Source organism: Plectropomus leopardus, chromosome 8 (assembly GCF_008729295.1).
Source record: "Plectropomus leopardus isolate mb chromosome 8, YSFRI_Pleo_2.0, whole genome shotgun sequence".
NCBI classification, from domain to species: Eukaryota; Metazoa; Chordata; class Actinopteri; order Perciformes; family Serranidae; genus Plectropomus; species Plectropomus leopardus.
Genome location: NC_056470.1, coordinates 14,542,343 through 14,609,567, shown reverse-complemented (window position 1 = coordinate 14,609,567; position 67,225 = coordinate 14,542,343). Strand labels below are relative to the sequence as shown.

The 67,225-nt window shown below is 39.3% G+C and overlaps 1 protein-coding gene across 1 annotated transcript; it reads right to left on the bottom strand.

The window, feature by feature from the left end:
* Positions 1-15,537: 15,537 nt before the first annotated feature.
* pex14 (peroxisomal biogenesis factor 14) lies at positions 15,538-66,712 on the bottom strand. Its single transcript, XM_042492201.1, has 10 exons — positions 66,654-66,712; positions 64,028-64,078; positions 44,921-45,005; positions 37,523-37,648; positions 34,324-34,409; positions 31,639-31,741; positions 26,985-27,082; positions 19,924-20,015; positions 17,282-17,750; positions 15,538-15,936 (listed from the first exon to the last, which is right to left on the bottom strand). The coding sequence occupies exons 1-10, from the start codon at positions 66,687-66,689 to the stop codon at positions 15,913-15,915; spliced, it is 1,170 nt and encodes a 389-aa protein (XP_042348135.1). The 5' UTR covers positions 66,690-66,712; the 3' UTR covers positions 15,538-15,912.
* Positions 66,713-67,225: the final 513 nt, after the last annotated feature.

Sequence of the window (67,225 nt, the reverse complement as noted above, 5' to 3'; positions counted from 1 at the left end):
CATGTTAAGTCACGCCATAGAGCCAAAAACACCATAATATAATATACTAAAGGATATTATATCAATATGGAAATATTAAAACAGCTGAAAACCACATAAAATACCGTTCCACGAGGTTACTGAGATTTCATAGCTTTGTGAGACACTTCACAGCAGACCATCTGGNTAGCTTTGTGAGACACCTCATAGTATACCATCTTGAAAAAATATAATATACTATAGTATATTATATCAATATGGAAATATTAAAACAGCTGAAAACCACATAAAATACCGTTCCAAGATGTTACTGAAATTTCATAGCTTTGTGAGACACTTCATAGTATACCATCTTGAAAAAAAGGTTCAAAACATTATATCATAGCATGTTTAAAAAAAAGGCTGAAATATGTCGAAAAATCTCAAATTTGACATGTCAAAAACATGGCTGAAAATAGCTTGTTGTGACACTTCATAGTATACCATGTTGAAAGGCCAAAAATGTCTCAATATTGCATGTTGAAAAAATTTGTTTAAAAAGTATATAGTACATAGCATACAATGTTGAAAAAATCTCAAATTTTGACATGCGGAGAAAATTGCTGGAAACAAAATGTTATAGCTTCAAAACTTCATAATATAACATGTTGAGAAAAATTTTTTATGCAATTTTGAACGACACACTATGGTATGACATTTTTATTCATACTGTATTATGACTTTTTTGTGCAATTTTTGATGACATACTATAGTTAGAAGATTTTATTCAATTTTGGACGACAGTATGATGATTTTGTGCAATTTTGGTCAACAAACTATACTATGACATTGTTATGCAATTTTGGACTACCTACTATAGTATGTTTGTTTGCCTTTTTGGGTGACTCATACTATTGCTTTTTCACGTCATTTTCAACTACATATTTTCCTATGACATTTTGGGCAATTTTGAATGACATGCTTTTGTATGTTTTTTTTTGCCATGTTGGACAACAGACAAAACTCCTGTTTTTGTAGTATTTTGGAAGACACACTACAGCATGACTATTTTATTCCATTTTGGATGACATAAGTTACCATGCCTTCAACAATTTTAGACAACATAGTATATTATCACGTTTTGATCACATTTTGGATGACAATCTTGATGATTGACTTGAATGAATGACTTTTTTAATGCAATTTTATATGACATACTATCCTCAGAGGTTTTTATGCCTTTTGGACGAAATTAAATAATTTGTCTTTTTCATTTTGAATGACATATACTATAACTTTTTTATGAGATTTTGGACTTCATGCTATAGTATGATATTTTTATTCGATTTTCTATGACCTACATCATACTATAATGTGACTTGATGCACTTTTGGACAACATATTATACTATGATTTTTTTTAAAACCAATTTTGAACAACACACTATAGGAAAACGTTTTGTGCTATTTCATTAAATTATAGCATGACTTTTTTGTCATGCCAATTTGGACCATACACTTCACTAGTGCGATAACATAAATAAATAAGCAAGAGTTAGTGTATTAACAAAAGCTGTGATTTATGTAAAACAAAACAAAGTGATACATTTCACAGCAAAGATCTTTTAAAACAACAACAAAAGCAATACTTTCTTTAAAATCAACGGTGACCCAAAAATGTTACCACTGAATGATTAAATCAACAGACACGTTAAAAAAGTTCATACTTCTCCAGAACAGAGTAACAAACACAGATTCTGGTAAATTACAATTACGTTCTGTGGTCTTCTATCCAATGCACAGCACCATGCTGCCACACTGTCCCACAAGTGCCAACATTTGTCTTCTCTTGTCCTTTCTATACCCTGCATGCTCCTGATGAGAAGATTAAGTTCAGGTGTGCTCAGTCTCTGCACAGTTAGAAGGAGGGGAGAAAGGGCAGCACCAAGAGAAAACACAAGAAAAAATCAGGGCACAGCACAAAAAAGGGCACACCCACCTCTTCACGCTTAACAATCTTTTTTTTTTTTGATGGCATACAATTACTTTTTTATGCTGTTTTGGACAACATGCTATCGTATGACATGCAGTAGTGTTTTCCCACCGGCCACACACAACTTTTGTTTATTTTCCAGCTTTAGTTAACAAAATATATGTATAAAATAACAGAACAGATATACATGAGAGCACTAAAATGAAGCTCTGCTCTAAAATTGATAATAAATAATAAACATTGTATAAATACATGAGGCAATAAAGATATTTAAAATGTTATTAAAATTAAAAATTGAAACTAAAAATAAAAAATACTGAAAATAAAAGGACATGGACAGTAAAAAAAATAATACATATTCACATTACAGCAGGGTTTTACCAAATAAGTTTTTGTAAGAATCAAAATATGTGATGCTTTTTTTGTTATTAACGACACTGAGAGAGGAAAGGGTTGAATTGAAATCAATCAAAAAATATTAAAAGAGGGGTGTGATCCTAAGAATTATTGCTTGTGAATAAAGAATTTCCCTAAAATTCCCTAAAATAAAATTTTTAAAAAATGTAGATATTTTATATATTTATCATCATAATAGCCAATTTTATCTTTGAGGGTAAAATCATAAGTGATGATACAATTGTTAAAAACATGATGATTTAAATCAGACCAAAAATTTAAAGTAATATTACACTGAAAAAATCAATGGGTCAAAGTCTCATCAGTCTGCGTACAGAAAGAACAGGAGTTTTAAATATCTGTATACCTGGAAATTATAGAATTTACTAGATAAATGTTATGCAAAATTTTGAAATGAATTACTTTGACTTTGTCAGAATTACAACATTTATAAGGTAAAAGCCATGTTTTTTGCCAATTAATCCCTTCCAAATGTGAGTTCCAAAAAAAAATGTTCCTCTTTGGGTGATTTTGTTTTTATTTTGAAAAATCTGACAAACATGTCATTATGATATTTCTTGTTAAATATGCTAACACCATTCAAAATCAGTGGAGATGGAATCCCTGAGATATTTCTCTCACAAAAACGTAAGTGACCTCTGATAAAATGCATAAGGCCAGAAGGGATGGCTTTAACAAAAGAATGATACTAAAGGAAAAGGGAAGTTGTGTCTAGTTATAAAATGTACATTGGATAATATATAACCATGTTCATCAAGAACTGACAAAATATTAACAATATTTCTTTGGAACCACTTGGGATAAAAAACAGATTTATTCCTTACAATACATAATAATACAGTCATTCCTTAATTGTGTGCAAAATATAATTTCCAGGCAAGAAGGGACTGCTGATTAAACTTTGACAAAGAAACACGTAGTTTGAGAATAATTACATGTAGGCTCATAGACTTTACACTGTGATGATATCAAAATGACATCACCAGCACAAGCTGGTAATATAGTGCAACTGTAAACACTCATGGTAATCTTTTCCATCTTTAGCATAAGTAAAATGAAGATGTGTTTGAGGTAACAAAAACATTTTAAACTGTCAATGTCCCACTCAGTAAATACTGTATATCTTTAAAAGACAAATTTAGGAGACCCAAACAAAAATGTCCAGCTCTGCACTGCACAAACACAAGTAGAGAAGGCTTTTGCATTGAATAAGTGCCCTGCTGTCTGTTGTATCTTTGTCAGAAGACAGTGCAGCTCGTAGTTGATAGGCCCCACAGGTACACACAATATCACATATCAAGTGTATATGACACTGCTGCACTGCTCATTTTACTGCTTCATTGGCCCATTTATAGTTCACGTTTTTGCATGAGACGTTTCTCCTTGTCTCTTTCAGCGCTCTGCCCTAGTTAGACCCCTCTTTAAATCCGCTGCCCTTTGCAATAGATGTTCATTTATCTATTTTTGCACGTGTATGGGCTTATTTTGGAAAGACCTCAGTCACACAGCAGAAAAGGGGGCTGTGTGAAAAAAGCTGCTTTGCCATTGGTAGCAGCTGTTGCTGCTGAGACACCTCTGAGGAAATGGAGAATTGGACACACTCATCCAATTTACCATTAACAAGACCTTATTGGATGCAGGGCCATAGGAACATGCGGCTTTGCCTTATGTGGCTCTGTTTGGATACGCTGCTGTGTGACGGGGTCTGAGATAGTCTTGGCATCTTTGTTTGGGGGTGTAGTAATGTCATGTCTGTTAGTTTCAAGCAATGTGCCCTGTGTTGTAACAGTTACTGTACCAAAAAAACCCAAATGTTATGATAAGGGTTTGTATTCAGAAGCAACACAGAAAATGTTAGATAAAGATTATATGAAAGTACATAATGGTGATCAAAATAAGAATTTCCATGTCTACAGAACAATCGCTGTAAAAACCATCCATAGGAAAGTCTGAGCTGTAACATGAGAGTTTCAAATATCAAACACCAAAGCTGCTCTACACAGATCTGCAAAAACGAGAGATTTCCATCCGTTTTATATTTTCCACATTTAAAATCAAACCACACTAAGAGAACTAGGTTGTTGTTAAGCAACATAGCAACCGCTGGTCAGGCGAGTATTGACTTCATCCTCTTCAAAATATACAAATATATAATTATCCTTAAGGATCCCATGAAGCACTCATTTACATCTGTATGCACTCAGCAGGTTTTGAATCAGATATTTCCCTCTTGTGTAACACCTGTGTGTTTTGTTTCTGGCAGGGTAACATTTTTTTTGTTATCCTTTTTCCATAAACACACCTCACATTCTTTAGAGGGCGGTGTATCTACAAATCTTTGTCTTTCAACACATTTTTCTTCTGTTGGGACATAAAGATAACAAAAGCATTCTTCTCACAGTTTTGCTGGAACATTCAGTCAGTAAAAACAAACAGCAGCAGTGTGGTTATTAACTTCAAAAACCAGAAAAACTGGATTAAACTCTGGCCAGTTCACACAGAAAAGAAGTCGGGCAAAGCGTCCGGAAACTGCTGATGAGATCGTCATGGTAATGACCCACATTGTGCGAGTGTGTGTATTTTTTCTTTGATAAACCATCTTTCTTTTGTTTGGATCTCTGTAGAGAGGTCAGACAGTTTGTAAAAAAAGGCAGGAATTCTTGCTCAAGAGCAATGGCGTAGGTTTTAGGGATGGGCATTTTGAGTAACTTTGATATTCAAATACCATATGAAATTATTAAAGAGTGCTTGAGAACTCGCAAAAAAAAGAAAAAGACATTATAATGTCCAACAACGGGAAATAAGTGCTATTTGAAATTCATTTATTGAAGAAACAGACTTCAATTGGCATATTAAACCATAAATTCAAAGTTATCATGAGAAAATTCTGCAAACTTTCTGACTCTGCTGTTAACTTTACATTAGTTAAACGTAACTCTGGAGGACCATCTCTGAGTCACTTCCCTCCCAGTCAGTTCAACATACCCGGTCAGCATGAGCTAGAACAGCAGCCGTTGGGGGGGATCCCCATAAAATTTGGGATTTAGTGGTCCTGGCCAGAAAATTTGGAGCAACTCCCACCCCAATATCTACACCTATGCTAGAGAGCAAGAGAAGAAATTGACGCATCCTGAATGAGAATAACATGAGTCTATATGACTTTACCATAGATTTGAAGATACTGTCGAGGCTACAGCATTTCTTGAGAGACCTTTTAGCACTTTAGATGTTGAGTTTGACATTGAAAAGTAAAATGAATCATTTCCACACACTTGAATAGAAGACAATCAGGTGCTTAACACCAGCTTTTTAAATGCTGATGGATGTTTGATTCTAAAGAAAAAAAAGTTTCATGTCTTTGACCACAAGTTCAAAATTGGTCTTCCTGCTCTAAATGAAACGTGTGCTGAGTCTGGGACAAACACAGTTGCTGTATTTCTGTGAGCTCTGTTTGAAGTGAACACATTTTAAAGAAGAGGGGGGAGGGAGGCGGCAGGAGTGTAACGTTACATGGGAGATGTTATTTGGTAAACATGCAGTTGTCATCTTACAAACACAAACAGAATCCAGTGGAAAGATTAGCGCTGAGGCCCGTTAAACAGCTTGTAAAAAATGAGCCTTCTGTCAGTCCTGTTACATAAATGTTTACCAAGAAATACCAAACATTGTGTTCTATTTGTTTTACTTTGCCTCAAGTTTGCCCATTGCCACAGATTAGTCATCCCCAGAGTTAAACACGACTTTGCCAGCAGAACAAACAACTAGTAGCAGACAGCAACCAGAAACAAGTGCATAAAAATGGTTGATCCTGGCTGGCACGCCGCCACGCAGCCATTACCCTTTAAGTAGTTTGCTTCAGAATTGGACCAGAGGTTGAGTGGGAGTGTTTCATCACTCTATAAGTCTTATCCAAAAGGGGAGAGCTTGGAGCAAAAAAAAAATAAAAAAAATAAAAAAATCTGATGGCCTGGCGCTCTCTCAGAGGCCAGAGTAATTCTCATTCCACTTCAATTGCCACAGCCCAGCATCGCTAACTGGCAAGTGAGGCCCGCTGCTGCTGCTTTCTTGGCAAACGGAGAATTCTTAAGTGCTAAGCTGTAAATTTGCTTAATTTGACGTGAGTCCGAGGGGAATGGGATCGTTTTCTTTCAGGGAAAAAGCCTGGCATATTGGCTGACAATAAGCTGGAACGGTCCAACATGGTGTTTCTGCTCTGCAATGATGGCTGGAACACACAACGGACAGCGTTTGACAGAGCTGTAAAACCGTTTGACTCTGGCACTGACGCTGTGTGACTCATTCTTATGTTAATACTGTGAAAGCTTTTCAACTGTGATTTCTGTAAAAGGAAATGATGATTTTCTCCTGAAGCGGCTTAAAGTGGTTTGTCTGTTTGTACATAAAAGGAAGTTGGTAATTATTGAATGTTAGGATGCTTAATTCACACACACCTGTTATTAATCTGCCTTAATAAATGCCTCATCTTCTTTTTTTTCCCTTCCAAAATCTGTTTATTGAATTTTTTTCAAAGAGGACAGTAAAAAAAGACAGCAATAATTGGTCAACCCAGTAGAGATTAAACAAAAGCATCAGTAGTAAGTGAAATAGAAGCAATACAAAACCAAGACAGGAATAAGACAAGACAAATATTACAAAGTACCATAGATTAAAGATTTCTCCTCAGTGGGTTTGCAAAGCAAATACATCATAATCTTACCCACCAAGAATATCGAGTCTCATTTACACAAAGAAACGGGCAAATTTATGGTCACAAGATGCAGGAAGTGTCACTCATTAAATTACTAGGTGCGGTCACAGGTCACATTTAAAAAGATTACGTTTTGGTCACCGACATGGAAGCAAAACTGTTAAAATAAATTTGCTTTTTTGAGGTTACGTTTTGATTCAGTTTACTTACTTGTTTATTGTTTGTTAGCAGGATTACAGGAAAACTGTAAACATGTACCAAAAAACGCATTAAATTTTGGAGCAGACCAAAATCATTGGGTAGAAGCACAAATGATTTTTCACTGTTGTTTGCAAGGCAGGGCATTTGGTCCTTGCACTGGTCTGCGTTCTCTGAGTGCCTTTCTAGTTTAATGCATGGAAACAGGTCAGTGCTGTAATGCTGCCTCATGAGAGAACCAACCCTATCACACTACTGACTCGTAAAAAACTGACGCTTAGTTGGTGGCTCTTGGAGTCAGACACTGGCGCACCAAGGAACTCTCTGGTGATGGTATAAAACACATCTGTTGGTGGCATTTTTTTTTGATACTTCAAGCATTTACCCCAAAGACGAGAGAAAAAAAAAATGCATAAGGCAGGCGGGAGGCAACGGTCAAACAAACACCGGACTTTCATATGGAAGCCCACTGTTCATATACTATGTGAGCTAGTATGGGTAGCATACTACTTGAGTGATGCATGAGTGATGTCATGTGACATTTCATTATGCTAGTAAAAAAAAGTCCTTAATTTAAGCCAAATCATGATATTTATAAAAATGTACCGTGTTTTTTTCTTGCCTTAATCTAAGGAAGTAAACCTAAAAACAAACTTTTATAACCTCTGTTCTAAGTTTGTTTTGAAAAGGGACTGCATTCTTTTAAGGACTGGAAACTGTACATTTCCTGTGAAAACCAGAGTTTATTTTTGAATAGACACAATGCTCACCATTGAACAATATGTGATTAAACTACTGGTCTAGATCCTCGGCAGCACTAAGTAACACTCACTTCCTCCTCTGTAGTACAATAAAGAAATGGGCATGCTTTTGATGTAACATAACCTTTTTGTATATATATTTTGGTCCATTGCATCAATACAGTACCCATTTTTTAACTTCAGAAAAAAATGTGATAAATCTTAGACTTTCCTAAAAGTGATCACTAACAATATTTTCACCTTTGCTCTACACAGAAGATTTAGCCTTAGCAACTAAGTAACAACCTAACTGTGCAGTTGGTGAATGATTGTCAGAAAAATAGTTAGTTGTGGTTAATTAATACTCTGACACAAGCTGGACTTTATTTGTTTCATACTGATTTACTCCCTTTATAATGGCACTGCAAAAGATCATATGAGTAAAAACATTTCTCGTGACCTTCTTTGGGGGTTTACAAAGTATTTTGCTATTAAAATATAGTTAAAAAAAGCTTTAATGTCACTGCACCCACGTGGATGACATTGTCTGAGTAGGAATGTTAACTTGAAATAGCGTGGGGGGTTAAACAGAAATGTGACAACTGTGGCATTTGAATGCAGCATGTAGTGGAGACTTAAGAAAATAACTCGGTAGGCTGCAGCAGGTTAATAAAATGTGGGAGTTTTGTATTGTCTCTGTGGTTACAACTGTTGCAATACATTAAAATTAAAGCATTACAATCAGCTTTATTTCTGTTGAATGACTCTTGAATATCAACAGCCTCTACATCCCCCCCACAAACATCACAAGAGCCTTTAAAAAGACCGGTTTCAGTATCACAGCTGTGACCTTCATAAAACAGAGCTGGGCAACAGGTGGGCATCATGTGTGTGCTAATCTTCCACATTATGGTTGTTGATAACAGACACTGCACAGCCCCGCTCAGTTAAAACTCAGTAATTTAATATGGAATACATCAGCAATGTGATATTTGTAGCATGGAAGAAGCAAAGGTTGGGAAGATTCTGCTGATGCTAATAATAGAAAACGTCCATCATTCACTGTGGGTTTCTGTTACCAGAAGAATTCTGTGAGTACCGCAGACCCTCCAAAACAAGACATTGGGTGTCCACTGAGGGATTTTGGGATTATTTTTTTTCACTGGCTCTCCTCCCTAACTAAGGGCATGAAAATGTGGATAGTATTTCGCAGCGACAATCCATGCCAATTTTGGAGGACAAGGTCGGTGAATGTGCAGCCTTCCCCCGTTTTCCACACACGACCCTACTTTACCCATCAATTCTCACATGAGGCTTAATGTGGGTAAAGGTTTGGGTTTCTACACGGTCAGTAAGTCAGCAATTACAATTAGAAAACTATAATGTTTTCTTATGTTTGATATACTTGCCCCTATAAAAAGCACTTTGAATTGCCTCGTGTCTGATTGGTGCTTTATAAATACACTTGCCTTGCCACGGCCAAGGAGGTTATGTTTTCAGTTTTTTTGTTTTTTTGTTTGTCAGCAAGATTACAGAAAAACTACAGACCCTTTTTTCATGAAACTTGGTAAAAGCATGTAGCTTGGGCCAATGAAGAAGCCATTAAGTTTTGGAGAGGATCCAAATCACAGTGCAGATACACAAATTATTTCACTTCAGTAACATTGCAGGATAAGGCATTTGAACTTGGCAAAGGTCTGTGCTCTCTAAGTGTTAGTTTTAGTTTATTATATAAAGGTCCAGGGTTTAGAAAACTAACAAGTCACCATAAACCTACAAAAACACATTTAAAAAATGCATTTATTCTGTGTGCAGTCTGAAGAAAAGTTTGTTTTGAAGCCAGCCATAAAATTTGGTACAGGCATTCATGTCCCCCTAAGGATGGGTTGGAATAACTTTTGTGATCCGTGGGCATGGGGTAGCTCACTTGGTAGAGCAGGCTCCCCATGTACAAAGGCTAAGTCTTTGTCACAGCAGCCACGGGTCTGACTCCAACATGTGACCCTTTGACGCATGTCTTTCTCTCCCCTTGTCACGCCTAACCTTTCCTTAAACTTAATCTTTAACTTCAGTGATCCTCTGACTTTTCATCTAATGCCAAGATCAGGTCAAAATTTTAATTTGCCATTTATGACCAAACACTTAGAAAACTAATGACATTCCCACTAACCTTGCATCATTGTGAAACACACTTCAAAGTCAAAAGAAGCAAAATTAAACTCAAAAAAGCCATCTTAATTCGTCTTTCCACTGATCCAACCGTTGCTGAACCTGGTTTAGTTGAATTAAACCTGTAATCACCCAGTTAGATGTGAAAATGGCAGCGTTTATTTAATTGGAGTCTGGTGAGGTTGGTGAAAATGATTTCAGGGCTGTTTCTACTTAAGAAAAAGATCTTACTCTTTTAAAAAAAGGTCTATCTCTGTAGGGATCCTTTTCATATTGTTGTCAGACACTAAGAATAACAATCTGAGCCTGTCAGTGGCAAAAACAAACACTTTTAGTGGATGTAAATTGACACAATTGTTCTGAGTGGTTCCATTGTAGCGTGTTTCACTGCTGCCCGTCGCAGCTTTCTTGCTTTATACTGGACCAATTTCAAAAGTGGTTGTCTCAATTGGTCACATAGATGCAAAAGCATGGGGAAAATAGGGTCTGGGCTGAAAAGAACAAAAGTTATCCTTTAACTCAAGCATCACTGTGTCTACAAACAGCTTCAAAGAGTCACTTGCAGGGCTCTTAGTTTCAGACTAAGTTGAATAGCTGTGCTAACAGAAACTAAGCACCACTGTAAATGCAGAAAGCCATGAAGAAGACAGCTTGAACTCTCTATTCCCTTATTATTTTCTTCTCCCCTCCCCATTCCCCCCTCTTTACCAGCATGCTTCAGGTGTTCCACAGTCAGGCCCTGTGATTAGTCTAATTTGCACAAACGCTGGCGAGCAAAGCACCTGTTGCCCCTGTGCCGCCTGCAGCCGCGGTCCCTCAGCAGGCTGACAGGCCTTCCCTTGGATAATCCAATCTCCACACAACGGCGCCACTGCTCTCCACCATTGCAGCGCAAGGGCATTCATTTTTTCTACCTCTTGTCTCCCTTCATGTTCTCATGGCCACCATGCTCCTGATGGCTCATTATTGGACCATTCATAAATACTGCCCGCCTGTACCCACCACTCTTCCTTTTACAGCCTGCCGCTGTGTTCCCTCACTGCTCCTCACCAGCACCTTCCTATACCTGCCAATAAGGTGAGTAAAGCTTTCCTTTAGGTTCACAAGAGGCCCCATAGCCTTCCACATGACAGCCCTCCAGAATCCACATACTCCATTTGGATTTGAAACAGCGCCAGGAGAAAATCAAGTGACACAGGCCACACAGAGTGGGAGGGAGGGAATGTGATCCCACTTGATTGTTGAGAGTTTATATAGCGAGTGATGACAAAGTGCTTTATGACTTTGCAGTGTTCGCTGGGCCCTGCGATTGAAGCCTTATACAGGCAAAGCCCACTGGTGACCTTGGCTTGTCAAATGTTCTCATTTTCACCAGGAAGGAGCCAGTGTTCAGCGGCTGCTCAGAGCTGGTAAGCTGCTTTTAGAGAGACAGCCGCCGAGAGCTTTTGGAGGTGACCCATGCTTCCTTACTTTCACTGCTGGAAACACTATTGAGGAAAAGCATCAGTCAAAGAAAAGTTAAAGCCTGCTAACCTACTGAATTCTATGTAGAGAATAAAACCATGGATATTTTCAACAAGGCTAAGGCATACATTTTTTTTTATTTTCAGTACAAACGGCAGCTGCCCAAAACAAAGTACATACTGTTGCATGGAGTATGCATACAATCGGAACATACTACTTTTTCATAACATAAAGCCTTGAACTTTGACCCTTTTATTCATCCATCCATCGCAGTTTGTAGTGTGAAATTTGAATTAGAATAGAAAAAGTATGCGATTTGGAATGCAACATCTTAACATTATCACTTAGCGTTACCTTGGAGATACAACAAAACACCATAAGCCCAGCTCGCCAGAGAAAGAGGTCAACCCAGAGAGCTCTGCTGTTACTTGTAAGATATTACTCATGGGAAATACTAAAATGTGTGGTAGTTTGGGAATCGGAACTCGCTGCAGGACTCTGCAGTTTTGCTAGCAGCTCTGTGAGGGTGTATTTGGGCTAAATGCTAATGGGAGCATGCTCACATTCAACAGGTCCCATTCTGTTGTTGCAGTTATAATGTTTACCATGGTCACCTATCCAACGTTTACCTACAGCATGCTAACATTTGCTAATTTGCATTAAACACAGCTGAAGCCTCTAGTAATTGGATAAAATATAATGTTGACCCAATTATGACACTGGATAAAAACGTGTATACCACATTTCACAGCAATCTATCCAACACTTGCCAATAAATGTCACCAAAAACAAAAAACAAAAAACAAACCTGCAGTTCCTCAAATGGCCACTTGAGGCTGGCTCCAAAAGCAAGTTAATCCACATAGACCCCCATGTTAAAATGCCCAACTTTACCTGGTACAAAAAACAGTTTCAGTTTCTGGAGACACTATTCCCCTTCATGACAACTATGCTGGGGGCCAAAGGTGTGGCTGCTTGAGGCGTCACAACAGTCTATGAGTCAGATCCACTCCCCGTTCCTCCACAGCTCCACCCCCTCATAGAAATATGGTCACTTCTGGCACCAAATATTCAAGATGGCAGGGGTCTATATACCAAACTGCAAGATTTAAAACATGAGTCCACACACCAATGGATGACATCGCGCTGGCTATGTACACGATTTCTTATACAGTCTAAACCAAAGTAGAGGACCAACTGACTGAAGGATGTAGCCATCCCTATGTCAACACCCCTATGGTGGCTGAAAAATGCACCGACTCCAAAAACATCGAATGTATACAAGAGACACAAAATTGGAGATGAGAACATCTTGAAAGAAGATTAGCAGATTTTCACTGCAGCTGTTGATAACATCAGTCCAAACAAGGATTCCCGAGGAGTAAACGGATATTTCCAGAGGGGTAAAGCTGCCGGTGGAGCTTTGTCACAAATCAAGTATTACACCAGATTGCTCCCAGCTGCATGCCACGTGCATCATATCTCACAGGTAAGAGGAAGAAGAGGAAGCACTTCCTGCATCGTCCGTGACCTTTCCTATGCAAATCTTTACAGGACACTTCCCCTCGGAGAGAAACGTGTATAGGCCATGTTGGGTAGAGCTTAAAGCTTCAAGAACTGGACCTATGCTGCTTGGATGCGAATGGTCCTGGCTAAGTATGACGAGAAAACAAAAACTGGACCGGAATCAACACTCAAGGACACAAGAAGGAGTTTTAAATGAGTAGAGATGATGTGCGTGTGGCGCAGACAGGGTCATGGTAGCCCTCTGACTGGCTGCAATGGGCTAACAACCCTTGCATTGATCCAAGGAGACACTCAGCCCTCTAACCTGCTGAGTGCTCAGTTCCAGTGAACAATGGAGTTCAGAGCGCGTCAATACACTACCCTATTGAGTGCTCTCCGTTTAGCAGCAAGATTGATGAGGTTAAGGCTCCCAACCGGGGAGCCAAATGGTGTCAAAACCAAGGTGTTGCTTTCGACAAACAATCTCTCAATGCACTACCACACTGAGAGGCACTGGTTACTGGCTAACACACCAGCTCTACCCAGGAAGTGTTTTTATACGGGCACAAGGTTTCTGAAAGGGTATGCAGACTGGTGGATGTTGGTAAGACTCTTAAAATGTAGATTAGAATATGAGGGTAGGATAGATGGCGCTTTCTGGACAGGAATGCGCTGCAAATCCCCTAAGACACTAAATGATGTACAAGTGGATTTATTACAGTAGGTCCCTATAAATCTAAGGTTGGCCTGAACTCCAGGGAGAGGTTAATGGATTACAAAGGGATGTGGTATCGAACCTCAGAGAAGTTTATACACCTCATCAATATGTGAAACACTATTGATCATTTAGACCCTGATAAATTAAATTCATACACTTGATAATGCATGGCATATTCAGAATCCCCCGAATGAGGAAAAATGGTCTTTTTCAGCCCAGCTGGCAGTGTCTCAGTCCATACTCCTTAATTACATGCATGTGCTGTGTATATTATAGGGATATACAAAATATATATTTCAACTGTTAATTAACTTGAGGATTGTATGGATTGCCAAATAACAAAGAAATTATCAAAATTATAACAGTTTCAATAATATTTTCAACAATATGAGCTTGGAGACATTCACTTTATAATGGGATATACATTTTCAAATACCTATCTTATCTATGTTATCTGGTATGACTCTGTGCTCCCAACATCACTGGTTCTCAAACTTTTTTTTCAATAATGTACCCAGTACCCCCTGACCAGCGTGAAACATTTTTCGTTGAAACACGTAATAACATAACGTAAACAGGATTGTTTATTACAGCAGTTGACAGTTTGTGGGAGTTAACTTTTGCATTAAAAATAGAAATATCGAATAATAAATTTGGTTCATAGAAATTACATTTACATTTTTATTTAACTTATTACATTATAGTTATATTTATGTTAGGAATAATGCATGACTGATATTTCTAATATTAAGATTTAAAACAATCTCACATACCCCCTGCAGTACTCCAAAGTACCGCTTGGGGAACCTGAGCCCCCATTTAAAAAATACTGCCCTACATATTAGCACTTCTGCAAAAAGCATAAGCAACATCCAATCAGGATGAGGACTGATTCCAACAAACATCCAAAAACAATTAAATGAAAGTCAGTTTGACAAACTGTCCATCCAACAGTGATTAGTTGACTAGTTTTTTTTTACTCTTATTAATTTAAAAATCCAGCACTTCTTAAAATACATTATACAATACATTTAAGTCTTTAACAGCATCTTCGTCACCTTCAATGTGTTGAAAATAGAATAGGAAACCCTTTTTGAGAAGCCATTACTCCCACAACAGAAACCAAGAGATACACTGTCAATCTACCCACAGGAATAAACAACACCTCACACATATAATTTGTAACTATGTCGCTTACTTATTTCAAGAGAGAAAGTATAAAAATTGCTGAAAGTCCCTGCCCTGTCATGCTTTCTGAAAAGTACTGCAGTATTCTCATCTGTATCTGGGTTTACAGATACGTTACAGCTGGTTTGGAGAGCTGACAAAAAAAAAGAAACGCGTAGGAACCACAAAGATTAAATCAGAAATTTTTTTACTTGACCTGAATGTTACAGAAAACCTTCCTGCAATTGAACACACACACACACACACACTACCTCATACACATAAACATCTCAGATTCTAATGTCTACTTGTGTGTGAGTTTCTGTTTGCTATTGTGCATTTTCCTTTCCTTTAATGTAGCCGCATGGATGGAAATAAAATTAAGGTACATTTTACTCAGTTATATTTAGAATTGGCTTGAAGTAAAGAACAGGGGACCAAGTATTTTTATATTTGTGTAACTGAAGGAAAAATAAAAATGAATATAACAGAGATTCTACTTGAGATAAACCAGATTTATTACACTTATGTACACGTTTAGCTGACATTCACACAGTAATCAGCAGGTTACAGAGAGGACTGGCTCTACAGTGGCTAAGAAGCTTAAGTTACACCTCCTGATTATGTACTTTGTTTAACCAACCTGATTCATCAATAGAAATTAATCTCTACCAGATCAAAAAATCTAGTTTACACCATACTGCATTGTTTTTGTCTAATCAATCGACACTTAAAACAGAAACACAACCAAACATAATCTGTAGGTGTGGACGGGTGTTGCACAGAAATGTGCAGTGCGCCTCTACCTTTTTTGTGTTCCTATGAAGGCCATATGACAGAGGTGGAAGTGGCACCAGAGCTGATATCCTTTCTTCTCACTCATGGACTCTTCTTGTTAGCTGGAGACACAGTGAGTAATTCAATAAGTCAAGTATTCATTTATTACTTTCCTTTTCAATCATGGGGCAATTTTTTTTCTAACTTCCCCTATCCACCTCCACACTCAGGGAAAAAAAGTGATACAAGTACTGCAACTTCCATCCGTGGCAGCCCTCGTTGTCTTACTGCAGCTTAATTACAAAATATTGGCGCCGTTTTCTGTAAAGATTATTCACCGTAGGAGGCCCTACATAATTTGGACCTCGGGGTTTGTCATGGAAAATAATACAATGCAACTGGGCTTTCTGTATTAGATTTCCGCTTTTAGCCTCCTTGACATTTCAAGCTGCATGAACTAATACATCTGTTATTTGTTGATCATTTGATTATTAACATACTTCACAAACCAAATCAGCTGCCCTGCTGGAGACGCAGATACAGCTCAGCAGACAGTCTGGGTTTTCTCGCCTGACGCACAAACACACTCGCAAAAAAAGATGCACAATTCAGCCCTCAGTGAAAAAGGAAAGCAGGGGGAAAAAACATTTATCTTCTCCTCCTTTGAGCGTATGAGCACTCTGACACCGGCATGGAACAAAGCCCGTCATCACATTCTAATCTCGAATTTCAGGGCTTTTATTTCACCCAAATGCCACCCTGCTGGCCTTGTGAATTATTGACAGACTGACACCAATGCGAAAGGACACATAAAAGAGGCTAAAAGCTCCGGCCCTGGAAGAGCTTGTCCTCTCCTATTGCCATCAACAGGGAGACAAACTCTGCTAATGCTTCTCTGGAAGCTCACGGTAACTTTGAGACTGAAGTGGCAACATATGACTCCTGACCTACAGCTGCACTATACAGGAGAGATATTCTGTGCAGCACGGCCTCTTTGGTTTTAGACCTTAGTGCAATTACAAGGACACCAAGGCAAAGCTGTGAATTATCTGATCAAATCATGGAAATTAAAAGCCACACATGGTTAGTTCTGCGCATCGCCTTTTAAAGTCATTCTGATTTGACTATTGCTCATCATTTCTCCTCTCAAAGAAACGTCACAGCATGGTACTTGGCTCTGCATGCAGTCGTTTAGTTTGCATGATGAAAAGTAAATTGAGGTAAGCCCTGTGTCAACTAGACACTCCAGTATTTGTCAGTTTTGTGTCTTCTCACGCCCACGCCTACTCCCCATTTTGCTCAAGATTAAGATATTACAGAAACAAGTTGAAACACAGTGAAGATGGATTAAAACAAACAAATGAAAACAAACAAGTGTGAGCAGAGAGAGCGCAGAGTGGAACAAAGCTGTCAGTAGAGAGGAGAGGCGGAGAGTGTTTTTGTGCTTCCTACTTCTGTCTAATCTACCTCGCTCTCATTGCTGGCACCCTCGGGCCGCCTCAGTTTGTCCACCTGTTCATTAATCTGTCCATCCCCACCTCGCCGATCCTCTGTCTGCATGCTTACACCGTCCTCCTCCTCCTCCTCCTCCTCTACGTGGCTCACGTCATCCTCCTCTTCCTCCTTCTTCTCCTCCTCCCCCTGCACCTCCATGCGAACCTGGTCCTTCAGGTCCAAGGGAAGCGTTGCACCGAGTCCCACTGTGCCGTCATCTCCGTTGACGCTTTGCGCTCCATCAGGCCCTCCCAGTGTATCCTGGGAGCTATGGTGTCCATCTTTGATGGGGGACGAGTTGGTGGACTCGTTACTCACAGGGGAGATGTCGCTGCTGCTGTTGGTGTGGTTGACTGGCGGCGAGCCCGGTGCTGATGGCGGCTTCAGGGGAATCTGCCATGATGGGATTTTGGGAATACTGGGAGTGGAGGGGAATTGCCGCCTGTGAAAAGTGGGGCAGACAAGAGAGGGGAGGAAAATTATGATAATCTCATCAAAACTCTCACTGTGATCAAAATGTGTAAAAAAGAGCTTTCCCACGATGTAATCAGCCGTAATTTGGCAACTGAAAAACTATATATAGCTTCCTTAGTCAGGTGTTGAATGAGAACATATCCTTAACACTAGTTTACATCTTAGCATGCAGCCACACACAAAGCACCCTATGTAATTCTCATAATTACAGCAGAGAAAATGGCTTTTCCCTCCCAAACAACCAGATGTTCATCACACCTGGTAAAGATGCTCTAAGTTTTTTTTTTTAATTACATCCACTGCAGCTTTTAAGATCAAAAAGACAACGTTGAATCGTAATGGGATAAGCACTTCTTGGTGGGTTTAAAAAAAAAAAAAAAACAGTTTGGAGATGATTTGGATCATTTGAACAGGACGGGAACATGTTTGGAGACAGATGGTGATACAGAGCCTTTAGTTTGTGATTCAAGCCTTTGCCAGAAAACTCATTGTGAGAGTCAGGATGAAGTCAAGAAAGCAAATGACAAAGGGATTATTGCTGATTAGAATGTACGAGGGGAACAAAACATCCTCAACTAGACAGTTCTGAGGCAATTTTCATCCCCGCCGGTTTTCTGATGTACACTCTTACTTCAGGCTTCATTATAGACACTGATACATAATCATGCATGCTAATGGGCCTGACTGAGCTGGGCTGTGCCTGACGAGATTGAGGAACAAAGATGGGAAGAATGAGGTGATGTCGGGCAGTATACAATGAGACCTTTAATAGCACAAAATGCTTTACATCTTGTATTAATATGTGGCAGGTACGATCAGATTTGACCTTGACAACAAATAAAACGATTAAAAAACATCTATATTTTATTGGCTGATTTTGCACTTTATATAAACAATTTCTCTTGCTGTGTTGTGTCATTTAGCACTTTTAAAATGACTGAAGTTGCACAGGAGCAATTATGCACATGTGCGGTTGTCCTGCTTACCAATAAAAGCATTAAAAAACAGAAGACCAGCTGATGCCTGCAGTATGCTAATCGGCTGAGGCAAGTCGTGAAGTTAAGAAATGGTGCAATCAGTATTAAAACCTCTAGTGCCTTTGAGATTAAACGTATATGAGATTAATGATTATGCTTTAAGTGTGCAAGTAATTTGGAAGAGAAATGTGACATTGTGTGTTCTTTTATTTTATTTATTCAGTCACAAGCACAAACTTTCAAGCTATCTACTACAGATCTGTACTGAAGTAGCTTTGCAAAGGTGATTTGTCAAATGGGTTAGGGTTTTTGTCATCACTCAGGGAGGATTTATGCTTTCCTTAAATCATGATACATAGTTTTAGAATTCTGTCATGTGATGACAGCAAAGCAAACTCCATTTGCAAGGAAGATCACAAAATATACTCAAAAGTTTCGGTAAAAGTGGTTAGTATATCAGAAGTTAAGATTTGTCAAATTGCTATTTCCAAAGTCAAAAATTTACTTTAGATTTATTTGCCATTTTTCTTAAACATGGTTTAAGAAGAAATTAAATTAAAGCTGACCCTAAATCCTGCTATATCTTTTTTGCATCAAAGGAGGAGTTGAAGAGTCTCACAGTCTGGGGAAAGAAGCTGCTCTGTAGTCTGGTGGTTTTGCAGCGGATACTTCTGTATCTTTCCCCAGATGGCAGCAGGGTGAACAGACTGTGGCTGCTGTGTTTCAGTATCCTTTGGGCTCTGTGCAGACACCTCACTTCAACGAGGTCACTGATGCTCTGTAGACGGGTACCAGTGATGTTCTGGTCTGTTTTAATCACCCGCTGCTGAGCCTTCCTGTCCTGGGCGAACCATGCCAGTTCGTGATGGTTTCAGTCAGTACGCTTTCTATTGCTCCTCTGTAGAAGTTAACCAGGATCTTGCTCTGGAATCTAGCCTTCCTAAGTTTCCGTAGGAAGTAGAGCCTTTTCTGTGCTTTTTTAAACCTGGGTTAATCACATTTGGCCAAAGTTAATACATGGTATATTTTAGTGAATAACCAAGAGCTTTGTTCCTGTCAAATGGGCCAAATAGAGAACATCCAGGAGCTCAAAAGTGCATGAAAACAGTGAGCCGCACACACCTGCACTGTTTCATGTGACGGGGGTCTGGATAACTTTGTTACCTGCTGAGCAGTAAGCCCTTCAAAGAGACGATCTCAGCCTTCAGCTCTCCAACTGTTTGGTTGTCCAGGACGCGGTTGGTTGAAGACGATACCTTTTGGAAACAAACAAGTGAGACACACACACACAACAAATGTCACAGACACACACACAGAGGCACTGTTCAGGTCACATGCAGGCTTGCAGCACAAAGTCAATATACGTCTTTCAACAACTCCTTTGTGTTCAGTCTCAACAACATAAAATAATAATAAAAAAGCTTTGTCCGGAAAAAAGGACAGAGTACAAGGTAAACAAATATGGTAAATGCAAATGCCAAAAGCCACATGTTTTTGTGTAGTCAGGTCATTCGTCACCATAACAACCTCACAACGACCCACTGCTGGTGATGACAGAAAGGAGGACAAACAGTCCCACTACAGGCACATTTATGGTCTCGACTGCACAGAAAGTCCAGTGAATGAGAATCAGGCTGTTTTTACATAATTTTCCATACTATCTAGAAAAGATTAGGCCAGGTTCCAGAGTTTTGGATAATGACTTCATCTTGAACAATGGCCACATTCATGACAGCAGACCATAGCTTAGCAGTTTGTTTTGTTCTTTTTGTCTTTTATCAAAGGCATGCGTTATCACACACACTGGTGTGGCATGAAATGCTACAGGGTATAATGGCAGGTATTTGAATGGCAAATTGCAGCCGAAAATCTGTCTCTGCAGCATTTTTTAGGGAGAGGCAGGACTTTGACAGAGGGAGCTACAAAATGTTGTTTTTGATAAAGGATGAGATAATGAGGATGAAATGCAGAAAATGGCCACAGGTTGGAATCAAACCACTACTAAGGACTTTGCCTACATGGGGTGCTTACTCTACCTGATGAGCCAGAGGTTGCCCAACAATAAAATATCATTCATTCATCATTTTTGTTTTCACACGAGACACAAACTTGCATCCTCCTGAGTGAAAGTCTGGTTTTGTTAGACCCATTTATCTCTCCTTCCTTTCGCCACTCCAGTTGCTCTTAGCCACATGTATAAGCATTGATGGGTTTACATTTGAGTTAGTTGAAAGCCTGGTGCATCTCATAATGTTAAAGGATACCTTTGGCGAAGATGCAATACGCCAAGGGGTGTGACAAAGCAAGAATGGGCTGGAAAGGCATTGCTTGGCTGTAAAGAGTCGCAACCCAAAAAGGGTTGGAAACCAGTGATGTAGATAATTGCTCCCAATTCGAAATCCATTCCTGAATAAAAAGCACAAACATAAGCGAGAGCAGGGGAATAGACTGATGAGACCGGAGGGAGGAGAGGGAGAAGACAAGGGAAAAAGTGGGATAAAAGAAAAGTAAAAACTGTAATTAAGACTCTCCTGACTCACCAGAGGAAGCTTGTTAGGCAGCGTGGACCCCCTATCGAGGGGAGAGGGATAACTTGGACTCTTTCGCTTGTAATTAAATCTAAGAGAAATTAATTGAATCACATCTGAAAGGGATCAGACTCATTTACAGTGGAAGGAGGGAGGCAGAGGAGGAGAAGTGAAGGGAGACAGAAAAGGAGGCTTTTTTTGGCTCTTATCGACTCCTAAACCTCGCTGATAAGGAGCCCTGTTTTAGAGGTGGTGCATTGGAGGCCTGCTGAAGACACTCTTATTACAGCCGTCACCTCATTAGAACCATCTTAATCCCTCGCCTCCCCAAGGCACCCGTATAATAAGGCTGGATTCAGCTTCTCTCTCATTTTACATCGAAAAAAATTAATTGCTGGATGGGCTGAGCTAAAAGACTTCCAAGGCACCGAATCAACTTAAGAAATATGCAAATTGCTGCAAATAACTGAAACGTATTTCTACATTATATCACTTAACATAAGAGAAAAAGGCTTTAGAGTAGAACTGTTAACCACCAGCTACATAATGCGCATTATCTACCCAGCAGCACCATATAATATCTCACATCAAGACTTGTCACACAACACTACCACTGACATATGTCTTATTAAGTCTGAAGAAACCTAATTAAATGTTGGGCCAGGACTGGATTTCAGCTTTGAGATACATTATGTGAGTGTGTATACACACACTTTGTGTAAGAATCTTGTGTTAAGTGCACTAGCCGCTTGGGCGGAGGCTGAGTGGAGGGGTATCAGTGACTGGGGAGATTGAAAGAAACACCACTGACTTTAAAAGCCCCACCTGAAGTGCTGACACATATCCAATAGACCGCATGTGTGTCTACGATGTGATGTTTTAACAAACTGCTGATCAAAATATTTTACTTCAACAATGATTTAGAGGCTTTGATTACAAAAGCAATGTCATCAAGAAGATACTTCCAAGTTTGTGGATGTATGGTTGCTTGTATGTCTGACTTTGCAATGCAGAACTGGGCCTATATATTATTATTCTGACTATTATTTTACTGGTAATAACAAAGATTGTTTCTTTTCTTGACTTTAACATTTTACATATTTATGTATGTTATTTTGCAATGTGTTTTCTTACGTAAATGCTTTCATCCAAAGCATTTTACTTTTGTTAATGTCTTTACTATTTGATTCATTATTTCCTTAAAACATTATCAAAACACAATATCTATATTTTTTCATTAACCTTCCCCTACAAAATTACCATTTGTGTATAAATTACTCACCCAGTGTTGCCTTGAATTTGTGAAGAAAACATTTTCATGCATCCTTCAGTGACTAACAAAGAATCCAAAAAGGCAAACATTATTGATAAATTAGTCATAATGCCCATGTTTAATAAGAGCAAAACTATATCAAAACATTAGATGGAAAGACTCTCACACAGCTCCTACACTATAATCCAAGTCTCATTTATCCAGCTGTATGCTACTTCCCAAACACATGCATTATTGCTAAAACACACACGCCATGGTGCGCTATTTAGAAGTGTTTTAAGTCGTAATACGTTAGTGACTATACATATGCTTTGTAAGTTCTAATCATACGACAAGATAAATGAGACTTGCACTATACTGCATGAGTTGTGTGAGAGTTTGAAAACATATGTTTTGATATAGTTTTGCTGTTGCTTACACGGCCCCCTGTTACTTCAATTCATCACAAATTTTCTCCAGTTTTGGATTCTTTGTTCATCATGAAAAGATTTCTTAATGAACTGGCGAGGGGTGAGTATTTGATATACAGCTGGTCATTTTGTGGGTGAAGTATTCCTTTAAATACTGCATGAGCATGTGTGTCTCTAAAGAATTTTGTATTGTCTTGGACTGTGGTTCTCAACCAAGGGTCCACGAACCCTCAGAGGTCCTTATGGGAGTTCCAGGAAGTTCCAGTAAAAATCAACAATAGTTTATTTTCATGTTTAAATTCACCATAAAAGTGACTGCACTGTGAGTGAGAGTCAAAAGAGTGAGTAATCAGATCATACGTTTCACTTCCTCCACAGTTATATCAGCTGTTGACAACTATAGAATTCTGGTCTTAATCATATCTAACAACCAAAACATTTTAAGATGGACATCCTTGAAGCAGAATTTTATCAAATGGGGAATTGTAACCTAATGTGTATCAATTTAGAGGTCCCTGACATAGAATAGGTTGAGAACCACTGCTCTTGAGAGATTTGATTTAAATGCATCCATTCAAACATTTTTATTCTCTGATTCTTCAGCTGGTTCCTCTGTGTGTGGTTAAGAGGCCTTTTGTGGCTACGTACAATAATTTGACATCTCTAAACAATTTATTTTTCTGCGGTCATGCCCTGTTATATCATTTGACCCACCTGTGCTATAAACTACATATGACAGTTTTACATCTAAAAGGAAATTATGTGCAAAACCCAAACATAAATTTAAAAGTAAAAAGATTCAGAGTTATGATTGCACGTCTGCTCTTTCATCTAATGTTTGGCTTCAATCACACATCCTGGTGTACAGGTGCAGGGCTCTGAGGGCTCTGTGTGGCCTAAACAGTGGAGAACATAATTCTCAGCTTGGCACTGCACATCACAAAAAGCATCATGCATGAACAAACAACCAACAAACAAATGAACCAACCAACCAAAACCAAAATAACAACTAAACCTGGGGGAGAGGTGCCACCTATTATATTATCAGCCGCCACTGTGCTGCTGGCTGAATGTGTTTTTTACTATGTAAATACTGTACACAGTAAAGATGCCTCTAACTGGTTTAAAAGCCTTGTAACTAATAAGTCTCGGGTGGGTGCCTGGGTGTGATAGGGGTTAGCCTCTTTCTGCTGGTTAACTAAATGCTTCAAGGAAAAAAAAAAAAGAAAAATAGATATCCCAAGCAAAGAAAAAAAAACAACTATCAACTCTAGCAGCACCCAAGGATGGCAACGCATCTGGTTAAATGAAGATAAATGCCTGTGGACCATTAGCAACAAGATAAGATCTTTAACAAGGCTTGTTTAAGAGTGTCTGAAGGCAAATTAATTCACAGTTACTCCGCCGGCAGACAGTGTGTTTTCGTGTAACGCATGTATATTTATGATGGAATTAGTTTCAAAAGGAAGTCCCCAGAGGAGTGTTTTTGAGTGGAAACACTGGTACAGCGCAATTGATTTCACTCTATTTATGCACTTTCCCACTGGCAGTTCGTCTCTCGCAAGCAAGGAGGCGGTTTCTAATCTTCTATGTAGTATCCACTAATAAAGAGAACGATCAGTGAGTTGAGACAGCAGGGAAAACACAGTTAACAGGCAGATTTGTAATGATAATGGAGCTGAAATAGACTAGGCTGTTTAACATCGGGGATGAATAATCCTCAGGCAAATCTATCCTTTACACCAGTGGTAGAGCACTGCAGTGGGTCTTTGAAGAGTCACGATAACTGGGAAAATAGTAAAAAAGAGAGTCTGAAGTCTGGAAATGTGCAGCCTCAGGGTGTGCGTGTGTGTGTGTGTGTGTGTGTGTGTGTGTGTGTGTGTGTGCATGCATGTGTGCCTGTGGACATGAGTCAGTCCATCTAAACTCACTTCCATAATGAGGTCCCCGGTTTAGGGACAGCAAACGTACTCCGCAATTGAGCGGTTTCCACACTACGAGAAATGTTTACTTAGCAGCTGGGGAAACAGAAGTCTCCATGTGTTTCGGGTTAAAGGCACATTTCCGCGTTGAGAGGTATAATTGCTAAGCGTGGCGCACTTTGAGCGGCGTGGTGAGGCAAACCCCGAAAGCCGCAAACGGTGAATGATAAGTAGCTCGCCAGCTCCAACATGTGTTTCTCATCAAGCATCCTGGACCTGAAAACAATTTCACAATTTCCCCCGTGGCCTGAGACAACAGAGGGCCGGGTGCCGACTTGCAGGGAAAATTTAAGATCAACGCTATAGCTATAAAGCAGAGTTTATGATTTGTTTAATGGGTGTTTTGATGTGAATTATACTTTTTATACACTACCACTGTCCAACAAGGCACTCAAAGCAAATGAAGTAGACATTTTTTTTATCCAATCTCTGATTCGGAAATGATAAATGAAAAGAAAAAACATCCCTTGTCCCTTTGTGCTGTAGAGAAGTTATTGTTTGAAGTTGGCCTAAAGCCTGCTGACAGAAAGCCTCAGATAGTTTTGAGATTTCAGACCAGCGTGGGGTGAAATCAGATCATCGCTCACACGTGCTGATTTGCGCCGCCGCTGCTTTCCACACTGCTCAGAGAGACCGTGTCGCTTGGAACTTGAAACAGCACAAAATGAGCTATGAGTCGTCAGTTTTTTGATAAACCTCGTCCAGGGAAGAGATTCATATTTTTCTTCCTCGTTTGTGCCAAAGCAGATGTGTCCGCATATGTTTTCCTGCGATATCCAGATGCTACAGTGAAACACCCATGTGCTTAACAAGCTGTGGACATAAAACATTGTCTAAGATTGTCTCTTCCAAGGCACTTTTTTAGAGCCCAGAGATCATAAAGCAATTTATGAGCGGTGTTATAAAAAGCAAGCAACATTTCTCCCGTGCACATAAGTTTTTAGACCAATCACTCACTCTAATTCACCTAAACACTGAGCACAATTCTGAGTAGATTATGAACACTGTCTATAAAAATCAAGGCGAGGAGGAATGACAATATGGTTAAAGATTATGGTCCCATGATGAGATGCACCATACTTTTTTGCAGCTTGTGTTCTGATGATATACAGTATAATAAGGCTGTCCGTCTTAGGTAATGACTCAGGGCAGCGCAAAAGGTTTTAGTACATAGAGGCCTCGAGAAACCTTTTTTTCTCTCATCATCAATCTGGAGATTTCAACCTGCAACTTTACGTTTACTGAGCTCTTCTGCAATTTCAGAGTTAGTGCCTGTCGAGCTTTCCCCAAAAGCATTAATCATACATAACAGGCCTTGAAGGTGCAGTCCGTAACTTTCATGTTCAAACTACAGTAAAGATGCACTCCTGGCCAGCTTTGTAAAGCTGTTTCATCTCACTGTTGGTGTGCCGTAAAGATAATAATAATAATAAACACAAATATTTAATTTAGTGAAATTATTAAAGCCCCTTTCACACATGCAGAAATGTTCAGGAAATTTTCCTGCATGAGGTCATGTTTAAATTAGAACAGGGACTGATATTCAGGGAACTGTACCACCAACGTTCCATCTCAAGACCTTGTGACTTGTCAGGGAAAATGCTCGTACGGCTGTGTTTAAGGGCAAGACAACACTGTCTCCCCATTCCATGATTGTACCCTTTTATACAGAATGGCAAGGCAGAGTAACGGCACATTTCCACTTTGTCAAAGGAGGAAGAGTGGCAGTGGCAAAGGAGTCTATGTGTGTAAGAGGCTTTAGTTCACTGACACTGGTATTTTCTAAAAAACAAGTAGTACTTGACACCTGATTAACATTTAGGGGCATCTCCAACTGCAACAAATGTGACAATATCTGCTGTTGCTAAATTACACCTGCTAAAATCTGGAGCAGGATAAGATGGTGCAAAAAATAATACTTTGGGAATGATGAATAGGTTGAAATTCAGACGTTTCAACAGAAATCACAGATATTCTAGCTAATGGTGGTGGTAAGTGAGGGGCGCTGAGTTGCTGATGAGGTGGTACCTACCTCTGCTGCAGCCAGTTCCTGAGAGAGCTCCTGGATTCTCTGCTGCTGCTGGATCAGGAGCTCCTGGACAGAGACCAGCGTTTGCTGCAGCTGACTGACTGTAGAAACAAGCAAAAGAACAGTTAATTCAGCAAACGTAAAAAAAAAAAAAAAAAAAGGGAAGTCAGATTGTGTGATAAGGTTGTTTTGGTGCTTCATAACTGAATATTTTCTTTTATGCGTTGATGACAGAGCTGATGAGACTCAACTTGTGTCACTGATCAAAGCCGTCCTCTAAGAATTGTAATCAAAGCTAATACCCAGTAACTTAAGTCGCAGCTTTTTGGTCCGAGGCATTGGGGGTAGAGGGTGGGAAGGGGGGCAGGGGGGTAGGGGGGTACATAGGATGGAGATATTAATCTCTAGTGCCTGAACTTAAATCAAATAACAGTCTCTAACCTTCCATTATCCACCCAGACACTGCCTTCTAATGCATCTTAAATCCTCAAACGATCAACAAAGGAAAAAACAAGGCTCTCATTTGGGAGGAGGCTGCCAGACAAAATGTCCCCCCTAATCCTAATAAATATTGTTCTTTTTCCATTGACTTTGAAGATTGAATTAGTTCAAGTGTTGGTGTTGGACGAGGGTGTATGATTTCAAATAACACCGGGCACAGTTTGTTGCCCCCTGCTTCCAGTCACGCGTGTATTACCAAACAATGCATTAAGTTTCCCTGAGCTGATTATATTACAGAAAACCAATAAACATTCATATAAATCATGGGCGTGTAAAGTGTTAAATCAAGCCTAATAGGATTAACATCAACAGATATTGTGGCGGTCCACTGCTGAGGTTGTCAGGCCAATGGTTAAAAGCCTGAGCTGCAGCCGGCTGGACGGGATGTAAAGAAACCTCCCCTCACATTCACCCAGGCCGGGACAAAAGACAGAGCGCGGCTTGGAGGCTGCGTTTCTTTTGAAAAACCAACACAGAAAAAATATTTGATATTTCAAAGAAACTAATATCTTGTAGTGACACCTGTGTTTAAATGGGTGGGGTTGTATCAATATAGGTGGGGTGCTGAAACGTTTGATCTTTTCATGCCTGCAGAATCCTATGGAATACGAGTTTGAGCAGGATCGTTGGTCGAAGCCAAAAACCTTTGTGCAAACAATTTGAGTTTGTTAACTCGGTTTGTGCTTCAGAGTGTGAGCAGCCTTTTTGAAGACGGCAATAAAACTAAAATACCGCGGCCATCCCTGCTTAAAAAGGTGTTACTATGACAGGGTGTGCACGCTAAACTGAGCGCTGCCCTATTAGTCTCTGATTCCACCTCACCACAAAACAGCTTCTCCAGATGTGTGTGTCAGTCTGCCAGCCTGTAATGCTGTGCCTCCTGAATTACCACTGGCACCACTTTTTCAGCCACTTCAGCCACACAGTCCAATTCTTTTCATGTCTCTCCACAAAGTTGACTCCTTTGTACTTCTCAGACGCTTGACAAAAATGCACAACTTCTTATCCCCAGTTATCACAGATATGAAGCCAAGAATAATGAAGTCAATGACTTTGGCCGGGCTTGAATCAGAAGGAGGCTAGCTGCGATGTGTGTGTGTGTGTGTGTATGTGTGTGTGTAAGTGAGAGAGAATCCGAGACAAGATGATGTGTGAGGCTTGCAGCTGCTGTGAGGAGGGTGCACATTGTGTATTCAGTAAATTATTCAGTAAATACCTCGATATAATGTACACTACATATGTCCAGGCCTGTCTCTGTCTTTAATGGCCAGCTGGTCACCAATATGGCTCCTACCGACAAAGAGTGCCCAAACAGCCGCACAATTCCATTACAGCCTGGGTGCGCTGAAGTAGTTCCAAGATCCATTCATTAATTGTCTGTGTGAAGTTGTAGGCAAATCATAATGGGAGTCAAGGCCCCTACTCTCGAGCTAGGGCTGGCGAGAGAGACTAATGTGGTCCCCATTCAAAAGGATACATCACCTCATTGCGCCCGGCACTAGAGAAATACATGAACTTTAACAAAAGGGGGTTCAAGCAATTGGCAGCAGCAAGGCAGTCGGTCGCTATTACTCAGTGCAGCGAGGAAGAGAGGGAGCGGGAGGGAGAGGAAGACAAAGGGAAAGCAGAGGGAGAAAACTCTCAGTGTAATTGCAACCCCTCTCCCCAACTGTTAACTACAACAGTCATTAACTACAATAGCAGCTTGGCTACTGCAATCATAGCAAATTAGTTCCCCACACTGGCTGAAGAAAAGACCATGTTTTTTTTTCTCTTTTTTTCTCCACTGGAGTCTCACCTACTCACTGCAAAGCACAGGAGGACTCTTACTGTGAAATCCTGTCTACAGCGACAAACAAAACAGGGTTTGTAAGTTGGCAAATTTCCAAAATGTGATAAGTAGAGCAAGAATGGGCAGTGAAATAGCCAGAGGAAATGTGTTTGCATAGTTGGGAGAAAATGACCATAAAAGAGCATATATTTGTTAATCAGATTCGGGGTGGCACACCTTGCACGCGATCACACACAATTGCTGCCCTCCACCTACCTTAGCCAGCCAGAAAACAATAGCCTGGGTGTGACTGAATAAAACGATAACAGCCGTATTTTGGTTGACACTGTGTGAGTCCGTGACAGGAGCTATAAACTCAAACACTTAATTTGTTTTAATTTGGAGATGAAGGGAAAATCAAACAAAGGATGCTTGTGTTGAAACTGACAATGTCAAATTTATGATTCCTGTTAAGAGTACAGCCTGTGATGGGAACATTTGTTTGGCTCCTCTTTGTCTCTCTACAGCTCAAAACCCTGTAAACACACCCACTGTGGTAACTCTTAGTTTTTCTACCAGACCTATATACAAAGATACATTTGGCATCCAGAAAACAGGCTTTAATAACACTCTTTAGGCATAAAAAAAACTCCTGAGGGGAAGTTTTTACCATGTTTGTATCCCATCCAGACAGGTGCACGTAGTTTATGTAAAGTAACTTAATTACATTTGAAAGGGAGTTTTTTCTTTAATGAAACATACATTTTGATAAAACATTTAATAATTTAAACAAGAAACGTTTTAAAATAATTCCACAAAAGTAGAAACTCCCCCTTTTAGAACAAATATTAATTTAATGTCTGCTGCCTCCTTTACAACCCTGATTTGAAAAAAGTTGTCATGCTGTGTAAACCAGAAAAAAAAACAGAATGCAAAGAATGCAGAGATTGATTTTTATACCATGATTTTATACTGTGTTTGTGTGTGTAGGGGGTCAGCCTTTTTTGTGTTCATTGTCCCCTTTTTATCATTTTGTGTCCCCTATAAATTTTAGATGTTTTTGCGTGTCTGTGAACGCAGCGCAGACGGAACTCTTTATCAGATCTTTCTTTCCTCAGCCACAGTTTTGGAGAGTTTGAGGAGTGACCCAAAGTTCAATGCATACCTGAATGGATATATATATTCCAATAGCACTCCCAATGAACAGTCCAGATCTAAAAATATGAAATCAACATGTGGCAGCAGATGTTTTGATCCTGGCAGAGTGCCACAAATAAATTAATGTGTCGGAAACCCTGACTTACCGTGTCCAATACCTTTTTCCTTTGTCATTCCACTGTCCACATAATTTTTATGGATTGAAATGTTCCAGTTTCTTTATCTTTGTAGTTTTATCTATTTATTTATTTATACCAATGTCTGCTCTAAATTACATGTGAAATTAATTGTGTTAAATGACAAACAATTTGACATTATTAACACTGATTTTCCCCACTGTATGACAATAGATTTGCAAATCACTGCATTCTGTTGTCATGTACATTTTACAAAGTGCCACATCTTGGGAATCGGGGTTGTATTTGACTTGTTGAGTATTGTTAAAAGCACTAAAAAGAGTGTATTATTATATTAATCACTCTTTTTTTTAAACTATGCTTTTCACTGAGTCTTTATTCCTACCAGGTTACCTATTTCAAACGGGAATTTGTACCTTTCAGGTGAAAACACACTCCAGTTTAACAGCACTGCTAACGAGACCAAACTTTCTCAGAGTGCCTCTCTCATTTACGCCTCCTGGATTTTTAATTATACTGACGAAGAGCTAGGGAAGCATCTCTCTGCCTGCTTCTCTCTCTCTCACCATGTCTGACAGCCAGGTTGAGATTCCTCACCTGTCCAACATGGGAGCCGCACCTGTCACCGTGCACTTAATCACACTAGGGCCAGTGCTGAGCCCAGACGCCACACAGTGCCACGCCGCACGCACACCCTGCACACACACAAATATACACGCACAGAAAATTAAAATGAACTTTCTCGCAACCTACGGGGAAGAGGGTGGATGATGATGATGGCGGTGGAGGTTTGGATGGGGGGTGAGGTTGGTGCAGGGGGAGACGGATGGAAGGGGGGAGTGAGAGAGGATGGGCGGGGGGAAGAAAAGTTGTCATTTCCCAACTCCTCATTAATATTCCGAGGTTAAGAGCTTTTCAGCGAAACGTAATTAATTGAGCCCGAGCCTGACAGTAAACAAGCAATTTCAAATTAAAGCGAAATGACAGCGGCGTCATTTGTTAAAAACGTGCGGGGCCCCCCGATTTTGGCGACAGATAAATGAGGGAAAATGTTAAGGAGGGAGAAAGTGATGAAGATATTAATCTTCACCTGTCTGTGTCAGCGTGCCACTCATTGCCGCAATGTTGCTCTCCATCCTCTGCAGATGCTTCTTGTCCTCTCGGCTGCCCATAATGAGGGGAAGGATGTATTTCTGCAATTAAAAGCATGGCACAATATTACAATTCTCTGTGGTGGGAAGGGGCAGAAGATGAGGAAAAGACAGGGCCACCTAGACTTGGCAGCAGAGGGTCAACATCATTGTTTTATTGGACTAGTGCCTCATTGTCTGATTAGGTGCAGGCATCTCTGAGGCCAAACAACTGATGCAGACATGTGCTCTAGTGTTGAAACCATTAGAAAATGAACCAACCCTTTTGATAAACAATTGGCTGTACAAGTTATTTATCAAGCAAAAATAGAAAAAAAAAAAACAGTTTCCTGACTATTAAAGGACAAACACTTCATTTGTAAATTTAAAAATACTCAGACAAATCTATTATGAAAGTCACAAAAGCACTGCCAAGCCAGGAAAAATCAAAAAATGGATCAAAATCAAGTAATAACATCAGAAGTTTTTTGTTATAATGTTATAATATTTATATAATAATATTTCTAAAATTAAAAAAATAATATTTTCATGGTATAAAAAGATGTTTGCATGTTATAACAAGGAACTTTTCTTGTTAGTATTGTATGTATTTATCTTGTTATAATGTAAAATATTTCATGTAATAACCCCCTAGAATCAGAATCGGGTTTTATTGCTAAGTACGTTTACACATACAAGGGAATCTGACTTGGTGTTCTGGTGCAAAAGAATTAACACAGAGGAAGAATAAAAATAGTAACTTTAAAAAGAAAAAGATATAAGATAAAAATATAGAAGCAATATAAAATATAGAATAAAAGTAGAATATAAAGAACAGACAATGTATGTACAAAAGGTGCAATAGAGGAGTTACAAAATTGTGCAGAAGTTGAAGTGATACTGTCTCACAAAGTAACATAAAATGTATCACATTATCACAAGATAAATAACTATATAGTTAGAACCAGAAACGTTTCTACCTATAAAATGAAAACATTTTGTTATAACATTAAAATATCTGTTATAACATCAAGAAAATCAAGAAATGTTTCTTTTTGCAACATGAAAACATCTCATATAAATGTGAAAAATATCTTGTTATAACTAAAACCTTTTCATGTTATTACCTGAATAAATAAAATAATAAATCAAATCCAGGAAGGGACAGTGAAAGCAAGAGACAGGCCTACAGGGAAAAACATGGTGGTGAACACTGAAAATAGTTTTTACAAAACCCAAAACAATGTTGTTTCTTTTTTATTTTCTCTGCCACCGAATAAACAAAATCCTACCAAAATGATATGTATGTCTGACAGCCAAATGAGGATGTTTGTCATCCACTGTGAGTGTTAACCAGATGAGCAGCCTGTGAGCGTCTCAATGAATCCTTTACATGTGTACGTGGAGCTGAGCTCACCAAATAAAATCAATGTCCATGTGACCCTGGAGGGCCTCACTGAACTGTATAAATGATCTTTTTGGTTTTAAGGCGGAATAAGGATCACTTAATCCCTCGCAGCCGGTTTGCAGTTCTCTGCTGCCCGAGCCGGGTTTTCTCTCCAACTCAGGTGGCAAGCAGCCACACCAGCGCGAGTAATAAACACTTTTTAGAGAAAAAGATTAAATGAGTGTCAACACGTAGTAATTAATAAGTGGGTTGCTGGGAGTGTGGTGTTTACAAGGTGCACCATAACATAAATAAAGTATGGGCAGAAGCTTGGACATATGGTGCGACTGGCGCTACGCTCCAGTGACATGACAGCAACCTGTGCCGTCCCGCCAGGGAATCCCACCTCCCAGGTGACCAGTGGCTGGCAAACCTTGCTGCATGTGGCAAACAGTGGAGCAGTACAGTGTGTTTTCATCAGTAAGAGACCACCGCGAAAGACGAATAGAGACGAGAGACCCTAAAAAAGGCTGTGAGGAGAAGGATAAAAAAAATAGGACATAACAGGATCTGTAGAGAAGCCAATATGTCCGACAGGGTCAGGTAGGCATATGCAAGAACATGATACACGCTCCCTTTCTCTCTCTTGCACACACAGAGGAGAACGGCCTGTCATCGAGACCAAGAGCTACTGCTAGAGCTCCTGTCCTCCTCTAAAACGAGAGTAATGGCTTCCACATGCCACTCAGACTACTACTAACAACCACTATGGGATTAATGTCACCGGGGACAAGGGGCCTCATGAGCTCATGTTCAAGGGCTGCTAAGCCCGATAAAAACCAGAGTGATTATTTTTAGACGGTAGGACGTCAAAAAAAAAGGTTGTGTGCTGTGTTAGCAACTATATTTTTTAAAGGAAAAAAATAAAACTGAGAGGAGGAGGGAGGGTGAAGTTAAAAAGAAGGGGTTCAAATGAGATCATGCTTTGACGTAAAGCAGGGTAGCTTTAATAACAAGACCAGAGTGATGTTTCATACTGCAGAGGCGCCTTCTATTCTAGCACCATAATTCATCATAAACTGATGTACTTGCTAAGCCCACCAATTTTAATGTAATATCAGGGAGAGGGAGTACTGACAGATCTAAGGATGCAAGGATAATTTGTATAACAAATTTTAGAAAGATTGACTGTGAAAACAGTTAGACAGTCATGGAGGAAACATAGTCGAAAGAGCAGAAGAAGCAGCGTGTGACTCACTTTGTAAAGCTGATGAAAGCCAAAGGCGATGCCCACCATAACAATGGTGAGGGCACCATAGTCTCTCCATCTGTAGCCTGCTGGACCTGGAGAGGAGAAATCAATTGGACTTAATGCAAAGTTGAAACTCTAAAGTATAAATCATTTTCTTGTACACCACATTTTGCTGACCAGTTTTTAATGCATGTTCTTTTCAGTGCACTTTTCTGTCACTTCTTGATTTTTACATAGTCATTTGTGGTTGCATACTTTAAATGGAGATCAATATAAAAATTATGCACTGCATTAGCTTGCTGTGAAATTTTAGTTGTTTTAGTTATGTAACTGTAATTTTTTGGTCGATTAGACATCACAAGCACGTTTTAAGAGTCCTCTAACTGATTTTCAGACTGTAAAGAAATGAATCAAAGCCATTAGATGCTTAAAATAATAGAAAAAATACATTATTTATAAAATCAAAAACCCAGAAATATGGTTTGTTGAATGATCATTTTTTATGGTAGGTATACACAATATGCAGTAAAGTAAAACTAGTAAGGTGGCCTTTTAAAGGGACTGTTCACCCTAAAATCAGCGATGTTTCTTTCCAGAAATCATGACCCACTATTTTCTTTTAACTGAACTACACTCACCAACCGTATCACAGCACATAAGGAAACGTGCATCTACTCATGGATGAGAGGCTCATGCTTGTGGCTGCACGAGATTGAAACATTGCATGGCATCCTCCTCGGCTGAGCTATAATGTTAGCTAGCTCAGTGTTTCGAGGTGAGCTAGCAGTAGATGGTGTTTGAGCACCAAAAGCCGAGTGCCATCTGGTTCTACCATATTGAACAGAAGGCAGATATCTCTACTGCTCACACTATAACAATCAAGATGGATAAATAGCATTGCAGGGGCTGAACTGTACCTTTAAAAAAAAAAAGTACACTCTTTTAGATATTTACTTGGGACACTCAATAAGCACAGTGCAATATAATTTATCTCTGTGTGACATTCCAATTATTTCATATATTTATCCATTTATTAATGCAAAACTAAATCATGAAGTGTAAAGCCTATAAAGCAAACAAACACTTTCTATCCAGGTCCTGCAGAAAGGACACAATTGTCTTCATTTAATTTAGGGGTTGGGCCTAATTCAGTGTTTGCATATAAACCTTTAGGCAACTAAAACGGACAGAAAGGTAATTGTGTGTGTGTGTGTGTATGTGTGTGTGTGTGCGCGCGCATGTGTTTGTGTGTTTAGAAGTTGACTGCCTTGCTGAGTGACAGATAATGTGAAAGTGTGTCATTGTGCAAGCTGTCATCTGGGTAGGCCAACTGTCTGTCAAAGTGGAAATTCCCCACATAAGAAAGGCATTCAACTGAAAATGTCACTAAACAACAAACAGGTCTGGAGGAAATATACAGTGTGAGTTTTGTCTTTTATTTACTCTGGTGGGGCCCAAATGAATATGAAATTATTAGCGGCTAGGCCACCAAAGTATGCCACTGATATTCTATTACAGGTCTGATTTCACCTAATGGGTTATGTGGTGCATGTTTACAGTCTTGAAGTAAGTAAACCAGATTGATCTTGTGCCTTACCACTTGTGTGATTTGACATGCAAATAAAATGAGAGACCTGCTGTCATATTGGACTATACGGTACATCTTCAAGGTGAATGCTATTTTATTCTCCTTACTCAAGGGCACGTTTCATTGCTGCCGCAGCATTCAGGGATGAACCTGTAACCTTTCCCATCGAAAATTTTGAGTCATTCACCAGCATCCATATGGTAACCACATAAATTTGGGTCTTCATCAACATTATAGCTGCGATAGACTGTCACCTATCCCAGAATACTGTGCTTCTGAAAGGCCTTGGAGTCCTTGGGATGGGTGGTTGACCCTGAACAAGCCTCACTGCATCACCAGGGGTCTTCACTTGCTCTTTCCCCCCCCTTTAGGACCTTTCATTCTTTTTCTGTCTCTCCCTTTTCCGCTACCACTTCCACTCTGCCATCTTCCTTTTTTTATTTGGTCACTTAAGCTGTGGAACTGTGGTATCCATCCCCCGTTTTTCCAATCTCCTCTCAAATTTATTGGGTTCAGTGGAGGCCTTCCTGTCCTTCTACCGCGTGGAAATAGAGATCAGAGTATCCATTACTTCGACAGAGATGGATGCGGGTCCCCGTGCACCGTCCCCATAACAAGGACATCAAAGGGAGGTAGCCCCCTCTTTTCAGCATGACCCCCCATACAAGACTCCCCGCTCTCACCTCATTATGCAGCTCTCTTATAGCCGTTTTGATATAAAACCCCCCACTATGGACGGAGAGCCGCGAGTCTCCCTAACTACATGGCCATCCCATCAACATCACTTTCATTACAAAACATGAGATGCCAGGGGAGTCAAGGACAGTGTGGTAATAAATGAGGGTGGAATACATCTGGAATCATTGTCATATGGGTTAAGCATTACGCGGACTTCATTCTGCATTGGTAAATCAGTGGACAGCACTCATAACCTCCTGAGGTAATAAAGATACAGGTTGCGGTGTGGGGTCTTGCCAGCGCTGAACCCCTTGAAACAGAATAGCAAGAGACTGCATGAGCTTGTGCTGTGTGATGTCATATTCCCTGCATCTGAATGCACAATCAAGGCAAATGCTGTCCAGCATACACGTCTGTAACACTTGTAAAGATCCTGGTGTTTGGTGAGCTACAGATAATCCTGTTTATTGGGGTTTATATTAATAAAAACAAAGGGAGTCTCTATAAAAGCAAACCTTGACCAGGATTTAAAATAACTGTGTAAGATTTAAGGGACTTAAGTGACATCTAGTGGTGAGGATTGCAGATCGCAACCCGCTGAAACTTCTCCTGGTTAGAATTTCTTCAGCGTTTATTTTTTCAGGAGGTTTTGACTAGGAGCTAAATTATCTGCGTAAATCTCTTCCTCTCCAAAACAAACAGACTAGGTGATTAAAAAAATCTTATGCAATCCAGACGTTCAGGCGGTTTTCACTGTGAGCCAAATTATGTGCTCAGGACTATATATTTCATTTCTGACAATATATCATCCTAAATCCTACACACTGGACCTTTAAGTTTTAAATTAGACTATCCTTTTAGGTGAAACAGTGGCAATATATATTAATATTATGTACATGCACCAGGTATCAAAGGGGTGAAAAGGATTTGTTCACTCACTGTGTGGTGCAGGAGCCAGCTGAGTTGCATGCAGTGGATGGGGGGGCCCGACAGGGCTCAGAGGCAGGATTTCTTCTGTGCTCCCAGAGCGCTGGATGGCCAACTCTACCTCCTCATCCGTCAGCCCTGGAATCAAGACACACACCTTTAAGACATTTGGAGAGGATTTAGTGACTGCATGTTAATGGAAAACACCAAATGGCTCCCTGGCTATCATAATGTATGCTTAAATACTTCCCAAGCTGCCCACAAATCTTTTACGTACAATTTAGAGAAAGTATGACAAATCTTTATTCAATTTTACCTACCCTCTTCTCAAAAATACATTTTCATTTCATAATTCAGAAATTCCATTGAGAGCTTCTGTTTCAGGGACATCCATCAATGGAAAGGTTCACACAATGAAATCTGAAACTCTGCTAGCCTATTAACTGCCACCAAAGGCAAAGAAAATAAGAGTCTGTCCACTTCTCCAGTTATATTTCCCATGTGGAGATTTCACACACCCCAGACAGCGAAAATGCATTATTTTAATTTCTTCATTGTAATGTAAATGTATTACATAATTTTGCAAATGCCAATATAATTTAATCTTCAGATCTTTTTAATGATTTTAGTGATGATTAAATTGCAAAGGGCTCCCTGATGGAGAATCTGAAGGGAGGAGAGAAAAAAAATCTAATATGAACATCTCCTTTTGTGGCAAGAAAGGATTTTATTTCAGGCGCCATATGCTGCCATTGCTGTGGGTCTCATCTTTTAATGAGCGACTTAGTCTAAACAAAGGAAATAATTACAACTTTTGATGAACCACATTCAAAAACAACATTAACCAATTCATAGCAAAACAATTAGGAGAAAGCTGAAGACAAATTATTGAAATGGGTAAGTACTGTAGTTCTTAGACAATGATGAGCACAGTTTACCTTATGATGAAAAAGCTGCAACATTCATATTATTATGTTGTGAATCGCTCACTGTGGTATAACAGGATGTCTATCACTCATATCTTACCATTACTTCCTTTAGTCATTTCACTCGCTTATTGACAGAAAGCCCTCTTTGTAAGAGAGCCTTTTACTTGAACTATTCCCTCAGGATTTAGAGAATTTACACAAGCGAGGAATAAGCTTCCACCATCCTTCGAGAGAAATTGAGCAATCGGAAAAGGTTCAGTTGCAGTGTTTCAAGAGATGGCACTATGTTTTCATTAACAGCAACTGGACAGATCCTAATATTTCTGGTACTGACCCGAGTTGTCTTCACAAGATTAGCATATAGCAACACCCAAGCGTATTATAAAAAATATAAACTTTGTAAACATGTAAAGCTGAACATTCTATTTTCTAAGGTAGACAAGATATAGAGCAGTGCAGGAATGACTCCTTCAAACCAGAAATGAGATTTTAGCACTCCCCTTTCCCTCATCCCGAAACATAGACTATATAAAAATAATGGACGTAGCTACAGTATCGCCACCCATTGGTTTGCGGATTTCCCCTTTTGAAGCCTCCAGTTTGGCAATTTGGCTGCTGCCATCTTTTTTTTTATTAACCAGGAATGACCATATTTGGGCGAAAGGCTGGTGATGTGGAGGGGCCCGGGGTGAATCTGACTGAGAAGCCGAAGACACTAGTTGCAGACAGCCTGTCACTCAAAGTGGCCGCCCTTAATTTTGCGTAATTTTAAGTCTTGATAAAAGGTGAGGATTTACTCGCTTTTAGTGCCAGCCTCAAGTGGCCACTCAAAGAACTGCAGTTTTTGGCATTTCTGTGTTGGATGCATTTTTCAGCCCCTAGGGTTGTCGCTTATGTCAAAGTCTATGGGGTTTTTTTCTACACCATAACCATTTTGAAGCATTTGTTAGTTGTTATTAGCTAGTTGCTAATAATTGGTTATATGAGAATACAGAGTCATCACGTCAAACACGACTTTACAGCCTTGTTGATGTTCAAGTCATGTAACCATGGTATAGTTTCTTTATAGCCTTAGCCGTCAGCCTCGAACTTCGGGCAATTGCATTTACATTTTTTTTCATTTGTGAGGATTATCTGAATGAACAAAAATATACAGTGTATATATATAGAATAAAGCCCAATAATACTAAACTTTTGTTTACACAGAGCTTTTTTTCAGCAAAATCCAAAAGAAAAATCCCATTGTCTTTTGTCGAAGGAACCAGGATGATGCTAACTTTAAAGTTGGTCTACAAATAAACATCATCCCTACACCCCTCTATCAGAAGTAACATCTTTTTATAAAATGAGTCCTTCATTTAAATAATCTGAATAGCAGATTGGACCTTTATTTGGAAATCCAACTTTAACCTATCCCTGTATATCAGCAGCCCAAAAGCATAAAGAAACCCTTTGATAATCTACCACGCTGCTTATGCCAAGAGGAGGTCCCTCCCGTCACCTATTTAAATGCTCCGAGGACTTCAAATGGCCATGAAAATTGTTGAATAATTGAAGGCAAATATTGGCCGGCCTGTAGTCTACAGCAGGGCCTGAGTGCCAGGAAGTGGTGAGCGCCATGTGCTGAGTTTGTGCAGTCAGACTGCACTGTCAAATAAGCAATAATGTGTCCCTGGACTCCTGATTCATCTGACCACAGCAGACTACATGGTGGCAGACTATTGAGTGAGACATGCAAAGATCTCAGTTTCACTGAATGAGAAGAAATAAAAAACATGCTTCAGGTTTTTCCTTTCACCTTGAAATGTAAAAAAAATCCACATTTAGACTGCTATCGAGCTTAATGTATGTACATCTTAATGGCTGCTCGCATCTTTGATGTTGTTTATGCAGCAAATGAAAGGTTTTGTACCTTGCATCAAAATAAAATACATGGAAATTCCTAAAGCTGTTTACTAGTCAAATTACAGCTTGCTAAGTTGTGTTGTGTGCTCTGATCTGTTTATTGTTGAGGGGAAGACAACAGCAAATGAAAGAGCCCTTAGATCCAAAAGAAAAGGGAACAAGGTGAAAGTGAGTTTTACATATAAAAGGAAAAGACAAAAAAGGGATTGTGAAATTTATTATGGGTTCCAAAACCTGTGGAATGACCCCTGGACCCCCATTTCAGATGGACCTGTGGGGAGATGAATTTTTTAAGACATAAATTACACCTAATGACGACACCATAAAAAAGAACAATAATGGAAAGCTATTCTGTATTTCATTATACTGTATTATTTGGTGCACCTGATACACGCAGTGCCTGTTTATGAGTCACCGTATTAGCAGATGCTCAGCCAAAGCATTTGCTTTGACCTTGCCATTCTCATTGGGGCATGAAATTACGGTGCTGGCACCTCGATATTACAGCTATAAATACTGTAAACTGCATATCTGGGCTACGTTTTCTATTGTCTTTCAACATAAACCTGATCGGTATTTATTTAAAGGAAAACCCATTGCTCGTCGGGTTATTTACAGCTCTATTTTCAGTGGCTCATATTCTCTAGGTATTTTTAAAGGGCAAAGAGGCAGCAAGGCTCTTACATTAAATCCATTTCTCCAATTCTGGCATTTCTGGACTTTATGGGTCAACACCTTGGCCGGACAGCCAATTATAAAAATTGCTTACTAAAATATTTTGGGTGGTAAAAGGTGAATGCCTTTTTCAGTTGTCCCAAGGCCTGAATTATGAAGTTGCCCTTGAGTGAAAATTACTTACATTTTGAATATCGTATTTAGAAAAGAAAAAAGAAAAAAGACATGGCAGGGGTCATAAATAGATGGAGGTCAATGGGTTATTAAGAAGTCGAGTGCAACTTCTCACGCTGCGCTGGCCAGGGAGATTCTACATGTCATTTGGTTCAGTACAACTGCTGGAAAATAGCGTGCCCTAAATAATGACCACTCTCATAGAGTATTCATTTATGTATTAAAAAAGGGGACTCTGCTCTCATTTCCCTGCTTTATCGCCTTGTACTGATGACAAAGTAGGCAAGGCCTAGGCTAGGTGGCGCCGTGGAGTAATTTATAACCACATCAATCCCTTTACCTTCTATGCAGGCCTTGGTCATTGTCATTTTTGTCCGAGAGGTGAGTCACATAACCCCACTTACAAACAGCATCCTATTAATATCTGGGATGATGAACTTTATCCTTACCCTTACCTTCAAACCAGGTATGGTAATAGACCAACAGCCTACCTGTGTTCCCGGTGACCCTCGATCACTGGCCCTCTACTCAGGGTGAAATCTATTAGCATTATTTATTCAGCCCAATAACAATTGGGACGGCATAAAAAAGAAATAAGTCAAGCTATCATTTATGTCTCACTGACAGCGAATGTACTGTGCCTGTAATGCATTTAATATTGTATTTACCTGTAACGCAACAATGCATGTGCACTCTCTGTGCTTTACTTGTCCAGACAAACTGCACACTGGGAGCGACTGAGTGATGTCAGTTTAGGAGCCACGGTCGAAGTGACATGCTGAAAGCTGGAAAATGTTGTTGACTTTGTCCTCAGAATTTGATTTTTTTTTTGGTAATTATGTGTGTAACTGCTAATTGGGCTTAATGGTGGTGCCAAAATGGTGCCCTAACGCTCTTTAGTTGTTACGTGTGTTAATTGTAGAGGACATAGATGGCACAATTCACTAGATGAGACTGGAGCACATTATATTTCACTCAAACACAATAAAATTTCCTTGATCTTGGCAAGGAACAAGTAAAGCAAAATTGCTTCAAGATGGCTGCAAGACAGTTTAAACACAACTCATTTCCCAGCTCCTCTACAAAGGAAAGAAAAAAACATTTCTGAGTTTAAATCTTGATTTATATTATACCTAAGTGACAAAGTTTCAATATTTCAGCCGGTTTATTCAACAAGGACTCAAGAAGGGCAGCTAGAAATATTGGACTGCATAATTGCCAATTCATAACCTGAAATTGACAGTTGAAGGAAAACAGAAAATTATATTTTTCAATGAATATTGAAATAAACCACACTATTAGGATCTCTTTGGAAAAAAGGGAGATGTAACTAGAGAGGCATCCTTCAGTGCAGATTAGGGCAGGGAAATAATATGCAGGAGCAAGATTATTGTGTAAAGATTCTGCAACATGCAATCAAAGTGGGCCCTATTTTCCCCTTCATCAGCTATCCAGCGTAAGTACTGGCAGCAAGAGGAATCCAATTTAAAATCCACTCTACCGGGAGATGGTATTGTTTCATTTTATGTGTGCTTTGACATTTCTGGCTGTTAATATAGAGTAAAATCCAGAAGTATTTACATAAATATGACATTAAACTGTATTAGAAATTAAGACTGACACATTTGCTGTGGTGACTGCGGGAGGAGGAGGATGATTGAGTTTCTAGGTCGAAGGGTTGAGAGGACAATACATGCTGGGTACAGAAACAGTACTGGCCTGGCTCTGAGCGTATGCAAAAGTCTAGAGGCTCATTTAAATTAGGGGTGGGAGACACCAGAGGCCCCACAATACCATATTATCACGATACTTTAGTCACAATGCAATATTACTGTGATCTTAAACGTTGATAGCATATATTGCAATTTTAGTATCCTTTTTCAACTGTTAATTATGTGCCCACCAAAGAAAACTTTATCAACTTTTAAGCTACCAAAAGTTTAATTTGTATATTTCTAGTATTAAAAAAAATTGATGGCATCTGTGTATCGATATATTACCACACAAAATATCACAATACTATGCTGCATTGATTTTTTTTCCCCCACCAGCAATTTAAACTCTTTATTCACAAAAATAGATATGTCAGTTTCAAATGTTATAAATGGTACTGCACTTACACTTCCATGCCTTCTTCATGATATCCCAGATACAGCCAATAGATTATATTTCAAAACTTAAATTTAACGCATGATTTTTACTCCTTTCAGTTAAAATTAGTTTTTTACTGAATGATAATCACAGTTGGATAATTACTTTATCAAAGTCCAAAGAGCCTCTTCCCGATATAATTTCCCGTAATATAGACATTTAGTTTAGAAGAACTAAAGAAACAATGGTTTAATGAAGTACAGGGTTATTGTGAAGTACTTTCCTGAAACAACTCAGGGAAGCTCAAGTAAGAATGTGCAGGGTTTCCAGGTTCACTGTTGTATGACTATAACCTACAAGCCAAGCAGAGTGCAGAGTGCTTAATGTTTCATTGCTCTATTTTCTCTCATTCTTTACCCTCTCTCTCTCCCTGAGATCAATGTCCTTATGCAAATTGAGGGTTCTTGTTTAGATCTACACTGGAACGGACTTTCCAAAATAAATCTGCATTAAAGCGTCATACATATTTCATGGACTTAAAGTGCAGTAAGAGCAAACCATTTTGGAAAGCAGAGCTCTGTGGAGTTTACAACAAAGCACAAAGTAAGATGAAGAAAATGTAGCATGGTATGACATCATTTGGTATTGATGAGGACTTATTAAATTTGAGATATCCAACAGTAGATTATGAACATGTCTTAGTTGTCAATAATGAGACGCAAAGGCAAAGAAATTTCAAAAGATATCAAGAGTCATTAGAGCCACATGAGATGTGTGTAGTAGCAGCCGGCAACCATGGATTTGGTTTCAGGTTACCTTCCCCTGTCATGGAGCTTTTAGGCTCACTTTTCAGTGTTTGGCTACTCTAATGCTGGAGGCAAAGTCCCCCAGCACTGTAGAGCTACAGTCCCTCAAGTACAGAAATATTTTACAAAAAACTGCAACAAAAATACTCACCACAAAGAGATTATCTGAGGTAAAGCCACATGCTCCCTCTGCACATATAGTCATCGCTCAGCCATAGGCCGAGTGTAAGAAATACATGGCATAACACTGTACATTTCCACTGCCGCTTTATATTGAACCAACTTAAATGAGTTCAGAGTAATAAAGCTTTTTGCAGATTTTATTGCACAAACAATGTGTCAGAAATAATCTCAATGAATTGCAAAGAAACTGAAGAGCCAGCAAACATTTCCACTATCCCTGCTTAGAAAACCTCCCTGTGTCATGCTTCAAATTTACGATAACAGTTAAATTAAGTAAAAGGGTTAAAATGCTGGAAGGCAATATTGATAATTCCATTGAAAATGCAGAGGGAGTTTGTCAATATTAATTTTCCTAAACCCAAAGGAGCATCCCAACTGGTGTGTCATTTATTCACAGGGCCTGAATCATGCACTCTGAAGCTAAATCGACCCCTGTTAGACCCCCAGGGCAAAGAGCTACAGCCACAACCTTTGACCCTTATAGACTGATCTTACCACAAAAAAAGACAGTGTGTGCATCCCTGGCCAACCACGTTTTGTACACAAATGCATATGGATTATAATGTAAATACAATATTCTGACAAATACATATTGCATTTTTCCAGGCTCCCTGCACTGTATCCAAAATAAATCAAATGCCTCTCACCTTTTTTCTTCAAGAAGGCTTTTCTGGTGGCCAAGGGACTCTGACGCACTTTTGGGTTTTGTAAAAATTTCACAGCAGTGGTTATCTGCAAAGAGACAAATGCAATTTAATTTCATAATGAGATAATGTCTGAGGAGGAAGTCTGAAGGAGAGTGATGCTTTTAAAAGTACAAACATCAGTCTAGTCCTCCTTTAAGAAAAAGGTTCGTTATGAATCAAGACCAAAAAAACAAAAAAACAACATAAATGGATTCCATCTGATAGTTGCTTCCAAGTCCCCCACACCCAGCAGCGGGGGGGAGAAAGACCACCTGACCACTTTCCAGCTAAATGTGGGGAATGACCAAATCAGCAGTTATAAAATTAGCCCATCAAGAGTGCTGGACAAATGGAGTATGGAGCTTAATTTGCTATTACCCTCTTAAAGACAAACTTCCATTCTTAAGTGCGCAGTGGAAGAAAATCTATACTTAATGCGGAGGTGATCATTTGTATCTAATAACTTGAGAATCCTAGGCTGAAAACTTCTGTAATTCTTCCAGTTAAAAACCTGCCATGATCAAATCACCCAGCCTGAATGTTGTAATGACTTGAAACGTTAATGCACTAGAACGTTAAATAGCATCAGAACATCAGTAGTTTTAAGTGCACTGCGTTCATCGATTCTATTATGTTTTCCTTCGAGATGCACCTTAATTTTCCACCCCAGTATGCATTTCCAAGAATCGGAGGTAGAGAGAAAAAAAATCTTCCTCAAATGGCATTAAAACATAAATTTGAAATGGGCGCCATGAAGTGGCGCCTCCTAAAATAGATAAATATGTAAGAACACAGAGAAAGGGGGAACACACTGGGGGGGAGGTTTAGATGACTTATTATCGCACCTGTGGTCCCCGTGATTCAATTGTAAAAGTCATCCCTCTAATAGGTTGAAAGGTTTTGATTACTCTTCTTTTCTCTTAGTGTTGAAAGATACAAAGTGATTGAGCGCCCTGCCAGTGGTAATTCGTTTTGGATAATGCATTGCATATACTACGAACCTGTTTCAATCCAAAAGAATTGCAGTTAAACTTGTCCGAGGGGTAGGTGTGGCAGGGATGCTGCATAAAGAGCTAGATTTCTGTGACAAGCACACAGTACAGTAGAGAATCAAGGCACAGACAACTTTATCGGACTCATGAAAATATATTGGACTTGTCTTTAGAGGACTTTGAATAAGCTCAAGAGCAACTTAATAACACTTTTATACTAATTAGGTACACACATAAAAATACCATGCAGTTGCCACAGGCTTACTGCAGAATTATATTTTGTATGTTTACTTTAAGATAAATGAAGTATTAAAACTTCAACAGTGAATATTATCAAAATGTACAAGATTCATCCCAAGAGGTGCTGGCACAATTTATTTAGACACTAATCTACCATTTCAGTGTGACACTACCGTGACCTTGATGTACACATGGGTTACGCAAGGGGTATGGAATTTCCTGTATCTCTATATGCTGAAGGCTTATTAAAGTCAGTCACCCGGAACCTTCATTGTGACAAGCAGATTAAACCATTTGCATGGTGAACCCCCAACTGATGTTCTGGGCCAAAAGATAGTCAAAACACAGAGAAAATATCCCTTTGATAACAAGACGAAATCATCCTGCTCTTGGCAACGCTCTTACTGTTCAAGTAAGTGAGCCAATGAGACTACTTGTGGTAAACGCCGAAACCAGAGATAATAAACACACTGAAATCTAATATTCTAATATTTATTCCAGTAAATAATGGAGTGATGTCGGCCCTTTGAGAGGTAATGACCTAATAGAGAAAGAATATGCTGAATGAGCAAATATTGTTTACATTCTCTTAAAATTTCAATAGCACAACATTGACAGGAAAAGTGTGTCAATGTTAATAGGCATAAGTATGACATGTTAGTAAGGACCACAGCTAGCTCAGCGGCAAACTAATGAGGCAAATGTCCATTTGGTTAAAACTGTAGTGGTAGATCTTCAGAGAGAGGAAAAGTGCACTTCTTAGCAGATGACATAAATGCTTTGCACAAGTTCCACCCAGACATCTCAATCAATTATAACCACATTGCACAGATTTCAGTCTTGTCTTGTTATTGACTTATGGATCATCCCAGTTATAGTGTTGGGTAGCACACGGCTGGGCTTTTAGGGGGTTAAGATGGATAGCAGTACAACGCACATTTTGATCGGCAGTGTAAATAAATAAAATACAAATATGGTGAATGTCCTTCCTTTTGGAAATCTATTGAATAATTTTTGGTTAAACTGGCAATTAGGCTCTTTTGTAAAGCTTCTCGTAAAGCTCTGATTGCTAATGCACCAAAGTGCTCCATGTTAAGAGCAATAATCTTTACAAACCAGATAACCAATAGAGTGTCAGGTAAAGCCGAAAAAGAGGGCGAAAACTCAATCACAGGAAGAGATAACATTAACCAACACACTTAAAGAGAGTGAAGTTGATGAACGGACAAGATTACAGCAATGTTATTGAGTTTGAATTGGACAAGACTTTGCACTGCACTCGTCTGAAAATTACAATTGTGATACCTTAAATTGCAAGAAATGAGAATGAAATCTGATTATGTTCGAACCACATGGTTGGACGCCTGAAAGAATCTGTGTAACCAGTTGTATATTTTTGCTTTAACTAGTACCAGCACTTAACTATAATATACAGTAAGACCTATGGATATTTTGTAGGCGTGCATTATTAGGTTGCAGGTTCCTAGCAGCTGGGTAATTCAGACTATCTGAGAGAAACAGCAATGCACTGTACGCATTGTTTCGTAAGGCTGGTTTCAGTGTGTGAAGTTACAGTACATGTCAGTATTTTGAATAAACAACATTCAAACCACAACATATTTAAAAGATGCCTCACGAAAAATGATTCAAGTCAAGTTTTCAGTCTGAATTATTTGGGCCAACCCAAACCACCAGTTAACAAACAATTACTGAAAGTGTTATAAAGTCAAAATGCAATGTTTGCAACTGTGACTTTCCTTTCTTAAAGGTTCACTGCTTGTGGTTGAGCTCTGAGTCTACTGAACTCGACACATTTTTTTCAATCTTTTTTTAATTAAGAGTAAAAATGGTTACATCAGTCAGACATTTCAGATTTCACATTTTGTCAAAAAGGCAAATAACAGCCTAAAAGCATTTATTAAGGAAGTGAAACAAAAACTGAAATTATGTAGTAGAAAGTTAAAATAAAGCAAATATTTGGTTTAATGATGTATGTTAGATATTTAGAGATATTTTGATTAATATTTCACATATCTATCACATATCAGAAGGAAAAAAGTCACATCTCCTTTTAAAGTTTTTACAGAAAAATAAATTCCCATGCACTTCGTAACACCGTATGTCATCTATTCCACAAAACGGTGCATGTGCACATTATGTCTGCAACAATGAAGACAATCAGAGGACATGATGGAACTAAAAGTTGGGTGGGGGTGCAATGGACGGGCTAAAAGGAAATCATTAGCAAGTATAAGATTCAGTCTCAGTGTGAATCAATTCATTCCAAATTGCCCCGGCCTGTACATTTGAGGAGAAGTGCCCCTGATATAATAACAGACTGACAGACATGAACAAAAATTGTGTTAGGCTGGTCTCAAATTTCCCCCCCAAACACAGAGGACCAAAAGCGAGAGAAAGTGAGAGACAGCGAAAAATGAAGCTCTATATTAATTTGGTGCTTTCATGGATGATTTGCTATCAGGGGCAGCTGTCTTAAATGACTTAACCCAATACCTTTGTGATACCAGAGCCCTACCAGAAAGGAATGAAGTTTTAATGCAATTATTGTGTTTCCTTTAGTCGCCTGACTGCTTGATGTGGCCAGCAGTGCTTTTTAATCTTTTTAAAAGAGCAGCTTTAAATGCCCTTCTAATTGTGACATCTTTCCCGCCTTGATGTGACCTTTAGCAGAGGAAGTAAGGCCTCATGGGAGCAGCAATAGGGAATTATTGACCCTGAGAGACATCAGGAAGTGAGGTACAGACCCGACCATTTAGCTAACCTCTACATCTACTCTCATTCAGACACTGCAGGAGCTTCAACAGCTCTGCTGGAGCTGAACCGCTCTGACAATGACTGTACAAAAGGAACTTTTTGTGTCTTTGTGTCTTCTTCTCTATTGGCCAGAGCTTTTCACAGAAGCTGAAATGTAAGAAAATTAAATGAAAATCCAATACCGAAACTCAACTTTGGTCAAATCTGATGAAGGAGTTTTGGTGAAACGTGGGCTTTTTTCTCCTACTTCTAACGTAGTACGAGTTTGTTTAAACTTACTGTTATATGTGTTAAAACATTTGGGTTAACAGAAGAGTAAATACACTGGTTTGGTTTTATGTCTTATTTTTTTCTCTGTCTGTGGTCAGTCTATATCGAATGATTGTAACTTCTGTGAAATTTAAACATCAGAGTCAACACAGATGAAAAAGGGTCATGGAAAACTTCATTGACATTTGCTTTGCAAAGGTTTAAAAATAACATACAGCGCTGTATCACTGTCAGTGATAGAGCCATGGGCAAGGCTACAATCATGACATCAAAAGCGCATTATGCAATTTTTGTAAAGGGGGGTTGGTGGACGGAAATTGAGCTTTTTTCAAGTCCACTGCATGTACAGACTAAACTTTCCATTCAGCAGCATTTCCCTATCAGAGCTCTGTCATCACAAACATGGAAAAGTTGAGTAGGTTCAGCGGTAAGAAACACTGGGGGCTAAAGTACATTTGATCCGGCGAGGACACCATCAAACTGTAAAAACGGTGCAGATAAATACAGCCTTGGGAGTTATACTGGGTCTATCAGGGAAAAAAGAAAAGCTGCCGTTTTCATTCCCCCTTCTGTTTTCAAGATATAAAAAGCAAGGTTTACTATAGTGCAAAATTATATTTCAAAACTGAAGCCATTCATTTTATGATTTAATATTCTACAATTTCTACAATTTCATTTAGCAGACGCTTTTATCCAAAGCGACGTACAACACAAGCAAGAATTTAGACTTAAGGATATGCATGATAATGTCATACGTTTGCTTTACTTCCTGATACATTGTAAATTAAAGTTGTAATTATTCTAAAAACTAAAAAAAAAAAAAGGGGTCAGCAAGTGTTAGTTTTTAAAAATTGTTATTTTTAAATAATATTTCAGCCTTTTTCAAAATCTGATAACAAGACATTTTAGTGCAGCACGAAGAAACAGTAGTTCATGCTCACAGCACAGTGTTTCAAAAATAAGATAAAGCAACAACAAAGTGGCGCATTTCTTTTACTCTCATGAGATCTCAACCTGAAGAGAAACACGTGCATCCAGTCAATTCAAAACTAGCTTGAGAGATAAGGTATGAAGCGGAGTCTGACATTTCTTAATGTGTAACTGTCAGTCGTGCTGCCTGGGGTTGCCCTTGCTAAACTAGCGAGACAGATGACTGTTTAGATAAGGATGGCCCCAGCGGGGCCCTGAGAGCCCCGAGAGCCCTGATGACTAAAGAGCAGCGACTCCGTCAGTGACACCTCACTTTTACGAAAATACTTATATAGCCCACAAATTCCTTTTAATTCAGGTAAAAGGGCCCAAATCATAAGTCTGGAGCTGCTCTGAGAGATGAGGGTCATCAGAGATTAACCCATGGCACTTTAGCAGTGGGGGTGCAAGAGGGGAGTCGCAGCGGAGCACAACAAACTACTTAGCCACCACAAAACATTCCAGCCCCTTCTCAGCTGCAATCCAGTAATGGATACTTCCTCAGCTCCTCGATTGGTCAAAATGTTTTCATACAATAATTTAATTCAGAAACACATTTACAAAGCAGGAGTAATCAATTTTAATTAGTTGATTTTTTTTTCATTCGCATAAAATTTAATGTACTGCCATCGATCTCCTTTGTTCTTTAATGCAGTGCCTCTTTCCTGTAATTCGAAGCTTTTCTTTTTCTTTTTCTTTTTTTTTCTTTTACAGTCAATGATGACATTCTGTGACAAGCAGTGCTCTTCAGTGTGGGGGATGAGCGTTACTTTACACGAGTGCTAGCGATGCAACTTTAGACCTGTGGAATGAGCTAAATAATGTGGTTGTATTTTGGTTGCGAGATACATATGAAAAGTTTTGTTAAAAAATTCAAACCAAACACGTGAGGAAATGTTTAAAATGCAATAATATAATATAAAACTGTGTATAAACTTTGGTAACTGATTTTGCTGTTCTTGCTGACATAAATTTTCTTAATATAAAAAAATGACAAATTTAACTAATTTTATTTTACCAAATAATTATGCACCAATTTCAAAATGAACAAAACTATAATGAATTGAAAGTCACAAGCCTTTTAGTATGAGTAATTACAATAATAGGGGAATGAAAAATGTGTTAAGAAAAAGGGATTTACACATGTATTACCAAAAGTTCAAAAATGATGCATAAATTATATGAAAAAAACTACGGCCACTCATCCTTTGCTCACTTGATTTTAATAAAAACGACAAATTGCACACTTTAAAAAGGAACAACAAAAACTGCATCAATGTCAAAAAAAACTATTCAAACATTTACATTTTGACATATACGTTTTTAGCCACAATAAACTGATTCAGTTGAAAGTTCCTTTGTGAACTGAAATGAGAGAAGCAACCGGCTACAGTCACATGAACGAACACAAAGGCTTTTCTTAAAACTGCCACTGCTCTGCGTGTTGTCCTTCATATCATCAAGGCCCGCCAGCCTTTCACATTCAATTAGTTGATTGAGGCAAAACGCAAGCGGCACCAGCAGCAAACAACGTGAAGCTTGTGTCCAAGCGACACACCACAGAAGTTGTGTTGTGGTGTCACAAGGAGAGCCGCCTCCATCACAAGCAACTTACAGTGACAAGCCTATCCTCCTCTGTTGATCCAAACTGCTCCTCTCACTGAGGCAGCACCCACCCAAAGACACACACAAACACACACCCCGTAATACACACACAGCAAAGCAACTTGAAGTGAACCACTGCGATAGGCAAATAGAGCAGGGAGCCGGGGTGAAGATGCAGTGAGTTGGCATCAGTTTTGTGTGCAGTCCTTTCAGCGTGCCAAATTGACTAATAAAACTAGAATGGAGAGGCCAGTGACAACAGAGAGAGAGGTGTCCTTTTATTGATCAAATTATTCCTTCTGGGGTACATTGTGCCACCGGATGAGAATATGCTCACAAAGACAACCAGGCAGATTGTGACATTCCAGTGACATTATAATCGTGCGTCAACCCGTCTCCAGTCAATAGGCTGAATGCACTAATCGTGCGTCTTGGATCAGCAATTTCATGGTCTTCAAAGGGGGCCAGGAATTGGTGGCATGACCCTCCACACGGGGTGAGACCCCGACTTTCCTCAGCGAGTGCCACAGAGAGAAGCAGAGAAGGATGGTGTTAAAGGGAGACACATCAAGGCAGGAGCGGAGCCACAGAAGATTAACATCGCCATCTACTGGTCAGGGGTGGTATGAGTGGAGTTAAAGGGGGGAGGAAAGCCTGGCAGTTTACCCTTGCGGCCTGTCTTTCACTGAGACCTGTCAGAAACATTTAGACACACTTGCCAAGACAATGGGCCACACATCGACAGCGGCAGATAAGACAGAGTGGAATCACCATCAAATGAGGGAGGAAACTTAGAGCAGGAGGCCTTCGTTTGGTTTTGGAGAAAGAGAGCAGGCAGAGTCTGTTCCTGATCACACTAAGTGACAAAGAAAAATGTTGGCTAATTCGCCTTTTCTGGAGGCTTCCAGCTGCCAGTAAGAATCTAACCTCGGGAGTAGGATAAGCATAAAAAGTGTGCGGTGCTGACAGCGTCAGAAAACAACGCTCATCGGGGTCGCAGAAGTAGCAGTTCTCTTTCTTCTCATTTAACCAGATGCCAGAGAGGATACAAACTCGACAGCTCGTCAGATCGGATAATAACTCTTCATTTCAGCCTTTCTGAGTCAATGAGGCTACACACTGGAAATTTCATTGGTTATAAAATGTCATAAAGTGACAACAGCATGTTTGACATTTGGTTTATGCCACACCTAAATGTAATCCACCTCTTCTGAGAAGTTCAGACAGAAATTTCAGGTTTTGCAACATGTTTTGCTGATGCCGATTGTAAATAACTATATGTGACATGACAACGATAGAAATCGGCACACCTACTCCTATACAACTCCATTCATCTGCCTTAATTCACAAACGTCACACAGTGTTCTTACATTTATATTCTTTTATTAAACCTCAGAGTATTACATTTCCATGTATTTACAGTGATCTCTCTCTTATATTGTTCCTAAAGAGGCACTTAATGTACCGTCTCCTTCCAAAGAAGGCCATAACCAATAATTAATCCAAAAAAACAAAACCAAGTCAAAACATGTTGCCTCTCCTTTAAAAGGATCTCTCCTAAAATGGGAAGATTTAATCAGATCAAAACACCAGAAAAAAAAAAACCTGAGTAACAAGAAAGGAATGTTGCACGTCACTCCTGCACAGCACCCATACTTTCAGTGACTGCATGACAATCAGACGCGGTGGTCAAAGTTTAGGGCGTCAACACCCGCCTGAACTCTGTATCAACTCACGTGGGGATGGGGAAAATACATGTTTTAGCAGGCTCCTCCAAAAGAAAGAGGAGAGGAGACAACCCACAGTGAACCACTATAATGTCACGCGGGGTGGCGTGTTACAGCAAAGGGGCTGAGTTGGCAAGCAGCTCAGCAGCAGACGTGCACCTGTTCTGACATTTTCTGTCGACCTTGACACAGAAAACACATGACAATGCCACTCTCTGCATTTCAAAAGTACAGGCTGTTTGACGAAGCCCCTTCACTTCCCCTTTTCTCGTCCCCACGATACCTAAAACTACTTTCTGCACAGAATGGGAACGAGAGAAAAGCATGACGTAGTCCATTAGACGTGAGGAGGGACGGACAGGAGGCAAGTCAGGGATAAATAGGGAGTAATAAGGGGAGACATACAAATATCTGACTCATATTTGGGGACAAGCGAAGAGTGATTTGCTCTTTCCACAGGATTGCAGGCCACCACAACCTCCCTAAAAATCCCAAATTCCACAGTAAACACAACATGGAAGGAACAAATAGGCCTCAGTTTGTCTTCTATTTATTCTCTTTCGATCATCTCATTTTCACCCTTTCTTTTGAAGTTCATGATGGAGCTACAATGCATTCATCCATCTGCTATTTTAATCAAAGAGAAAGCAAAGTATAGCTGCCAGGAGAGCTGCACAGGAAAACAAATGCAATCTTCCTGTTAATCACTGCATTAACAAGAAGTCGACAGTCTTGACGCACATGCCAGGGAGGCAAGCCAGTCCAGGTGTTGGATAATTGTCAGTTGTGCAAGTGGCTACGGTTGCTTTTTTACTGTGCCAGCCTCTGTTTCACTGCTGGTCTACACTTGTGCCCCACCTTAATGATAGCTTTTAAAAGTCCTCTTTCTGCTGAAGACTGCATACAGACACAAAGAAGTCTTGGCAGGGGTTTCTCCACACTGACTGTAGTGGACTATGGATGAAGGCTTAGACATCCCGCTATAATCAGTGCCAAGTGAAGTGTAGCTCAATTTTAAAGAAGCATGAGGGGCGTCTAATTCAAATGAAAGGCCTAAAACCACTTGAAAAAAGACACGCACCTTTCCGAAAAACAAGTCCATAGATCCTCTTTCTAGCAAACAACCATATATTAGAAACACATCACAGTAGCTTAGAAAACAACTTGTCAAGACAGAAACTCAGAGATGATTCACTTGTTTTTTTTTTCATTCAGAAAAATAACGTCATTCTGAGAAGAGGAGATGAATTGCAAGCCAGGCTCAACTTTTCATTACAACGCAGCGAAAACTTTACTGTCAACGCTCCTCTGTATCACACATCTAAAGTTGGGCTAATTAGAGTGCAATATTTTTCACTTAAGTATTCTATTTTGGCTGGTTTTAAGATAATTTATCTCAGTTTCTGTATTCCGTCACTTTCATTTGAGCCTGGAGAGTAGCCTACTATCTCTTTTTTACAGATTCCCCAGATAAAGCCACAATCTCAGGGCGCCACACACAGAGAAACTCTGAAATCCCATTAGCATTTTGCTTTCATTATTTTTAATCAAACCCAGAAAACTGACACATATTAATTAATATCCATTACCAGTTTTTGCCCCTCACCCAGAGAAGACGTTGGGGGGGAAAAGAAGCAATTAACTTAACAAAATAATCAAAAAAATTGTTTCAGAAATCCCTGATAAATGTCATGTGAGGTCCCGTCTAAATGTAAGAAGTGTAATACATTCTTGCTGTCATATTCCATTAAACTGCTATTACAGTCTTGATAGAACTATTAGTCACTACATTATTAATAACATTAATGTATTTACATTTTTGGTGTACAAGCCTGCTTTCATGCAATAATTTATGAACCAGACTTCAGATATGTTTTAACGTTCCCCATCTAGGCTCTTTTGTGTTTATTATTGATTGTGAAAACAGTCAAAATTCCAAGTCAAATCCCCCGTCTGCCCTCCCCCCGCCCCCCTTAATGTATTGGAGTAGGCTGTTTACATTAAAGGGACTGGAATAAAGTGCATTTACATCTGAAGCATAACTTCATAATTTACATTCCAACATTTATTAGAGGTGACAAACGAGCATTTGGTCCACTCGTGATTTTCCACAATGCAGCACTCATTCAATCCATATAAATTACAGCTGGGCTAGGGAGTGCAAGAGCAAATTATTTTATTATATTTATGCATGTATGACTCTATAGGGGGTTACTAAGACAAACAGGGAATTACTTGATTAGGCCAACTGTGGTTAACAAAGAAAGAAATATGAGACTGAGGACCCGGTCAATCAAATTTCAGCATTATTTAAATGTTTGGCCTCAATTCAAAAAAATCTCAAATACACAGATCTTAGTGTAAAAGCTTTAGATTTTTACGATTGGTGTATCTATTAAAGGAGTAAACTGCCTACTCTGTTTTAGCTACATTTTACAGCAGACTGCTGTGTATTTATACAGTATAAAGAGCTCTTTTAAGTATTGCTGTTGCAATAGCTTACGCTGAGCTAGAACTAATATTATTCAATTAAAAGAAACTTGCCTAAAAGGCAGTATTATATTACATAATTGGATAGGGCAGCATTTTCAGAAGTGTAGTTACAAATGCACTGAGGGGATCCCAGCATTTGAACAAATATCTGACGCTGTAGGGGAGCTTGCCGACAAATTAACAGCTAATAACTTACTGGGAAGCCAGATAAAAAGAGAAAAAAATGTTCCCCAAAGTGTCAATTACAAATAATTTTTCCTCTGATTTCCACACTTGTGAAAGCGTGATGTGCTAAAAAGCATTTGTGTGCCCAAATTGCCTGTTGTTCATTTGTTTCTTGTTTTTGTTTTTTGTTTTTCACACAAACACACTGGATTCATTCACAGGGAAATAATTCAGCAGCACCACAGGATTGTTTAGGATGGCTCTGAAAGCATATGGCTCCCTAGTGAGAGCACTCGCTGGTCAGAGAGGCGAGAGACAGACAGACGGGTGCAGGGGACAGGGGGAAACGAGGGGGGATTCAATCAAATTCATGTTCATTAAAATCAGAGGACATCACAAAAATTAGAAAGATGCTGACAAATCAAAGGGTCTCAGTACCTGAATTACCATAGTCATTTACTTATTAAAGCCAGGATGCTTCCTGTCAATCAAGAGCCATCACATTCTCCATTTGCGGCGGAAAGCCAGCGTAATTGCTTCTCATACTAATCAACACAACTTGTGTAATTATGCCTTGAAAGTGACATTGGAGGCTGAGAGCGATGTGAGCAGTCTTGACAGCGGAGACATCTCAGATTCATCGGGAGATTTCCAGCCTCGCTGCGAGGAGACAAGCCACTCTCAGACCAAGTTACTCACTCGAGCAGTTTACAACCATAAACACAAAGAAAAGACGATAAATCAAGCTGAAGTAATTACAAAGCAGAATAGAGAGTATAAAGGAAGCTCAGCTCAATAAGGCCACTTTCCCAAGTATATTGAGGCAAAATGACTAAGCTGTAATTAAACTGGTGTCGTATTTCTATCATTTCTTAAGTAAACATATTATGACAGTTCACTAAATTGTGGGAGAATAGGAAATTACAGCTCTGTTACCATGCTGTTTACATTAATATACTTGCTGAGACGAAAACCCTACAAATAAAGCTCTAAGTATTCATTAAAGTTTATTGAATTCGGCTTAATCATAGACTTTACATGTGTCTCCAGAATGAACTTTGGGTAAAACTAGCTTTAACATTCCTCTGAGCATTGGAAAACTATCCAAACCATATTTCCCAGGCTGCATCTGTCACTAGTCACACTGCGGCCCAGCCAGGAAGGTCAGAGTGAGGTCAAATTACTGCAACAAATCACAAGCCACGGGCCACGACATGAGACTCTATCTACATAAAATATGCGTATTATTGACATACACTGACAACAGCTTCTTCTTCATTTACTATGAACTTTACAGTGAATTAAAGGATTTCAACGCTCATGAAAATCCAAAGACAAAGGCGCTATTGTCAGAGTTTGCAATGCAAATCTAGTCTGGCTCAGCACATAAAGCAGAAACTACAAAATAAAATAAAAATGTACAAAATGGGCTGGACTCATCTGGGCTCATCATTTTCAAGGAGGTGGGAGGAACCATCAGAAGAAAAAAGTCACCAACATCAAAAAGAAGGCAACTGATAATCCTGGCGTACTATGAGGGGAATAAGGGTAATGATTTCATCTCCGAGCAGAAACAAGATGAGAGATTTATGACTTGTAAAAAGTTCAAACGACAGAAAAACCAAAAATCCTTGTCTGTGTCATTCCCCGCTCATGACCTCCAAACTTTAGCACATGTTGAAGACAAAGTGAAGAAATGCTCTTTTGTGGCCAACTATGAGAAAAACAAGTACAGTTACCGCCATAGAAAACAGAAGCTTTTACAGGAAAAGCCTGTGTGATTCACCCTCTGCGTTCAACTCTAATGAGTCAAAAAGTGTGACCTGCACTTAAACAAGAAGTCACAGCCAGAAGCTGTAAACTCATTTTCCCCATCCGAGCCAGCAACGTCGGCAGGACCTGGAAGATGTGCTCCGAGCATGCACGATAAATCTGACGTGAAATCATAATCATAAAAGCAATTAGCTGACCCTGCGCCACTCGTCCTTGGACATGACAGTGAGAATTCATACAGAGTCCTCTAAGGAGGCTGGCTGCCGGGTTGGGCGAGGAGGGGAAAAAGTGCAACACAGCAACAATAAAATGGAGGGCCCTTCCTGTATCATTAACCACCGAAACAAACAGCGCATGATGCACAATGAGTGTTGCGCCGAGAAACAGAGAACTGAGCTTTTATGCTTTTCAAAAGAAAACTTCACCATGACCACTGAAACAAACCGTGGTGGTGTGCAGATGTTTCATATGTGAAACTATGGGCATGGGAAATTACATACAATGAACGTCATGTCAACAATACATCCTATGTTACTCTGTATTCAGATTTAAAATAAGTTCAGTGCTTTACACACGCCTGTGCCTCTGCAGAGCGTGCAGCATGTTTACGCGTAATGTGACAGGATACTGACTCTACTGAATGTGAGATGGCAGGTTTATTCGACTTTGCTCTTTCAAGGAGCGTGTTAGAAACTGAAAAATCTCTCTTCACACACCTTCACATGCGCGCACGTGCACGTGCGCACACACACACACACACACACACACAGAGAGAGAGAGTTCCTTGCCATCACTTCCACCCAGTAATTACAGCGAGGCCGAACTAGTGGCTGCCACCTAGTGACCGTCTTCTCCAATAATCATGAAATATCTCTATGGCTCGCGCCCCCACTCGGACCATAACTCTCCTTTACTGCAGACAGCTCCAATAAAGGATTACAATTACAATTAAAGTAATGAGCAAAGAGGAAAAAAGGAAAATCTCAGAGAAGGTTCCCTTGACTAACTAAATGGTAGCCTAGTTTCTTGACAGAATGGAGATACCATACCAGACTCATTACTGGCTCCCATTTCTTATTCTGCCCCAATAATTAATTGGCGTGTTGAAACCCAGAGTCCTCAAAAATTAAAATAATGGTTTTGAAAGTGATGAATGTGAAATGAATTGAAATATAAATGATCGAATAAAAGATTAACTTCTTGTTATTTTTGCTTTATGGTGGTGGAAAAGTAAAAAGGTTAAAATCAATTAAAATGCACTAGATTTTCTGCTTTTTGAAAACTGTCCCATGCCTATAATCCAGTGACGCAAAAACACACACAGAGGTTAGATTGGTGTTAAAAACACACATATTTCCACAAACACATGTTCAATGTGGGAAGTCATTAAGGACAAAAAATAACTGAGTCAAGACCCGAGAGTAACCTCTGACTTCCTGGTATCACCACTGTGTTACATTTGTGTTACACCCACGCATAACTGGAGAAAAAAAAACTCTTTTCAGAGCTAACATATGAGGAACATCTGTCTGCCTGCGACTCATGGGGCTCAGCAGAAGAGCAGTCGGGGGGAGAGAGGTGAACTAAGGAGAAAAAGAGCCAGAAAAAGACAACAGGGGCCGGTAGCAGCGGCAGTGCCTTCATGTTGCTAGCTGGACCGATTACTGTTGGCACGTCCTCTGCCAACCTGCCAGGTCCCCCACAACTCCTGCACTTAACACACTGCTCCTTTTTCTCCCTCTACAGTGTGATGGCTATTGCAGAGGGGCTACGGAAATTTGGAGACTGCTGAGCCAAAACAGATCACTTCAAAGCGGCTTATTTAACGCTTGCTAAATTTTTCATCACAGTCGCTTAATATCCTGGGGAAGGGGAGCTTTTGAAGTTGCTGTGAGACCGGGGATGTTCTTCTCACAATTCTTTTCCCCCTCCCATTACCACCCTCCCTCTGCTGTACTAAAACCCCCAAACCTAAATACATACGCGCACTCTGTTAGCACAACGTATGCACACACGGAGGTGTGGTACAGATGCACCACCTGCACACACTAACCACACGCTTGCATCCCCACACACATCCCCCTTTCATTTAAGGCCTGAGATTTTCAGAGAGCGGAGAGTAAAGGACAGGCCTGAGTCTACCAGAGATATCCCAAAACAGTTAGCATCCTATTTGGTGAGTGGTCAACTCTCCTGTAGATCTGCTACACACCAACACAAACCTTTATACACACACACACACACACGCCAATAAAATTTGTGGCATTTTTGTGCTTGATGTTCGGAAAACCAACTGCTGCTACTACTGTTAACCACTGTCGACTGTGGACTCTTAAACTTTGAACTTGATAAAACTAAACTTTTTAAACTCTATTAATATTTTTGCACAACCTGCACAAAACTGTGCAGCTTTTTCTGAAACAGCTATATTGCACATATTTGTTATGTTAAAGCACTTTTTAAAAGTATCTTTGTCATACCTTTATTGACCTTTATTATACCTTTATTTATTTTTCTCTATTTTTAATTTATGATATTGACTGTTGCAGAACGCTGCCTTATATTTATTGCTCTTAAAATGTTTAGTATATGTTAAATGTGTGCAACCCAAAAAAAAACAAAGCATATACCTGGTAAATGAAAACCCACTCGGCAATAAATCCTTTTATGATTCTGATTCAGATTTAATTTACGGACAAACTGACTGTGGTCCAATGATTTGCTGATTGTATTTTTCATACATGATAGTAAAACAAAAACCTTAAGTTTTTTGGACCGGTCGTCAGATAAAACAAGGAATTTGAAGATGCCACTTGAATGACATTTTTCAGTATTTTCTGACATTTATAGACAAAAGATTATTCAAGAATATAATCAGCACATCTATTGATTAAAATATTTTTTGTTGAAGCCCTGATGTTCATATTGACAGTGAAAAGACATTTTGGGTATAATTGCTCTATTTTTGTTTTAATCTAAACTACAATTTCTGAGAAAAAAAATCATTAGCAATGTGGATATGTTAGCAGTCAAATAAGTAAAAAAAAAGAGCATTTAAATGTAATCCCATTCAATATTTACTCTAATATCACTATAAAGTCCCACGCTACTTGATATTATGTTGACATATTTCCTGGTTTCAGATCTGAGCCTGTTCTCCTATAATGTGATCAAACGCTATAACTATTGTTGTGATGTGTTTGGGTGCATTTGACAGCAATGAGGACAAAGTGATCGCAGTAGATGAGGGGTGAGTGCAGGGTGTCACTGCACGGAGAGAGCACAAAGACTACTAGGGAGACACCGGCAAGAGACTGGCAGGGGTAATGGCCATGGCAGCAATGAGAGGAAGGTGGGAGGGAGGGTGGGGGTTATAGACGGAGACGAAGCAAGCCGGGGTGAGAGCGAGCAAAGAGCAGCGCCAGAGGCAACGGCAGCAGCAGCGGCTGGCAGCGACTGGTATACCAGTCAACCCTGGAACACACACTCAAACAGCCTCCCTCACCCTTTTTTTTTTCTCTCTCTCTCTCTCCCACTACAGGTTCAGACCTCTCCCTCTGGTCTGGATGGTGGCAAAGGCTGTGGCACCAGCCCCTGAGCTGGGCCCTCTTGCCACAGAGGAGAGCCCACGCCACACAAGTGTGCCAGGGCCTGCTGATCTGGGCGAGGTGAGTCAGAACCTGTTAACATGACTGGTGTCCCCAGCCTGACACACTGGCTTGTCTGACATGCACATGTGCACATAAATGTTATACAAACGTGTGTGCTCTCTCTCTCTCTCTCTCTCTCTCTCCCTCTCTCTCTGCCCTCCCAACCCTGCCAGCACTCCCTTTCCTCTCATCCAGATAAAATCCTTTCAGACATAAATTTCAATTATTCACCTCATCCAAATAATGCCATGTGACAAGAATTATCCCTACTGTAATAATCCACTTAACTGGGAAAGAGCAGCTCATCAAAAAGAGAAAGGAGAAAAGGGGCTGGAAGTGAGGGTGGTGGTGGTGGTGCGGGGAGACTTGTCAACCAGTCTCGAATCAGGACCCTCATAACAAGAATTTCTTCCCTTTTTGAGGAGGCAGTCTTGAAGCGCACTGGGATGATGAAATTGAAGTAAATTGAAAGAAAGCCTGGGAGAATGCTCCCACAATCAATAACCCCAGGATTAAATTAGCCTTGGCATGAAGGGATGATGGGGGGAGGATGAAGAGTGAATGGTGGTGAATGACATTGAGACATGTATGCTGAACAATACAGCACTCCTATAACCTGGATGCTGTGTCCATACAAGGACAGCGAATGTACCTGTGATGTATTCCATCCCACTTAGCAATGAGACAGTCCCGGCTATAATCGTTGTCATCACTCGAGCCGCCCGGTCAACGTCTAATGAACACTTTCCTTCACACGTTATTGAAAAACAACTGATGTTTATTGTCATTAAATGTTAGCAGCTTAGCGTGTATTGCACAACTTGGACAACTTATGAAGACTCTGAGAGTGAATGGGGGAAACAAAAACATTATTCAAATAAAGGGCTGTAGTTGACTCAGAGTTGTGCAAATGAAATCTTATTTGACAGTTCAAAACAAATATTCGACAATTCTTTTTTTCCCCCCCACATAAAGTTTTAGATTTTAAACAGAGCTCAGTGGGACATTCAGTGTGACGCTCAGTGTGACAGCGGTTTTCATGTAATATAGTAAACAAACTAGGCGCTAACTGTGGATCGGCAGTGTGCAAAAGCATTTTTGTCAACACTAAATATCAAACAAAATCCAGAGACTGTGTCATATTAAGTTGTTGCGAGCTGTAAATTCAACAATTCAAAGCAGAAGAGAGAAGATAATTATTTCTTAGAGTCTCAGGGTGCAGGGCTCTCCCCCTCTGTGTCACCGCCTCTACCAAAGAGTATTGTAAAAGTCATGAACGCTCACATCACAGCAAAATCTGGGAACTAAAATGTCCCCAGAAGTACAATGCACAGCATACTGACTATCAAAAAACAAAACAAAATGGCTGATCGACTCCAAACAATCTCGGTCAACTCAGGGGTCTCTGACTGATGATTCTCCAACTTTCAGGGCTCAGCCCTATTCAGATATAATATTTCTTAAAACTGAATATCCATAATTGCATTACCGTAATGCAGCAATGAAGCAATATTTACAGATTATTTTAATGCAGAGTACATCTTCTTTTCACAGACATGCCGTGTGACTGAAACAAAGTCTATAGTTGATAAAAGTTTGTTTAAACTATTTTTTTCTATTGGTGACTATTGACTATTGGCAAACTAATTTAAAATCACCCTGGACGCAATTGTGGATCACACTCATACTAATAAAACAATGGGCTTAACTAAAGACCACAAAGGTATGAAGTAAAAGTTTTACGCTTAACATGATTAAAGCAACCGTGAAACAACTGTGACTGCTGAAATAGACCTTTCCTACATGCTTTTTACTCTCTAAAGACAAGGAACATGAAGTACACTCTCATTATGGGCTTGGGGACATCAGTGTGGCGCTGTGACTGGCTGCTAATTGGAAGCCTTCAACACTTGATCTCACAGGGGAATGTGTAATATCATCTGATTAGCCAAGGAAAAGTAGTTTGTTGATGAAAAGATGAAAACAAACTTCTTTAAGTCACTAGATCATAAAAAAACAACTGTTCCTCAAGTCAGCATACTCTTGCCAAGAGTATGCTAACTTTCATTCTCTCCAAACACCACAGCAGCTGATTTCACTGGTTGGCACACAATCAGAGCGGCAGAGCAGGGATATCAGCTGCTAAAGTGTTTGAAAACTTACATTCTCTTCATTGATAGTTCACAGTTGAGAGTCATGTCATGCAGCATTTATCAGTTTTAGAAAATCTGCATGTAAGCAGAACATGGTTTATAAGATTAAATGACATGTGACAATCATTTAATCTAACCTGCTTCTATTTCTATCTAAGATGCACTTACATCAAATAGGCATACTTAAATTCTTTTGTTATTATAGTCCATATTGCCTTATCAGTCTAGTGAATTGTATTAAATACTGAGACCTTACCAGTGTTTCTCTGGGGGGAGTTGCCGCAACATCTCCAGGTGCAAGGCCAGGCTAGAAGATAAACAAACACTTGTGTTAGAGTGCCATCTACTGGAGAACAGAGAATATGTTGGTTTAATAGAGAAATGATTGGATAGCGGCAGTGGTGGAAAATAACTTGGGACATTTACACAAGTACTAGGGCTGCACAGTATACTGTTTTTTTACCATCATTATGATGTCAACTTGCACAATAAACACATCCCGAAAGACTGTGATATTGCAGAAAGTTTTTCGAGTTAATTAAAAGGGGAGTATCAGTAGAAAACTGCACATTAAAAAGAAACTTATTTTTAATATGTACCTTTTGTGTTCAGTTCAATGTTCAATCTGTTCAATAAAATAATGTTGATAAGTTAAAGCATCGTGCACATCCAAAAGTGATAAAAACTAGGTGCTGGACCAAGCAAAAATAGATATGAGAGAATCCATAAAGTCTGCAAAGTCCGCACACTCGTGCATGCTCGCATGAAAATCTATTCAGTTACCTCCACACGTGTGAAACACGTTTCGGGCATTAGCCCTTTCTTAGACATGAGGAACGCACCAGTATACAGACTTTATTCTGGGGACTTTATGTGCCAAACAAGCATGTTCTCAGGTCAGAGCATCTCTGTAACACCATAATGTTTAATATATAATAGTATGTTGTGACACATTTTACTTTCAATAAAAAATTGCAGCTACTGCAGATATTTGGATATTGCACTTGGCCATATTGTAATTTCAATGATATTTCAGTTAATTGCTCATCCCAAAATAATTTTCTGTCTTTTTTTTTTTTTTATTTAAAAAGCAATTTGCTGTATTTTAGCGGTATACTGAAAGCAGCAGCAAGGCAGAAATGAATACACTTTTAAATCTGTTTTGTTTATCAAGTAATATCACTGCAATATATTCAAAACTATTATTGCATATTTTACTAAAATCATGCAGCCCTATCACGTACTGTATTTCAGTACAATCTTGAGGTATTTGTACTTTTCTTGAAAATTTCCTTTTCTGCTACTTTATACCTCTACTCCATGACAATTCATAGATAAATATATTGTACTTTCTACTACATTAATTTAATACCTACAGTTTGCAGATTCAGATTGATAACACAAAATATAATTAACAAATAATTTACAATGCACTATCATCAGTTAAGATAAAAGTTTATCAATTCTTTAGAACATCTTTAGCCTCATACATTTGAGTAGACATTTGAGAGTAGACAACAACAACATTTCTGTCATTTGACTGTTTTTTACAAGGCTTAATAATTTGTTAAACACACCTACAATAATGTTTTCACGATACTGGAATTTCTAACTTTGACACAACACCTTGAAAAACATAAATATTCATTCCCACTTTCGATATCAAGGGGAAAAATTTACATCAAGGGCATGCAATAAAAAAATTGTAGTAAGAGGTAATTATCATAACGGTATAACATGACTAGGTGACTTTTCTTCTCACATTGAGTAGCAGAGAAGGCAAATTGACTGTTGTAAACATTTACAATAAAAAAAATGCAAGAGAGCGCAACTAGTGCTAGTGTACCAATACTTTGCAAAATGAGTATTGTAACCATTTCAATTTCAATATTCAGTATAAATATGTAGCGATAAATCAATATTGTTTTGACAACATCAATGTGAATGGGTGAATACAGAAAAAATAGCCATTTGTGTTGTATTTGTTAAACCCATTTAACACAGAAGAGTAACAACAAGACAAAATCTTAATATATATGTGCATATGGTCTAGATATTTATGGACAGATATTTGTGCTCATGCATGGTTTTATTAATTGGAAAATAAGTAAAAGTTGTGTAAATGTTGCCATGCATAACAACTATAAATTTAGTTTGGCTCTTAACTTTCTTTCCTGGTTATCAGTCTCTAGATTAAATCAACATCAAATCTATCTTGTGTCGGTTCTGAATTATTCACATTTTTTTCAGGATAACATACATGTTTTATGTGTATCCAGAGCATGTTATCCAGAAAACATATTTGTTTGCTGAAACTTACAACAATTTTACAGGTAGAAGCAAAGTGTAAAGTTGTGCTTGATTATATGAACAAGCAACAGCTTACAATAACACGTATTTCTCAGAATAATCAATGCTTGTCAGCAATTTACACCAACAAAGTGTTAGTAGAGAGCCGAGCACAATCCCTCAGGCTTGTCTGGCTTACAGTGACCTTTCCACATCATGTCATTAACTGCACATAATAAGACACAGACAAGACCACATAGTCAGATGGATGGACGAACATTTGGTCATAATAAGTGGCTAACTGACTAGGTGAGCAAGCCACACAAGTTTTGGCAACATGTGGGTGAAGCATTACACCGTCAGCTTGGCCCTTCGTGTCCACTTGTCATCACAAGCAGTCAACTTTTGAAGCGTTGCAGGAGCTAGCTAGCATGCTAACTAGCAAACACGCTAATCTTCGCTAGCAGAGCAGGAGTAATGGTGAATAAATATATTGAGAGCATTTAAGTCGCTCAACATGTAAATATATTATACGAGTGGACTGTCGTATCTGGACATCAAGTGTTAAATGTTTTAAGAACATAAATGCAGACCTGTGTTGCTCGATCAGGTTGGTCGGTGGATGCCATCTTCCTATCCCTCCTTGTCTGCTTTCAGGCTGCTCGAGTGCACCGCGCTCGACTGCTTTTCCTGAAGGATCTCAGCGGTCCAAAAAGTGACAATAGTACTCATTAAAGTTTATAATAATAATAATAATAATAATAATAATAATAATAATAATAATAATAATAATAATAATGATTATGATGATAATAATAAAGACAACTAGTGCATTATTATTGCCTATTACACATACTTGGCCAATAATAATGCACTACTTAAAAACACAGCCTAAGTAGTTAACTAAAACTATTTCTTGACACAAGGACCCTTAACAGTCATGTCCAAAAACTGGCCCAGGGCCCAATTGTGATATGTGATATGATAACCTCTTCACTTAAAGATGAAACAGTTGCCTTCTTGTTGTTTGTATGTGATTAAAAATTGTAAAAAGCACATGATACCAGACGCTGATGGCCCGAAGGTATTTTCACATTATCTAAACAGGCCTCCATTGCCCACATACGAAAAAGTTAGGACACATGTGGTCTACAAGATTAATAGG

Bases quoted from the DNA above. Each gene is read 5' to 3' on its own strand.
- pex14 (XM_042492201.1), bottom strand. From the start codon at position 66,689: ATGGCATCCACCGACCAACCTGATCGAGCAACACAG. The intron at 37,649-44,920 runs GTGAGAGGCATT...TCTTGATTCCAG, and splicing joins AGCCTTCTTGAAGAAAAAAG to GGCTGACGGATGAGGAGGTA. The intron at 34,410-37,522 runs GTGAGTGAACAA...TCTCCTCTCCAG, and splicing joins GCTGGCTCCTGCACCACACA to GTCCAGCAGGCTACAGATGG.